Source organism: Pongo pygmaeus, chromosome 21 (genome assembly GCF_028885625.2).
Source record: "Pongo pygmaeus isolate AG05252 chromosome 21, NHGRI_mPonPyg2-v2.0_pri, whole genome shotgun sequence".
Classification (NCBI taxonomy): Eukaryota; Metazoa; Chordata; class Mammalia; order Primates; family Hominidae; genus Pongo; species Pongo pygmaeus.
In genome coordinates this window covers 11,416,666-11,488,754 of record NC_072394.2, presented here as the reverse complement: position 1 = coordinate 11,488,754, position 72,089 = coordinate 11,416,666, and the positions used below count along the sequence as shown (strand labels likewise).

Here is a 72,089-nt window from a genome sequence, read left to right as displayed (position 1 = left end):
CAATAATTAATAGCCTACCAACCAAAAAAAGTCCAGGACCAGACGGATTCACAGCCAAATTCTACCAGAGGTACAAAGAGGAGCTGGTACCATTCCTTCTGAAACTATTCCAATCAATAGAAAAAGAGGGAATCCTCCGTAACTCATTTTATGAGGCCAGCATCATCCTAATACCAAAGACTGGCAGAGACACAACAACAACAACAAAAAGAATTTTAGACCAATATCCCTGATGAACATCAATGTGAAAATCCTCAGTAATATACTGGCAAAGTGAATCCAGCAGCACATCAAAAAGCTTATCCACCATGATCAAGTCAGCTTCATCCCTGGGATGCAAGGCTGGTTCAACATACGCAAATCAATAAACTCAATCCATCACATAAACAGAACCAATGACAAAAACCACATGATTATCTCAATAGATGCAGAAAAGCCCTATGACAAAATTCAACAGCCCTTCATGCTAAAAACTCTCAAAAAATTAGGTATTGATGGAACGTATCTCAAAATAATAAGAGCTATTTATGACAAACTCACAGCCAATATCATACTGAATGGGCAAAAACTAGAAGCATTCCCTTGGAAAACTAGCACGAGACAATGATGGTCTCTCTCACCACTGCTATTCAACATAGTGTTGCAAGTTCTGGCCAGGGCAGTCAGGCAAGAGAAAGAAATAAAGGGCATTCAATTAGGAAAAGAGGAAGTCAAATTGTCCCTGTTTGCAGATGACATGATTGTATATTTAGAAAACCCTATTGTCTCAGCCCAAAATCTCCTTAAGCTGATAAGCAACTTCAGCAAAGTCTCAGGATACAAAATCAATGTGCAAATTTCACAAGCATTCCTATACACCAATAACAGACAAACAGAGAGCTAAATCATGAGTGAACTCCCATTCACAATTGCTACAAGGAGAATAAAATACCTAGGAAGCCAACTTACAAGGGATGTGAAGGATCTCTTCAAGGAGAACTACAAACCACTGCTCAATGAAATAAAAGAGGACACAAACAAATGGAAGAACATTCCATGCTCATGGATAGAAAGAATCAATATTGTGAAAATGGCCATTCTGTCCAAGGTAATTTATAGATTCAATGCCATCCCCATCAAGCTACAAATGACTTTCTTCACAGAATTGGAAAAAACTACTTTAAAGTTCATATGGAACTGAAAAAGAGCCCACATTGCCAAGACAATCATAAGCCAAAAGAACAAAGCTGGAGGCATCATGCTACCTGATTTCAAACTATACTACAAGGCTACAGTAACCAAAACAGCATAGTACTGGTACCAAAACAGATTATATAGACCAATGGAACAGAACAGAGGCCTCAGAAATAACCCCACACATCTACAACTATCTGATCTTTGACAAACCTGATGAAAACAAGAAATGGAGAAAGATCTCCGGTTAATAAATGGTGCTGGGAAAACCAGCTAGCCATGTGTAGAAAGCTGAAAGTGCATCCCTTCCTTACACCTTATACAAAAATTAATTCAAAATAGATTAAATACTTAAATGTTAGAACTACAACCATAAAAACCCTAGAAGGAAACCTAGTCAATACCATTCAGGACATAGGCATGGGCAAGGACTTCATGACTAAAACACCAAAAGCAATGGCAACAAAAGCCAAAATAGACAAATGGGATCTAATTAAACAAAAGAGCTTCTGCACGGCAAAATAAACTACCATCAGAGTGAACAGGCAACCTACAGAATGGGAGAAAATTTTTGCAATCTACCCATCTAACAAAGGGCTAATATCCAGAATCTACAAAGAAATCGAACAAATTTACAAGAAAAAAACAAACAACCCCATCAAAAAGTGGGTGAAGGATATGAACAGACACTTCTTCAAAGAAGACATTTATGCAGCCAACAGACACATGAAAAAATGCTCATCATCACTGGTCATCAGAGAAATGCAAATCAAAACCACAATGAGATACCTTCTCATGTCAATTAGAATGGCGATAATTAAAAAGTCAGGAAATAACAGATGCTTTAGAGGATGTAGAGAAATAGGAATGCTTTTACACTGTTGGTGGGACTGTAAACTAGTTCAACCACTGTGGAAGACAGTGTGGCAATTGCTCAAGGATCTAGAAATAGAAATACTGTTTAACCCAGCAATCCCATTACTGAGTATATATACCCAAAGGATTATAAATCATGCTGCTATAAAGACACATGCACATGTATGTTTATTGCAGCACTATTCACAATAGCAAAGACTTGGAACCAACGCAAATATCCATCAATGATAGACTGGATTAAGAAAATGTGGCACATACACACCATGGAATACTATGCAGCCACGAAAAAGGATGAGTTCATGTCCTTTGCAGGGACATGGATGAAGCTGGAAACCATCATTCTCAGCAAACTATCACAAAGACAGAAAACCAAACACTGCATGTTCTCACCCATAGGTGGGAATTGAACAATGAGAACACTTGGACACAGGGCAGGGAACATCACACACAGGGCCTGTCGGGGGGTGGGAGGCTGGGGGAGAGATAGCATTAGGAGAAATAAATGACAAGTTGATGGGTGAAGCAAACCAACATGGCACATATATACCTATGTATCAAACCTGCACATTGTGCATATGTACCCTAGAACTTAAAGTATAATAATAAAAAAAAGAAGAAAAAAAAGAAAAACTAAAACAATGTAGAGATTCCTTAAAGAACTAAAAGTAGATCTATCATTTGATCCAGAATCCTACTACTAGGTATCTACCCAGAGGAAAAGAAGTCATTATACGAAAAAGATATTTGCACATGCATGTTTACAGCAGCACAATTCGCAATTGCAAAAATATGGAACCAGTCCAAATGCCCATCAGTCAACAAGTGGATAAAGAAAATGTGGTAGATATATACCATTGAACACTACTCAGGCAAAAAAAAGAATGAAATAATGGAATTCGCAGCAACCTGGATGGAATTTGAGACTATTATTCTAAGCAAAGTACCTCAGGAATGGAAAACCAAACATTGTATGTTCTCCCTCATAATTGGGAGATATGCTATGAGGACGCAAAGGCATAAGAATGATACAATGGACTTTTGGGACTCTGAGGGAAGGTGGGAGGGTGGTGAGAGATAAAAGACTACACATTAGGTACAGTGTACACTGCTTGGGTGATGCATGCACCAAAATCTCAGAAATCACCACTAAAGAACTTATTCATGTAACAAAACAACACCTGTTCCCCAAAAAACCTATTGAAATAAAAAATAAATTTAAAAATAAATGAATAAAATAAAATAAATGTTCTCTGCCTGTATCAAAACATCTCATGTACCCCATAAATATGTACACCTACTATGTACCCACAAAAAATTAAAAATTAAAAAATTGTTAATAATAAAAAATAAATTGGCCGGGTGCAGTGGCTCACTCCTGTAATCCCAGCACTTTGTGAGGCAGAGGGAGGTAGATTGCTTGAAGTCAGGAGTTTGAGACCAACCTGGTCAACTTCGTGAAACCCCGTCTCTACTAAAATACAAAAATTAGCTGGACTTGGTGGTAGACACCTGTAATCCCAGCTACTTGGGATGTTGAGGCTGGAAAATCGCTTGAACCCAGGAAGCAGAGGTTGCAGTGAGCTGAGATGGTGCCACTGCACTCCAGCCTGGGCAACAGAGTGAAACTGCATTTGAAATATAAATAAATAAATATAATTAATTAAATCAACTTACTGTTGTTATAAATAACTCCTACTTACATAAAAAATGGGGTTTTTGTTTCACTGATATGAAGATTATAAAAATGTGTTTAAGTGATAAATTATTTCAAACAAAAGAAAATTTAAGTAAACAAAATACAGATTTTGTAAGATATAGTAAAACTCATGGGAGTAAAATTTGCAAACATATTTGTATTTTAAAAGACATTTTCTTGTTTTATAAACCTTCAAAAGTATATCTTAGTTCCTCTTATTAGAAGATGAAGATATTAGGCCCATTTTAATTCATTCCACCTTACCTTCTTCTACATTCCCAATCCCCCTACCTATAGATTGACACTATCAAGATTGGTAATATTAATATTCCGGTATTAGCCCTAATTATTTTTATTCTTTTTGTATATTTTATTCTAAGAGTGTAAAACTATAAGCATCTATATAATTACAACTGTTTTTCTTTCATCACAGGCCACGTAGTATACCATCTCTATTTTTTCCTATTTCATGTCTCTTGTAAGTAGAGAACACAGCTATCAATGCTTAATGGAGTCCCTTATTACATTCTACTATTTCTTAAAGATCATGCCGAATTTCAGCTTCCTCCATACTTGGACCTCTGCTTTCTGATCTGGTTGTTTATATCATTTTCCAAAAGGTTTTTTAATGCTGTTCTGATTTTAAATTATGTATACATTTATTTAATAAGTATTTATTGAGTATATACCAAGTATCAGGCAAGAAACAAATAGTCAAATATTCCTGACTTCATGGGTATTATATTTTATAAAGGAAGAAGAAAATTACCAATAAACATAATAAATAGACAAATATCTGCTACCCTCTGCCTGCACACACATGCAGGAACCACCTGCAGGGATTCCTCCTGCCTCACTATCACCCACTGATGTGATATTGCTGTCACCCCTTATCAGAGTGTTGTTGTCAACAAACTGGAAACACCTTAGCCCCTCCAGCACAGAAGGTGCTTAACCTCGAGAAGCCAGAGAAACAAACCAAGGGTCTGGTGTCAGCCACCCAGTGTTAGCACACACAGCCCAGGAGTGCTGTGGCCCCCTAAAGCCATCCAGAAATGAAGCCAATCAACTAAATCCAACTTATATATCAGTTAAACCCTAAAGAGTATCAAAGAATGTAAGAGCAAAAAGCCACATCCAAAGGATAGCAACTTCAAACATTAAAGGAACATCAGCCCACACAATTGATAAAGAACCAGCACAAGAACTCTGGCAACTCTAACCTTCAAATGACTGCGCTAGCTCCCCAGCAATGGTTCTGAGCCAGACTAAAATGGTTGCAATGACACACATGGAATTCAGAATCTGGATAGCAACAAGAATCATTGAGATTCAGGGGAAAGTTGAAACCAATCCAAGGAATCTAAGGAATCCAGTAAAACAATACAAGAGCTGAAAGGCAAAATAGCCATTTTAAGAAAGAACAAAACATCCTCTAGAGCTTAAAAAATTCATTACAAGAATTTTATAATACAATTAGAGGTATTAACAGCAAAATAGACCAAGCTGAGGAAAAAAGTCTCTCACTTAGAAGACCAGTTCTAAAAAAAAAAAAACTCAAGTCAAGCAAACATAAAGAAAAAAGAATGTAAAACATAGAAAAAAGCTCCAAGAAATATGGGATTATGTAAAGAGACCAAACATACAACACATGGCATCCCAGAAAGAGAGGAAAAGAGGGCAAGCATTTTGAAAATCATATTTGAGGATATTATCCATGAAAATTTTCCCAATCTTACTAGGGAGGTTGATATGCAAATTTGGAAAATCCAGAGAACCCCTGCAAAATACTATACAAAATGCCTATCCCCAAGACATATAGTCACCAGATTCTCCAAGGCCAACATGAAAGAAAAATATTAAAGGCAGCTAGAGAGAAGGGAAAGATCACATACAAAAGGAATTCCATCAGGTGAACGGCAGATCTTTTAGCAGAAACCTTACAAGCCAAAAGAGATTAGAAGCCTATATTTACCATCCTTAAAGAAAAAAATTCCAACCAAGAGTTTCCTATCCAGCCAAACTAAGCTTCATAAGCAAAGAAGAAATAAAATCCTTTCTAGACAAGTAAATTAAGGGAATTTCTTACCACCACATCTGGTTTACAAGAGGTAAGGGAACTTAAGGAGCAATCTGGGTATTCCAGTGTTGGGTATATATGTACTTACAATAGTTAGGTCTTCTTGTGGAATCAAACCCTTTATCATTATGTAATGCCCTTCTTTGTCCTTTATGATCATTGTTGGCTTAAAGTCAGTTTTGTCTAAAATAAAAATAGCAACCCCTGCACTCCTTAAGGGGGTGCTAAACATGGAAATGAAACACTATTACCTGCCATTACAAAAACACACTTAGGTACATAGCCCACTGACACTAAAAAGCAACTATACAATCAAGTGTACATAACAACCAGTTGACAACAAAATGACAAGATCTGCCTCACATATAAATATTAACCTTGAATGTAAATGGGCTGAATGCCCCCACTTAAAATGTACAGAGTGGCAAGTTGGATATAAAAGCAAGAATCAACTGTATGCTGTCTTAAAGAGACCCATCTCACATGCAGTGACAACCATAGGCTCAAAGTAAAGCTATAGAGAAAGGTCTATTAAGCAAATGGAAAATAAAAAAGAGCAGGAGTTGCAATTCTTATTTCAAATAAAATAGACTTTAAACCAACAATGATCAAAAAAATAAAGAAGGGCATTACATAATGATAAAGGCTTCAATTCAACAACAACATTTGACTATCCTAAATATATATGCACCCAACACTGGAGCACCAAGATTCATAAAACAAGCTCTTAGAGACCTACAAAGAGACTAAGATAACTACATAACAATAGTAGGAGACTTAAACATCCCACTGACAACGTTACACAGATCATCAGGCACAAAGCAAAGACATTTGGGACCTAAACTCAACACTTGAACAAATGAACCTAACAGACAATTACAGAACACTCCACCCAACAACAGAACATAATTCTTCTCATCTTCACATGGCACATACTCTAACATAGACCACATGCTCAGCCACAGAGCAAATCTCAACAAATTAAACAAGAAATTATCATACCAGCCACACTCTCAGGCCACAATACAATGAAAATAGAAATAAATACCAAAAAGACCTCTCAAAACCATACAATTACATGAAAATTAAACAACCTGTTTCTGAGTGACTTTTGGGTAAAGAATGAAATTAAGGCAGAAGTCAAGAAATTATTTGAAACTAATTAAAACAAAGATACAATATGCCAGAATCTCTAAGACAAAGCTAACATGGTGTTAAGAGGAAAGTTTATAACACTAAATGCCTACATTGAAAAGTTAGAAAGACCTTGAATTAACAACCTAACCTCACACCTGGAGGAACTGGAAAAAACAAGAGCAAACCAACCCTGAGGCTAGCAGAAGAAAAGAAATAACCAAAATCAGAGCTGAACTGAACAAAACTGCGACATGAAAATTCACACAAAAGATCAATGAAATCAAAAGTTGGTTCATTAAAAGAATAAATAGGACTGTTAGACCACCAGCTAAACTAATAAAGAAAAATGAGAAAATTCAAGTAAACACAATCAGAAATGATGAAGATGACATTACCACCGATCCCACAGAAATATATAAAAACTCTCAGAGACTAGTTCAAACACTTCTATGCACGAACTAGAAAACCTAGAAGAAATGAATCAATTCCTAGAAACATACAACCTCCCAAGATTGAGCTAGGAAGAAATGGAAACCCTGAGAAGACCGATAACTAGTTCTGAAACCAAATCAGTAATAAAAAAACCTACCAACCAGAAAGAGCCCTAGAACAGACAAATTCACAGCCAAATTCTACCAGACATACGTAAAAGAGCAGATATCAATTCTACTGAAACAATTACAAAAAATTGAGGAGGGACTCCTCTCTAATTCATTCTATGAGGCCAGCATCATTCTGATATCAAAACCTGGCAGAGACCACAAATAAAGAAAACTTCAAGCTAATACCCATGAAGAACATAGATGCAGTGAAATACTAGCAAATTGAATCCAGCTGTACATCAAGAAGCTAATCCAGTGCAATCAAGTAGGCTTTATTCCTGGCATGCAAGGTCGGTTCAACATATGCAACTCAATAAATGTGATTGATCCTATAAACAGAACTTAAAACAAAAACCACATCTCAATAGACATCCATTCATGTTAAAAACCCTCAACAAACTAGGCATTGAAGAAACGTACCTCAAAATAATAAGAGCTATCTATGACAAACCCACAGCCAACATCATACTGAATGGGCAAAAGCTGGAAGCATTTCCCTTGAGAACCAGAACAGAATGAGGATGCCCACTCTCACCACTCCTATTAACATAGTACTAGAAGTCCTAACCAGAGCAATCAAGCAAGAGAAAGAAAAGGCATCCAAATAGAAAGAGAGAAAGTCAAACTATCTCTCTTCCCAGACAATATGATTCTATACCTAGAAAACACCATAGTCTCTGCCCAGTGGCTTCTATATCTGACAAACAACTTCAGTAAAGTTTCAGGTTACAAAATCAGCGTACAAAAGCCAGATCATTTCTATACACCAATAACATCTGAGAGCCAAGTCAATAACACAATCCCATTTACAATAGCCAGAAAAGAATAAAATACTCAGGAATACAGTTAACCAGGGAGGTGAAAGATCTCTGCAACGAACTCTGCTGAAAAAAATCAGACAACACAAACAAATGGAAAAAGCTTCTATGCTCTTGGATAGTAAGAATCAATATTGTTAAAATGGCCACACTGCCCAAAGCAATTTACAAATTCAATGCTATTCCTATCAAACTACCTGCATCATTTTTCACAGAAAAAAAGACTGTTCTAAAATTAATATGGAACTAAAAAGGACCTTAAATAGCCAAGACAATACTAAACAAAAAGAACAAAGCCAGAGGCATCCCACTATCCAACTTCAAACTATACTACAAGGCTACAGTAATCAAAACAGCATGGTACTGGTACAAAAACAGTCACATAGACCAATGAAACAGGTTAGAGAACCCAGAAATAAAGCCCCACACCTCCAACCATCTGATCTTTAACAAAGCAACAATAACAAGCAATGGGGAAAGAAATCTGTTTCAATAAATGGCACTGGGATAACTGGCTAGCCATAGGGAGAAGACTGAAACTGGATCCCTTTCTTTTTCCATATACAAAAATAAACTCAAGATGGATTAAAGACTTAAATGTAAAACCCAAAACTATAAAACCCTAGAAGAAAACCTAGGAAATACCATTGTGGGCATAGGCCTTGGCAAAGATTTCATGAAAAAGACCCCAAAAGCAATTGCCACAAGAATGAGAATTGACAAGTGGGACCTAATGAAATGAAACAGCTTTTGTACAGCAAAGAAAACTATCAACAGAGTAAAGAGACAACCTCCAGAATGGGAGAAAATATTTGTAAACTATACATCCAATGAAGGTCTAATATCCAGCATCTGTAGGAAACTTAAATCAACAAATGAAAACCAAACAACTTCCTTAAAAAATAAGCAAAAGACATGAACAGATACTTCTCAAAAGAAGTCACAAATGCAGCCAACAGCACATGTAAAAATGCTTAATGTCTTCAGAAATACGAATCAAAACTACAATGAGATACTGTCTCACACTAGTCAGAATGGGTTTATTTATTTATTTATTTATTTATTTATTTATTTATTTTAGATGGAGTCTTGCTTTGTCACCCAGGCTGGAGTGCAGTAGCATGACTTCAGCTCACTGCAACCTCCACCTCCCGGGTTCAAGCAATTCTCCTGCCTCAGCCTCCCAAGTAGATGTAACTATATGTGTGCACCACCATGCCCGGCAACTCTTTGTATTTTTAGTAGAAACTGGGTTTCACCATGTTGGCCAGGCTGGTCTTGAACTCCTGACCTCAGGCAATCCACCCACCTCAGCTTCCCAAAGTGCTGGGATTACAGGCATGAGCCACTGTGCTAGGCCAGAATGGGTATTTTTTAAAAAGTCAAAATATAGCATATGTCAGTGAGGTTCCAGAGCAAAAGGAGCACTTACATACTACTGGTGAGAGTGTAAATTAGTTCAACCACTGTAGAAATCAGCTTGGCAATTTCTGAAAGAACTTAAAATGGAGTTATCATTCAACCCAGCAATCCCATTACCAGGTGTACACCCAAAGGAATATAAATTGTTCTACCGTAAAGACACACACATGCGTATATTCATCATGGCACTTTTCACAATAGCAAAGACACGGAATCAACCTAGAGAACCATCAATGGTGGACTGCATTTGAAAAAATGTGGTACATATATATCATGGAATACTACACAGCCAGAAAAAAGAATGACATCATGAGATGATGCTCAAATTAGTTTTTTGAGTAAGATAAATGACAATAAATATAACAAATAAGAAAAAACTTTAAAATTTATTTTTTTAAGATGTGTTTATATGTTTACTTATGTAATGAAAAGATAATTCAAGAAATTAAAAGCTGAAAGAGAATCAGCACCTACCAATACATCTATGAAGTTTGCACTAATCCATATTCGAGTGGCAGTTGGAAAACAAGGACTCTCCAGTGTAGTCTTGCTGCTATTTCCTTGTTCTCTCACCACCTACCATCTCTCTAGCTTCTTTTTCTGCTCAAATCAGCCCAAGACACAGAAACATATCTAAAGCATGCCTAAATATACAGTTGGGGGAAAAAAAACTGATGCAGCAGAGTAGGGGAAAATGTTAGCACTTTACACATAGATGGGGGACTGCCTACTATAGCAATTCTCCACCAATGCTTCTAGACCATAGAAAATTAGCATAATTATATATTATTCTCATTCCAAAGTTGAGTAGACAATGTCTCATCCATATTCATCAAGTTGCCATTTTCCCGCTTTTTATTTTAAAATGCTAATGAAATCCAAATGTAAATTGACATTGGAAGAAAATCCGTGCCATGAAAGAGAAGAGCTGATATTGTTAGAGAAGCTATTAACAGGAGATTAATCTTCTGTTCTTGCCAACAGAACTTCATGGGACGCTGAAAATAATGCTACGTTTGTACTGTCCAGTGCAACAGCACTAACATCATGTGGCTATTGAGCACTTCAAATATAGTCAGAATGATTGAGAACCTGAAAATTTCAGTTGTATTTAATTTTAATTAATTTGTATTTAAATAGCTGTATCTGGCTGGTAGCTACCATATTACACAGCACAGTCCCCAAGTAGGGGTGAGATGACAGCCACCATGTAGAGTTGCTTTAGCCACCTTTTAGTAAATTCTGTGGGGTATGTCTGGTGGCTCTTCTTAAATTATCTTCATATTTAGATTTGTTGTTATTGTTGTTTTTTAATTCAGAAAGAAGAAGAAAACTCCCAGTGAACAGATGAATTTTCCATTCTTTGACCTCAGGCAATTCTCCACTTGAGCTGCACATGCTTCCCTCTCACCTACTCATGACCTTCCCTCTCACAGTCATCCCCTCCCTACTGCTGCTATTTTATCAGTTTATCTCTAGCATTCTAAATGCTGAATTATCTTTCATCTTTTAAATGTTTTCCCTTGAAAACTGGCTAGTCATACGTAGAAAGCTGAAACTGGATCCCTTCCTTACACCTTATACAAAAATTAATTCAAGATGGATTAAAGACTTAAGTGTTAGACCTAAAACCATAAAAACCCTAGAAGAAAACCTAGGCATTACCATTCAGGACATAGGCATGGGCAAGGACTTCATGTCTAAAACACCAAAAGCAATGGCAACAAAAGCCAAAATTGACAAATGGGATCTAATTAAACTCAAGAGCTTCTGCACAGCAAAATAAACTACCATCAGAGTGAACAGGCAACCTACAAAATGGGAGAAAATTTTTGCAATCTACTCATCTAACAAAGGGCTAATATCCAGAATCTACAATGAACTCAAGCAAATTTACAAGAAAAAAACAAACAACCCCATCAAAAAGTGGGCAAAGGACATGAACAGACAATTCTCAAAAGAAGACATTTATGCAGCCAACAGACACATGAAAAAATGCTCATCATCACTGGCCATCAGAGAAATGCAAATCAAAACCGCAATGAGATACCACCTCACACCAGTTAGAATGGCGATCATTAAAATGTCAGGAAACAACAGGTGCTGGAGAGGATGTTGAGAAATAGGAACACTTTTACACTGTTGGTGGGACTCTAAACTAGTTCAACCACTGTGGAAGACAGTGTGGCGATTCCTCAGGGATCTAGAACTAGAAATACCATTTGACCCAGCCATCCCATTACTGGGTATATACCCAAAGGACTATAAATCATGCTGCTATAAAGAGACATGCAAACGTATGTTTATTGCAGCACTATTTACAATAGCAAAGACTTGGAACCAACCCAAATGTCCAACAATGATAGACTGGATTAAGAAAATGTGGCACATATACACCTTGGAATACTACGCAGCCATAAAAACGGATGAGTTCATGTCCTTTGCAGGGACATGGATGAAGCTGGAAACCATCATTCTCAGCAAATTATCGCAAGGACAAAAAACCAAACACCACGTGTTCTCACTCATAGGTGGGAACTGAACAATGAGAACTCTTGGACACAGGAAGGGGAACATCACACACCGGGGCCTGTTGTGGGGTGGGGGGAGCGGGGAGGGATAGCATTAGGAGATATACCTAATGCTAAATGACAAGTTAATGGGTGCAGCACACCAGCATGGCACATGTATACGTATGTAACAAACCTGCAGATTGTGCACATGTATCCTAGAACTTAAAGTATAATAAAAATTTTTAAAAAAAGAAAATAAACAAATAAATGAAATGTTTTCCCTTGACTTCATGTTTTCTGCTAGCTAAACCCTCATTTCTCTGTTTCCTTTTCTGGTAAAGCTACTCCCAAACAATGGCCTAGTTCTCTCTGCTTCCTCAGTTTCCATTTGCCCTTGAGCCCACTCTAATTGAGCTTTTGCCCCCAGAATTCCACTAAAGCCTCCATGTTACCAAATCGGTGATCAGTTCTTAATTCTCATCATTCCTGCCCTCTCAGCAGCATTTGACACAGTTGATCACACTTTTCTTCTTGAAATATGCTCTTCCTTTGTTTCTGTTCACTATTTATTCATTGATCAAATATTTACTGAGTGTTACTTGAGAAAATCATGTCATACTTTGAAACAGGAGAAATACAGATTCCTGGTGTCCTTTCAGAGCCTGCTTCTGGAATTGTCTGCCTTTTATTGACTTTGAGGTAGTTTATAACTCTGTAAGTTGTAGAAAACTGATAATGAAACAAATGATTTTTGTCCATAGAAATGCAAATGCAAATGATTTATGTTCTGTGGAATGCAATTAGCTATTCCCTATAGACAGATCAATTTTGCATCCATCTGAAAATTCTTTTCAGCATTCCTTACTACTTATATACATTAGGTTCCTGTGATTCTCTTTTGAACCAGTTGTAGTATCTTGTTGGTTGTCTCATTAATAAATCAGTTAAATAAAATCTTAGACCAAGTCTCATTTTATATTTCTTGAAGAGTCATAATTTTACCTTCAATAAGTTTGTCCTTTAACAGTTTGGACTGTTTTCTACCATCATATTTTTAGGGCCTAGAAGAATGGCACACAGCGTACGTGTTCATTCAATATTTGTTGAATAAGCACTTGTTGAAAAAAAGGTTGGAGCCACTGTGGGTTCACCCACTACCATTTTCTATGCATAGCCTTCTCTGATGTCAAATAGAGTCAAATAAATTCTACCCAATCCCTACTAGTAAAATAAAAGAAGAAAGAGGCATATCTTTAAAAGAACTATAAATTTAGTCTTTGTTCTGCTTTTAGGGATAAAAATTATAACATCAAGAACTGTCATCACCTCCTTTCTCTTTCCCTTCTCTTTCATCTTTTCAGGAGGCTCATCAATTGGCTTCCTAACCAGCTATTTGCTATCTGGAGACCCGGGGGGCAGCACCTTTACCACCTGCTGGCTGATGCCTGTGGCAGTGCCATCCTAAAGGGCTGCCTATCTCTTTTATGTCTCACCTGCTTTCTCTTCTACCTGGGCAGCCAATTTACCAAAATAGTAGGACTTCATTATGTTATTTTGAAGGTTTTCCATGTACTCTGAGATCCCAAATAAATGTTTTCCTTAGCTTTTCAGGCGCTCATTCATCAAAACAGAAAAAGAAAAAAGAAAAAGAATCATCCACTTTTGAAGACTTTTCTAACTCACAAAACAAATGGAGATGGTAATTTGACAGTTGCTTGACACAACACTTGACCTTTACAAGAGTTCCTATACAACGAATACTGCCACAATAACCATGATACTCACAGTATTTCGCTGGCCTAGAAATTGAAAGTATTTTAAAACGATTTTTTGTATAAATAAATGCTTCTCCCATTAGGAAAATTTCTCATCTGTGGTATAGCTGAAAACGTGGGGGCTCGTAAGAAGAGAGAAAACATTTTAAAAGGGGCAAAAAGCAAACTGGAAAAATAAAGATATTTCAGGATCCCCATTATCTCTTTCCTAAATAAATTTTCTAAAATGGAATGACAAATGCCCTTCCCAAGTCTATGCAGCATTCCCAGTTATTGGGACACATTTTCCTCCAGAGCCTGGGCCAAGTTTCAGTATCCTTTTCAACAATGTGTCTATACAGACTCTGCCAGTTCATCAGAGTTTTCACATGAGATAAATTCCATATGTTATCCTTGGCACAGGACCAGTGTTGTGCTGGGAAAGCCAGCTGTGTTCACATCTTCCTAACTCTTCACTCAGTAACCTCTTGTTGGTAGCTTGAAATCAGCAAGGGTGGGAGTATTTGCACCATGAAAATTGACAAATGCCACAAATCAGGGTTTGTTTTTTCTCCTGAAGAGCTTGTTGTTAAATATTTACCAACACACTATTGCCTAGAACATTCACCCAAAAAATGAGCACTTACTATGTCTCAGACCTTCTTCTAAGTATTAAAGTTACATGCAGTGAGCAAAACAGATAGAAATCCCTGCCCTGGTGGAGCTTAAATTCTACTGGAGGAAATAGAGAGTAGACAATAAGCGCAATAAACAAATAAATTGTGCAGCACATAGAAGATAACAATTATTAATAAAGCTGGATAGAATATGAGGGTTTCAGAATGTTTTGAAGATGGTCAATCTTACATGAAGGGGTCAGGGAAGGCCTCAATGAGAAGGTGAAAATTGGGCAAAGATATCAGGAAGGAGAGGAACTTCGCCAACAGGATATCTGGGGATGAAGGTTTCAAGCAAAAGCAATGCAGCATAGAGAAAGACACTTTCCCAGAATGTTTGAAAAACAATGAGAAGGTCATTGTAAATGGAAAGGAGAGAGCATGGAAAAGAGAAAAATGAGAGGATATCAGAGGGGTAAGAAGACCAAACTTTTAGTGCCTTCTAAGCAATGATGAGGACATTGGTTTTAATCTAAGAAAGATTGGATATCACTACACAAGAGTAGCATGGTCTACTTTGTATTTTAACAGGAGCACTTGAGCAGTGTGTTAAAAAAGATACAGAAAATGTACACCATTCTTTTACTATACAACACCCTTTTACTATAAAAATACACAACAAACTCAACAAACTAGGAATAGAAGGAGCCTTCTTCAACTTAATAAAGGACATCAATGAAAAACCCACAGCTAATGTCATGCTTGATGGTGACAAAATTGAATGCTTTCCTCCTAAGATCAGGAAAAAGATAAAGTCTACTCCCCCTACTTCTATCCAACATTGTCTTTGAAGCTCTAGCCAGGGCCATTAGTCAAGAAAAAGAAATGAAAGACGTACAGATTGGGAAGAAAGAAGTAAAACTATGTCTTTTCTACATATACGATGACATCATCTTATATAGAAATAATACTTTTTAAAAATTCATGAAAAAATGATTAGAGCTAATAAGTAAGTGCATTAGTCCACTTGCATTACTATAAAGGAACACCTGAGACTGGGTAATTTATGAAGAAAAGAAATTTAATGAGCTCTCAATTCTGCAGATTGTACAGGAAGCATGGTGGCAGCATCTGCTTCTGCTGGGGCCTGAGGAAGCTTACAATCATGGTGGAAGGTGAAGGGGGAGCAGACACATCACATGGCAAGAGTAGAAGCAAGAGAGAGTGAGGGGAGAGGTTTCACACACTTTTAAACAACTAGATATCACATGAGTAAGAACTAACATATCACCAAGGGAATGGTGCCAAACCATCCATGAGGGACCCACTCCCATGATCCAATTATCTCCCATAAGGCCCCACCTCCATCACTGGGGATTACATTTCAATATGAAATTTAGAGAGGACAAATGACTAAACCATATCGTTCTGTCCCCAGGCCCCCAAATCTCATGTCCTTCTCATATTGCAAAATACAATCATCTCTTCCAAACAGACCCCCAAAGTCTTAACTCATTCCAGCATCAAATCCAAAGTCCTAAGTCTCGTCTGAGACTCATCTTCTTCCACCTATGAACCTGTAAAATCAAAACAAGTTATTTAATTCCAAGTTACAATAATGATACAGGCATTAAGTAAACATTCCTGTTCCAAACGGGAGACATTGTCCATAAGAAAGGAATAATAGACCTCACACAAGTCTGAAACCCAGCAGAGAAGGCATTAAATCCTAAAGTTCCAACATAATCCTTGACTCCATAACCCACATCCTGATGTGAAGAGTGGGCTCCCGAGGCCTTGGGCAGCCCCACCCCTGTGGCTTTGCAGGATGCAGCCCACGTAGCTACTCTCACAGGTTGGAATTGAGTCCTTGAAGCCTTTCCAGGCTCCAGATGCAAGCTACCAATGGATCTACTGTTTTGGGGTCTGGAGGGCAGTGGTCTTCTTCCCACTGCTTCGCTAGGAGGTGCCCCAATGGGGACTCTGTGTGGGAGATCCAGCCCCACATTTTCCATTAGCATTGCTCTAGTTGAATTTCTCTGTGGGGCCTCTACCCCTGTGGCAGTCTTCTGTTTGGGCAACAGGCTTTCTTTTTCTTTCTTTTCTTTTCTTTTTCCTTCCTTCCTTCCTTCCTTCCTTTCTTTCTTTCTTTCTCTTTCTTCCTTTCTTCCTTTCCTTTCTTCCTGACTTCCTTCCTTCCTTTCTTTTCTTTTTCTTTTCTTTCCTTTCCTTCCTTCCTTCCTTTCTTTCTTTCTCTTTCCTTTCTTCCTTCCTTCCTTTCTTTCCTTCCTTCCTTCCTCCCTTCCTTCCTTCCTTCCTTCCTCTTTCTTTCTTTTTTCTTTCTTTCTTTCTTTCTTTCCTTCTTTCTTTCCTTCTTTCTCTCTCTCTCTTTATTTCTTTCTTTTTGACAGAGTCTTGCTCCGTCACCTAGGCTGGAGTTGCAGTGCTACAATCTTGGTTCACTGCAACCTCTGCCTCCCGGGTCCAAGCTATTCTTCTGCCTCAGCCTCCCAAGTATCTGGGACTACAGACATGCACCACCATGCCCCACTAATTTTTTTTTTTTGTATTTTTAGTAGAGACAGGGTTTCACCGTGTTGGTCAGGCTGGTATCAAACTCTTGATCACAAATGATCCACCTGCCTCAGCCTCCCAGAGTACTGGGATTACAGGCATGAGCCATCATGCCCAGCCCAGGCTTTCTGATACATCCTCTGAAATCTAGATGGAAGCCACCAAGCCTTCATCACTCCTGTATTCTGTGGGCCCACAGGCTTACCACCACATGTAAGCCACCAAGGCTTATAGCTTGTGCCCTCTGAAGCAGTATCCCAAGCTGTACCTGGGGACCTTTGATCTGAGGCTGAGGCTGGAGCAGCCTGAATACAGGGAGCAGTGTCCTGAGGCTGCACAGGGTGGCAGAAACCTAGGAAATTAGGGTTCCTAAGAAAGTATTCTTTCCTTCTAGGCCTCTTTTCCTCTGATGAGAAAAGCTGCCTCATTGATCTCTGAAAAGTCTTCCAGGCTTTTTTCCAATTGTCTTGACTATCAGCATCTGGCTCCCTTTGAGTCATGCTAATCACTCTAGCAGATGAATACTCCACAACTCACTTGGATTGTTCACCAGAAAATGGGCTTTTCTTTTCTATCACATAACTAGGCTTCACACTTTCCAAACTTTTATGCTCTGCTTCCCTTTTAAATGTCATTTCTTTGCTCCCACATATGAATATAGCATTTTAGAAGCAGCCAGTCCACACCTTGAATGCCTTTGAATGCTTTGCTGCTTAGAAATTTCTTCAACCGTATGTCCTAAGTTATCACTGTTAAGTTCAAACTTCTAAAGATCCCTAGGACATAAACACAATGTAGTCAATTTCTTTGCAAAGGCATAACACAGGTGATCTTTACTACAGTTCCCAATAAGTTTCTCATTTTTATCTGAGATCTCATCAGCCTGGCATTCACTATTCACATCCCTATCAGCATGTTGGTCACAACTACTTAACAAGTCTCTAAAAAGTTCCAAACTTTCTCTCATCTTCCTGTCTTCTTCTGAGCCCTCCAAACTCTATGAACCTCTGTCCATTACCCAGTTCCACAGCTGCTTCCACATTTTCAGGTATCTGCATAGCAATGTCCCACTCTTCAATACTAGTTTTCTGTATTAGGCCATTGACTTTATTATAGAGGAATACCTGAGACTGGGTAATTTATAAAGAGAAGTGTAGTTAGCTCACAGTTTTGCAGGGTGTACAGTAAGCATGGTGCCAGCATCTGTTTCTACTGAGGGTCTGAGGAAGCTTACAATCATGGCAGAAGGTAAAGGAGGAAGAGGTGCATCACATGATAAGAGCTGGAGAAAGAGAGAGTGAGGGGGGAGGTGCCACATGCTTTTTAACAATCAGATTTCACATGAACTAACTGAGCAAGAACTAACTTATTACCAAAGGGATGGTGCTAAAGAATTCATTAGGGATCTGCCTCGATGATCCAATTATCTCCCACCAGGCTCCATTTCTAACACTGAGAATTACATTTTAACACGAGATGTAGAGGGGACAAATATCCAAACCATCAGTGAGTTTGGCAAAGTTGCAGGATGCAAGATCAATATTCAAATATTGATTTCTATACATTTGCAGTGAACAAACAAAATAAAATTAAATTCCATTCGCAATATCATCAAAAGAAATAAAGTCCTTACGAATAAATGTAACAAAGTAATTGCAAAAACTTTAGATCAAAACAACAACGTAATGTCTGAAGAAATTAAAGAGGACCTAAATAACTTGGAGAAAAGCCTCATAATCATAGATTGAAAGACTTAATATTCTTAAAATGACAATACTTCCCAAGCTTATCTATATATTCAATTCAATTCCTATCAAAATTATAGGTTTCTTTTGTATAGAAATGGACAAGCTAATCCTAAATATTATATGAAATCGTAGGGTAATACAAATAGCTAAAATAATCTTTGAAAATAAGAATAAAGTTGGAGGGGCTGGGCACGGTTGCTCACACCTGTAATCCCAGAACTTTGGGAGGCCGAGGTGGGTGGATCATTAGGTCAGGAGATCCAGACTATCCTGGCTAACATGATGAAACCCTTTCTCTACTAAAATTACAAAAAATTAACCAGGTGTGGTGGCGGGCGCCTATAGTCCCAGCTACTCGGGAGGCTGAGGCAGTAGAGTCACTTGAACCTGGGAGGTGGAAGTTGCAGTGAGCTGAGATCACGCCACTGCCCTCCAGCCTGGGCGACAGAGCAAGAACCCGTCTTAAAAAAAAAAAAAAGAATAAAGTTGGAGGACTCACACTTTCTGGCTTCAAAACTTACTACAAAGATATGGTAAACAAAAATGTGTTATTGGCATAAGGATAAACATACGTATCAATGGGATAAAATTGAGAATCCAGAAATAAACCCATACATCATTTGATTTCCAACAAGGATGCAAAAGTCACTTCATGAGGAAAGACAATTCTTTTCAACAATGGTTCTAGGACAACTGAATATCCACATACAAAAGAATGAATTTGAGCCCCTTCCTCAACATCATATAAAAAAATAACTAAAATGAATCAAAGACCTCAATGTAAGTGATAAAACTCTTTGAAGGAAAAAATAGATGCAAATCTTTGTGACCTTGGATTAGGCCATGGTTTCTTAACTACAACACCAAAGCACAAGCAATAACAAAGAAAAGAGATAAATTTGACTCATTAAAACTAAAATGTCTTGTGCATCAAAGAACACTACTAAGAGGTCTAAAGACAATCCACATAAAGGGAGAAAATATTTGCAAACCATGTATCTGATAAGGGTCTAGTAACCAGAATGTATAAGGAACTCTTACAAAAAGACAAACAACTTCATTGAAACATGAGAATGGGACTTGAATAAACATTTCTGCAAAGAAGATATACAAATGAGCAATAAGCACATGAAAAGATTCTGAACATTGTTAGTCAGTAGGGAAATGCAAATCAAAATCACAATGAAATACCACTTACATCCAGTAGAATGGCTATAAGACAAAATAATAAGTGTTAGAAAAGATCTGGAACCGTTATACATTGCCGATGAGGGTGTAAAATGGTACAGTCACTAGAAAATATTCTGGCAGCTTCTCAGAAAGTTAAACATAGTATTACCATATGACTCAGCAATTTAACTCCTATGTGTATATCCAAGAGAAGTGAAAATATATGTCTACATAAAAATTCTACATAAATGTTTACATACGCATTACTCATAATATCCAAAAAGTAGAAACAGCCAATGCCCAATAACTTATTGATGGATAACAAAATATGTCATATCCATACAATGGAATATTATAAAGCCATAAGAGGAAATGAAGTGCTAATATATACTACAACATAGATAAACTTTAAAATATTATGCTAAGCTAAAAAAAAGTCAGGCTAAAAAGGCCACATATTATATAATTCCATTTTCAGAAAATGTACAGAATAGGCAGATCCATAGAGACATAAAGTACACTAAGATTGCAAGAGGCTAAGGGGAAGGTAGAATGGAGAGTTACTATTTAATGGGCACAGGGTTTTCTTTTGGGTGATATTCTTTGGAATTAGATGTTAGCAATGATTGCATAATATTACAAATTTTAAGAGTATAACCTTGGAGTTATACTCTTAAAATGGTTAAAATGGTGAATTTTCAGTTATAAGAATTTTATTTCTAATTTCAATTAGAAAAAGAGAGAGTAAAAATGAATATAATGTAGAGGAGAAAACAATTAGAAGACCGTCAGTGTCTGCTAGGAATAAAAGTTTTTCAAAGTCCCAAATTCCAAATTTTAGATTTTTCAGGAAATATAATAAACAAATTTAAACTTTGAGCCACAGTTGTCTCATAATATGATTGTTATGATAGTGAGCTTCCAGCCAGATTCTCCAAAGTCAAATCCTAGTTTGGTGGTGTTGTTAAGTTACTTAACCTCTCTATGCCTCAATACTCTCATCTGTAAAATGGGAAAATAAAATTGTTCATCTCATCAGATCAATTTGAGATTCAATGAGGCAAGGCAGTACTGACACTTAGCAAGTATGCTATGTTTTTAATTATCATTAAAAAAGCATTAAAAATGAATCCATTATATTCGCATGACAAAAACAATAGAACTCCATTCACCTAATTAGCTTTTTCCAACTCGTTATTGAAAAGGAATCACTCTTGAGATGGAAATTTCTGAGTGGTCCAAACTAGGAACATAGAGTGAATATTATCTTTTGATACTTAAGTCTTGGTTCATGTCTTGTGGCCCTGTCTGCAACATTTTCAAAACATATTCCACCTTTAAAAAAAGGCTTTTCTTTCCCCAAATTTGTTTCCAAGATTAAAAGATCTATCCAATGACAGTTTCATTTTCAGTTTAGGGATCCTAAGCTGAGACTCTTGATGGATTTAATATAGACACAAAATAAACCTCGAAATTAAGCTGAATGAGTGTGTCTCTGTGCCTATGGACAAGGTATAAGCATCTCATGAGAAGCAAGAAACCATCTTTATTTTCTATTTGGCTTGTCTTTTCTCACATTACACAGACATTACAAACCACACAAACATTAGAGCAAGCAGAGCCAAGCGAGAGGCTCCTAATTACATGACCGATTAACAAGTCCCTGAGGTGCCACATGGCCCTATCATCATGTGCTCCTCATCCCTAACCTTGGGTCCTCCACCTGTGTCTGTTTCTGGAGGAAATGCATGAGGTTCAAGTCTTCAGAAAGTTACTTCACCAACAGTGAGTTGTCAAGTTGTCTTCTCAACAATAGCAGCACAGTTGCAATTAAGGCATTCTCTTGATTTGATTCCAGAGCCAGAGTTCTTGCCTTGGTCTCCAAATCATTCACACTTTGGTGCACCTAAGCACAAGTGTGGGAATCAACCATTTTTATTTATCAAGAAGTGGTTAGATATTTTATTAAGAATATATATAACAGTATTTTTATGATTTAACATTATGCTATGGTTTGGATGTGGCTTGTCTCCAACAAAATTCATGTTGAAATTTGATCCCAATGTGGCAGTGTTGGAAGGTGGTACCTAGTGGGAGGTGGATCCCTCATGAATAGACTAATGCCCTCCTGCAGGGGTAAGTGACTTCTGGTTCTCATAAGAATGAATTAGTTCCTGAAAGAGCAGGTTGTTAAAAAGGTTCTGGCTTCCTTGGTTTGTCTCTCTTTCTTCCTCTCTCACTGTGTGATCTCTTTGCACATGCCCACTCCCCTTCCACTTTCTTCCATCAGTGGAAGCAGCCTGAGGCCCTCAGCAGATGCAGCTGCCCAATCTTGAACTTCCCAGCCTACAGAATGATAAACTAAATAAAGCTCTTATCTTTATAAATTACCCAAGCTGAAGTATTCTATTACAGTAACACGAAACAGACTATTACAATCTATCAGGCATGTTTCTCATTACTTTACATATGTTTCCTTACTTAGCACCCATAACAAGATTACTATTATCATCATTATATATATATATTTTTTACAAATGAAGAAACTGAGACACAGCAAGATTAAGCTGCCATCCAAAGATCGTACAGCCAGCAAGTGGCTGAGCCAGGATTTGAACCCTAGAAGTCTGACTCTAGGGCTCTAAAGTTCAAAATCTTAACTGCTATACTAAGAAAGTTGAGACAACAGGCCATATTCTAGCACTGTTGACTAAGGGAAACAAAAGAGGCACCACAATTTATAGAGTAACAGCACAGGGAAGCAGATCAGAGTTTCATGGTGACATCCGTCTGCAAGAAAAGCTGGGAAACGTAATTGTGTTAGTTGGGGTTTCCTCAAAAGCAGACCCTGAAATAAAGACTTGGGCACAAGTACTTTACTAGGAGGTGCTTCCAAAATATAGAAGTGACTGAGTAATAAAAGTGAGTCAAGGGAAGAAGAAAAGCCAGTAGAGGGAGTGTCATTGAGCTTCTTGCTGCTCTAGGCATCTGGAGTTCAATCCCACAGGAAGCCTTTGGGAAACCTTGTTGAACACAGCTCAGAATTAGTCCATCCAAGGAAGAGGAGGTGATGGCCTCTATCCACCTACTACCATCCCCCATTGGCTGAAGGCAGTTGTTCCTACAGGCCCAGATTATGCCCACACTTGTCCTTCCACAGCTTCAGAGAAGAAAGAATAGAAAGACTCCATGTGTGCTTGATGCCTGAACCTGTCTTCCAGGGCTGCCATGAGGTTACACGGACCGCAGGGCAGCAGCGTGAAGCATCACAAGCACCCGAAATAGGAATCTTGATTCTGAGTGGTCTGTGCACTGCTAAAATTCAGGAACTTACTACTACTAAAGGAAGAAGGAGAAAATGAATTTGCGGATTCAATTGGTGATCTCTGTCAAATACCCTTTGACTTTTATCTTTAATTTTTTTCTCAAAAAGCCATGCACAGGGACCTTAAAACCAGTATCATTTAAAGGTTGGGGCCAGAACTGCCTTTATATTTCTGCCAATCATCTCCACAAGGAAAGACCTCATGTCAGATCTAGATAGAGGCTTTATTAAGCCAGAGCTTTGCCTTTAATGTTTGTTGGATCAGCTAATGTTCCTAGTACACTGTATGTCTCTCCAGGTTCTTTCTCTGTCTTAAGTGGTATCTGAGCAACTCTCATAAGCATTACACTCAGATATAGGGAAGAGGAGTTAGCTGTTGCTGCATGTAAAACCACTCCTAAACCTAGTGGTTTAAAGCATGTATTTTCCCTATGAATCTGAAAAAGGAGTTTCTCAGTGGGAACAGCTCATCTCAGCTCCACGGGGCATGCTCAAAGACTGGGGCAGGGATCTTCTGAAGTCTCACTCATATGGCTGCTGCAGATGATACAGATGATGGGTGGCCAATGTGAGCTGTCATCTAGGACCTCAGATAAGGCCTGTGGCCAGAACAGCCTATAGTGGCCTTTCCATGTGGTTGGTGGCAGGATCCAAAGTCAAGATTTCCAAGAGGGCTATTGAAAGTTGTATGACTCCAAGGACTTATCCTTAGAAGTCACACAGTATCCTGTTCACCTAGTCACAGGCCCACCCAGTGCCAAGAAAAGGAACATGGGTGATGGGACATGCTGATAGGGCCATATTTGGAAAATTCAATGTGTCACAGAAGGCATGAGATTTAGACAGGCTATTCCTACCAACTACCTGTGTATGTGTGCGTGCATAAGCATTTTAACTGTGTGTCTCCTTTAATCACTTATACCCATGCCTAATGTCTGACCTTGGAAAAAGCCCTTTATCTCTTCATATTGCAGGCTGTGGGACACCTTGGGAGGTTTCAGGCTTTATTTAGTACTTTTTAATAAAATCTACAGAGCTCTGAGTGTTATAAATCATGTGCCAAAAGTTTCGGCTTTGTGCTTAATGGCAAAGCTAAAACAAAATGACTTCTTCTTGAGTTTCAGCAATTTGTTAACTTAGAAATATTACCATTCAGCAGTTTCCAAACCTTTCTCTCTAATAACCGTTTTATCCTGTTAGTATACTTTATGGATCTCTTAGCCTTTTGTTTCTCAATGAAGAAATCCAAATTATCCTTCTCTGATTACCCTAAGTATTTACTTTGTTCTGGAGTCTGCTTGTTATAGTTCTCTTCTCTGATCAGGGCAGCTCGCCCAGTCTCTTTCCTTTAGATCACACACCCAAGTCGTTACACACATCAACATAGCATAGATCCACACATAGCACAGTCCTGGCCATAACAAGCTTAACAGTTTAGAATTCATTTGGCTGCAAGTAATCAAACTCTTAATCCATAGGGACACGTCTGTTTCACATAATACACTGATGGTTCCTGCTGCCAGTGGTGATAGACTGACTTATGACTTACCAACTCTCTCAATAAGAGAAAACAGAAAAGCTGCACAAAATATACGAATACGTTTGTGCTTTCAGAGAGCTACCAAAGTAGTGAGGTCTTGAAGAACCAGATCCCAGAGAGAAGGAAGCACAGTCTCACTGAATTACAACAGAGAGAGAGCAGGCACCAGCCCATCAGAATGAAGCAGAGTCCTGGAAGACAGATGCTCTTCTGGGCATTCACCCTGTAACTGTTCGAGGTCCTGGTGATACCAGCGGAGGGGCTTATGAGGCAGGTGTGGCAGTGAAGGAACACTCTTGGGGGCTTCAGGGAAATAACTATTTACCAACTAGTAAAGAAGTGTTTCAAAATATATGGGTACAACTGGTGCCCATGTATCTAGGAGAATTAATCTACCTTTCATGCATCTCACAGAGGCAACAACGTCTATCAAATCCAGATATTCAAAATGTCACTTCTACACAATATAACAAGTACAAAGAAGTTCCTGAGAGGGTTTGATTAAATCAGATTTGGATGAGAAAATTCGCTGGAATTTAGAGAGCGTGGTTAAGAGCTCGGGTAAAAAAGAGCATCCCCAACTCTTCATTTGACCATGAAACAAGTATGTATTGACTGGTGCTTGCTCGAAGTCTTGATGGCCTCTACATGTGAGGCTTCCAGAAAATTGAGAAGCTTCCCAGACCTGGGTGTTGTACCCAGCTCCCTGCCAGCCTCACAATTCCTCCCTGTGGCAGAAAGGCACTGTGCTAGCTGCATCTGTGAAATGTAATGTTTCTGGCCCCAGAACAAGTTCAAGAGTTGCTGCTGCATTTCTCAACCCAGTTGTGCCCTTGGGAAATGGGATCTGACGGAAAGGGTGAAATGGCGGCAAATGGGGCACAGTCTGGCAATCTGGAACATGGAGCTGCCTGGAGAAGCCAGGTGCTGTGAAGGAGCTGGTTAGGTCTTGCTGGGAAGGAGGGCGGCTGGCGCCTCCAAATGCTTGAGAACTTGCCTCTTGTTTAAATTGGAGGCTGCACTGAGGGCCAATTTAGTGGCACTGCTTCAATTATATATTTGTTTTTAAGAATAATTGTGTTTCAAAACTGACATATGAATTTTTGAAACTTTGAAAGAAGAAGCAAATCTCCACTTAGAACCACCAGTCTCCCTTTAAAAAAAAAAAAATCTATTTTAAACTATTTTTCTTTCCCATTATATTTTAGTTTGACCTTTAAGTAAAGACCTTTCTCAACCTAGCAGCCATTTTATTCAGCTTCCTGACTTGAGAAAATGTTCCCTCTTTGTTGAGTTCTAAGGCATTAAGCAAATGTTTGCCTAACCTTTGCTTCGATCATAATCTTACCTTTTAATAAAATGCACCCAAAAGGCTGTACTACAAGGTTTTCATAGCTCTGAGTCATGTTCCTACCAGAAAGTGAGGAATTAAAGAACTGTCTTGTTTGAATAGTCAGTCCTAGCTTGATGAATTTGAAAGTGACGGGTGGCTGGGAATGGTAAGAAGCTTTGAATATGAAATAGAGACAAATAGTATTTCCTCTTCCTGCAGGGAAGCTTTCAGAGAGTTCTGACGGAAGGCAGCTTGAAGTGTCTGCTACTCTGAAGTGGAAGTAGCCTGGGATAAACCTGAACTATAGTGAGGAGAAACATTTGTTTCAGCTTTGTTCTTTTATTTGGAGTGTGGAGTGTGAAATGGAAACCTGAAAATCAATTTTGCAATTATTTTGCTACTGTGCTTTCCATTGTCACTTCCCCAGGGAAGAAAGAATTGGAAAACCTATTGGTCAGAATCTGAGAAACTCGTGGGCCAAGTTCCACTAGTGGGTAGTGTCTCACTCTGTTTAGTGTTCCTATAAAGGAATACTTGAGGCTAGGTTATAAAGAAAGAGGGTTTGTTTGGCTCATGATTCTGATGGCTGGAAAGTTCAAGGTTGGGTGTCCGCATCTGGTGAGAGCCTCAGGCTGCTTCCACTCATGGCAGAAGGTGAAGGGGAGTCGCTATGTGCAGGGAAATCACATGGTGAGACAGAAAGAAAGACGAAGAGGGGAGGTGCCAGACTCTTTTCATCAACCAGCTCTCTCAGAAACTAATAGAATGAAAACTTACTTGCTCCCCCAGCCAAAGGAGGGGATTAGTCTATTCATGTATGACCTGCCCCCATGATCCAAACACCTCCCTTTAAGCCCCACCTCCAATACTGGGGATCAAATTTCAACTTGAGGTTTTGTGAGAACAAACATCTAAACCATAGCAGGTGGACACTACAGGGCTGAGAGGGCATGCAGCTAGGTCGACACATTTCTTTCACCTCCTGTGCTTTTGAGTGCCAGGTGTTCTTCCCAGGTGCTTCCCATGATCCATGCTTTCAGCAGCTTTGGACAGGATCTGCCTATTAATGACAGAATCAGTCATACATTTGGTCTTAGTACCGGCTTCCCCAAGAAGCAGACACTGAAATAAGGATCTGAGTACAAATAATGTATTTGGGAGGTGATTCCAAGAAACATCAGTAGGAGAGTGGCAAAGTGAGGCAGGGAAAAGAAAAAAGCCGCAAAGGGTGGGTGTGTTATCAGCAAAGCCATCTCTGTGGGTCCCTGAAGCTCAATTCACTCCAGACCTCTGGGAGACAGAGAAGACTGCACACCTAAGAGGTATCCCCTCACAAGGTGGAGTGTGCTGATACATTATTATCCACCAACCCCTGTCAATCATTGCTTAAGGGCCCTCCCAGGGGGGTGTTCATTGCCTGCACTTCCAAACTGCCATGAAAGAATAGAGCAAACTCCGATGACCACAAATGCCATCCGACAAAGAGATGTGGGAGGTGTGGACCAGATGTCAATAGCACCTAATCTTCTTCCTCTCTATTGCTTTAGCTTCTCCATCTGTAGTTGACAGCATCAGCCATTGGTCTAAATGGCTGGTTGAATCCTGTTTCACAGACCAGGTGACTTAGATTCAAGGAAGCCGGAAGTAGAAAATCTCATGTCTACTTCCCAGGCTGAGCCCCATCATCGAGTCCAGCCTATGCCACAGAAGCCCTTTTTTGGGAGATGCGGCATCTTTGGGTGCTTACCTAATGGTTAATTAAGGTGACAGTTTACAGCACACTGGGTTCTTTCACCTTGTGGATGCCCATCCCTGGGCAGGTCTCAGGAGCAGAGAAGGCAGAGTGCAGGGTTTGGGGTGATCAAACTGACTTCGAATCCCCGGTATGTATTTTAGCCATCTTTTCCTTCCTTAGTTTAGATTGTCTATTTTGAAAAATGCAGGACGGGGAATGTTCTATTTATTGTAAACTTAAATTTGATAGCAACATCAAAAAAATGTCATGCAAGCCCTATTCAAACTCAAAACCAGTAACAGGCTGGCCTAGAACAGGGATTAAGTTTAGGATTAATTCAAAATCTATGTTCACAGATGCTTGGAATATGAGATAAAGTAACACGTTTCAAATGAGGCTTTGGGTCTCCAATTACACATATATTTCAAACAAACTCACAATTCTAATAGATGAGAACTGCATGATCTCTTTCTCCCTGTCTTAGAATTGATGCCCTGGAAAGTACTTCGCACATCTAGTTATTAATGTTTAAATAAATTTTTCTCTACAAAATGAATAGTGTCAACTTTAGACTAAATATGCAGTGTTTAAATTTTAATTGTATTCACAGATGTACAGAGACTCTATAAATATAACTGTGTGCCTAGGAAGCTCTTCTGAGAAAGGTTAAACAGGATGACAATAGCAAAGGAGGGGAAATAAAGAAGAAAAGAGATCCATGTTGGGGAGAGACAGCTGGTGCTATTGAAACCGACACTGCATACATTACAGAGGGGTAAAGAAGCACTATTTTTACTTGAAAAATAATAAGATGTTGTAATCGTCTTTGGGAAGAAGCTGTAAAGCTAGGAGGACATGATAGCTGTTTGAAAAGCAATTAAGCAATCTCCTAGAGGAGACAGAAAACAGACCCAAGAAGAAATGCAAATAAGCCTTCAGACCCCATCATGTGTCAACCCTTCACACAGGGAGGCTAGCTGGAGCACATGAAGGGCATTTGGTGAAATGCTAAATCAGGAGCCAGGATGTGAGCAACTCAAGCATGAAGCAAAAGGTACGTGCTTAAAATCATGGAGAAAGGCAATCGCCAGTGCTCATTTGCAACAAGCAGAATGAAGGTTCTGTCTTGACAGCTCTGGCCAGTGTGATGAGATGTGTGCCAGAATAAGCCTGAACAAACCTATTTTTCAGGTACCAGCTCTACCCAATGGCTTGTTAGTGAGCAAATATGCCCCAGAATGGACTTAGAAAACAAATGCAAACCCAGATAATTGCTTAGGCCTTCCAGCACTCATCATTCTTCATTCTTTCAAAATTCACCTATTGATTAATATCATCTCTTGAGTAGGTTTTCTTAACCTTGGCACATTGTCGTTTGGGTCCTGATTATTCTTTGTGAGGAGCTGTATTGTGCTTGTAGGTTGTTTAGCAGCATCCCTGGCCTTTACCCAGTAGATGCCAGTAGTGACCCCCTTCAGTCAGAACAAGCAAAAATGTCCTTGGACATCAGCAAATGACCCTGGGGAAAGGGGAAGAGGGGAGGAATGAGAGGTCAAAATAGCCCTGAGTTGAGAACCACCCTGTTAGATGAAGTAGAAACCCAGATTTACATTTGTTTAATCATATTCTGGCAGGGTGTTGTGGACAGCTTGTGGGTCTTGAAGCCAGGTTATCTGGCTTCAAATTCCTGCTCCTAGAGTGAATGACTTGAGACACCAGGTTCTGTGCCTTCCAGCCACCCCGTGGTGCCCCTGGAGGGAACTACAGGTTGTGTTAATTGTTTTCTAGGAAGTTTCTACTCTCCGAGCTCAAGGTGCTATTGCTGCTTTTCTATAAATGGATTAAATCAACTATCTACAAACTCTGCAGGGCTCCATATCAAAACAAACATACAAGTAGGTTTGAAAGTGAAATGTCAGCTTTCTCCTAAAATGTGTATTTTCAAAATCAATCAAAGTGACTATAAGGTTAGCAATAAAGGCATATTAATATCCATATCTATGCCATGTGTCAAGCAGATTTTAAATTCGTGTGTGCTGGGAGTGAGGGGGAGTATGGAGAGTACCTGAGAAGGCAGCCCTGACAGTGACAATTCCAAATGCTGTTGAGAACCACTCACACCCTGGGTTGTTGATTCTAGTCCAGAAGTGTCTCTCTGGATGCCAGATCTCAAAATAACCACTAGAGGTCATCCTTGTCCTACCAAAGCTTCTCACTGAAGACTAACTTGCACAGCAGAAAGTTTCAGCAGAAGCAAATCAAGGAGAGTAAGAAATGTGAGGCTGTATTAGCGACCCGACCCACAGAGGATGTGGCAGGGACTAGATCGTGAAAGGACGAAATGAAATGAAATGAAAAGCCACCTTGGGCGGAGACAGTAAAGTCAATGCAACACCCAAATGCCCTTGAATGTCATTGTAGTGTTTTCACACACCTCCTGGCTTCGGTGGTATTTATTGCCAATGCCAGAACTTCCAGCTGCCTTGAGACCTCTTTATCTATATGCAAAACTGCCTAAAAATTATGCTTTCTCACCAAAACCCTGAATCCATAACTGACAGGTCACAAGAAAGCTCAGCTTCCTCTCCTTAGGTCCAGGCAACTCTGAGATGTGGCTTTCCAGCTCCCAGAGGCCCCTGTGGGATCAGGCACAAACCAGCCACTGTAGGACCTTATCTGAGATTGCAGCTTGTCTGAGATTCCTCTCTTTCCGTGTCCTGCAGTCCCTCTCTGCCTTACCTATTTTCCCTGGGAGTCATTATTTGATAAATCATTGTACGTAAATCCTCATTTCAGGGTCTGCTTCTGGGAAATCTGACCCAAGACACTGGTTTAAAACTTGATGCTCAAAATTTTTGATTTTTTTCCCCTGTGATCATCTACCTGGCTGCTTCAGGTAACTGTGGGATTTGGGAACACATATTACCTAGAGTAGCCTCCGTGCCCCTTGGCCTTTTCCTGCAGGACAGACCAGCATTGCAAGTCTATTCCTGGGCCTCAGCAGGCTCAGCTGACCTCCCCGTGTCTACTGTCCATCGCAGCACTGGTTAAAGTGGTTCACAGAAACCAATGTGTCTGCTTGCGGTTCCTGGGAATCCAGGCTTGAACTTTGTCTGCTAATCCATTTGTGACAGCACTAAGAGTAGTAATTTAAAGCCCAGGGAAAGATCTAGGAGCAGATAAAAAGATCCTTAAATTATTTCGGAGTCATGAAGGGCAAGGGAGGCGAAGGAGCTGCAAGAGATCTGACAAGCCACGAATGGATCCAGTGAGAGGGTAGGGTGCACACCTGGGTGAGTGTTTCACCTGGGTAAAAACCTGGCTGTGACTCAGGATTTCTGCGTTTGGTTTGTAGAAACCTAAGCCCCAGCATTGGCTTTTTTTTTTCCCCAGTTCAACATAGCATTGCTCAAACAAATCAGCATTCTCATCTCAACTGATTCATTTGGCCATTATAAATTCATAAGCTGAAGTGAATAGAGAAAAGGGAGGGAGAGTTGGAAGAGATGGAAGGAGGGAGAAGTGGTGAGATATTAGCAGCACCATCTAATTTTTTACCCCCACAACATGCTGACTTTAGCATAGCGTGCACTTGAGAAAAATGATTAAAACAATTGCTCACGTGTGACAGAAAAGTAATTTCCATTTAGAGAAATATTTAAATCAAAAGACGGGGAGCATTCTCTTTGTTAATAATGGGCTAGATTACATAGAGGGTAGATTATATAAAGTGTGTGGATCAATATATCATTTTTCTGATTAAGTTACTGATATACTACAGTATTTGCAGGGGATGCAGCCGAGAAGATCTTTATGTGGTGAAATTGTGTTTCAATGGTATAACAAGGAATATTATTAGCTTTTTTCTTATTTTTTCCACCATTTTCAGATAGATGAGGATGATTGTTGAAGAAATGAGATTTTTTTCCTAGTGCATTTGATCTTATTTCTTCTCTCCACTCATAGCAGAAATACCCACCTCCTCCAGAGATTAGTTTAAATACTACATGAGTAAGCTAAATATTTCCCTGTACTAAACCTGATCCCTGAGGATATTCACATCCCTTCAGCCAATAAACCTTAGAAGCAGTGATGGGCCCCATTTATCTGAGGTCAGAAGTGGGTGATGCTAGAGAAAATGACACTCTTATCTTCTAAGCTTAGGAAATACGCCATGGTTTTCTAAAACTTTACTCATAAAAACGGCTGCTAAATTTAGCACAACGTTCATTGTGAACAATGAACTAAGTCATCTGTGACTCAAATATTTTTCACACAGACTATGTCTTCACCAAAGCAGTTCAGGAGTGGGAAGGAGGGATTGTAGGGGGATGGTGACTACAATAACCCAAACGTTTCTGGTAAAACTCTACTGACAATTCCAACAATTACTTCAGTTATTCCATTTAATTTTGCCGTTTCACACAGCAATTCTGAAAAAAGCCTTGCTAGGCCTGCTTCAGAAAGGATCTTATGAATTCCTGGCCAGGCATTTAAAGGACTGGTTTCTAATCTTAACATCTGATGGGGATTCTGATTTCTGACTTACCTCTTACAGTTTTGCAGAAAGCAAAAGTAGCAGTTTCAACCACATGCCCCTTGAAAAAGAGACATAACTTTTAACAAAAGGAGTGCTATTACAGCAGCAATATGCTGCCCAGTCTTCAGGGAGGAGCTTATGGTGCTTTCAGCAGGTAATCGAAGCCCTGCCTTAAATTGCTCTTTCTTGCTATTTCCTGATGTTTGTTTCCATGAAGTAGCCAAGAAAGGGAACTCAAAAGCCCATACACTGAAAATGAGGTGTCCTGCAGATGTAAAGACCCACTAACTAGGTCATTATTCATAATTTCTACAGCACTATAAATATTTTATTCAAAAGGATCACTGGCCACTTTTGTATTAGTCATCCCAAGGACAAGTGCTCACAGAATTGGCTAAAGTCGAGTGAAGTCACCATTGGCTGGGTGTAGGACAGCAGGGAGAGTAGAATGGCCTCCTGCCATTTGCAATGTTATTCATTCCAGGATCCAAGAGACTGAGGGAGAGAAGGACTTAAGGTAGGAACATCGGAGCATATAAGAGAACAAGACCTTCCTGGTTTGATCTCTTTTGCCTAGTGCCCACCCAGACATTAAGAATAACATTTGTCAAGAAACAGACAGAGGGAGAAAGAGAGTTTTCATTGTTATGCAAAGTATTAGTAACATGCCTTGCAGACCATTTCAGAAAAAAACTGTGGAGAAAAACAAGAGTGTTCTAGAAGGAAAAGATGCTCAAGATATACTTTTAATTCACTGGAAAGAAGTCTAGTTCTTCAAACATTTCAAAATGTTTTAAAACCCTCTCATTTTAAAATTTAATTTTACTACCATGTATTACATACAACCGTGTACTGTGTAGTGTGCTGAGTGATTTTGCATACAGTATCTAACTTAATCCTCACAATTATCCCAAAGTTAGTTATCCCACAAAGGCATTACCCATTTTTTAGATAAGTGAATTGGGAAGCAAGTGGTTAGATGAACATGGTCCTACAAACAAAAGAAGCCTGAGCCATCATTCCTCACAATGTGGAAAAATTCCTGAGGTTCTGAGACCTATAATGATCCCCACTTCATGTATTCCACTGACTTTTACATAATATAAGGAAACGAGTAGAACATAGCCTATTCAAATCACTTGTATTTATTATAGGATTACTTAACAAAGTTGTATCCAATATAAAATCACGCAATCTCATAATCTATCCAGAATAACCTTCTCATTGGCATGCATCCCCCACCCATGTATACTTTTTTGGAGGATGATATGTTTTGGCTGTGTCCCTACCCAAAATCTCACCTTGAATTGTAATAATCGCCACGTATCAAGGGCGGGACTAGGTGGAGATAATTGAATCATGTAGGCAGTTTCCTCCATACTGTTCTTGTGATAGTGAGTGAGTTCTCACTAGCTCATGAGATCTGATGATTTTATAAGGCTTTTATAAGGGACTTCCCCCTTTGTTCGGCTCTCATTCTCTCTCCTGCCGCCATGTGAAAAAGGACATGTTTGCTTCCCCTTCTCCCGTGATTGTAAATTTCCTGAGGCCTCCCCAGCCATGTGAAACTGTGAGCCAATTTAACCTTTTTTCTTTATATATTACCCAGCCTCAGGTATGCCTTTATTAACAGTGTGAGAACAGACTAATACAAAGGAGTAAAACCCGCAGTACCTCAGTCACCAGATGGGCACCTGTTGTGGTCTATGGAGGCATTCTCTCTTCACTGTGCTTTGGATCTTGCACAAGACTCTTGTCAGAGTGAGGTTCAAAATTTCTAACCAGAGACTTAGACTTCTAGCATCAAGAAAGCAGAGGGACAGAAAACACTTCTGTCCTCATAGCAAGTGTCATCAAGCTATGGAAACTCAAGGTGCTTACACTGTGGTGAGAAACTCTCTTTTGGAGATTGTTTCCCCCAGAGATGTTGTTACCTGAGCTTTGGAGAAGAGAAACATCCAAACCATATCACCATCCTTGCTAAGATGGTGATCCTTACTAAGATGGTGATATGGTTTGATGTTTGTCCCCTCCAAATCTCATGTTTAAATGTAATCCACAATGTTGGAGGTGGGGCCTGGTGGGAGGTGTTTGGGTCATGGGGGTGGATTATTCATGAATGGCTTGGTGCCCTCCCCAAGGTAATGAGTGAGTTCTGGCTCTGTTTGTTTGTGTGAGAGCTGGTTGTTTTAAAAAGCCTGGCACCTCCTCCCCTCTCCTCTCTCTTTCTCCCTCTCTGGCTGTATGACATGCTTGCCCTCCTTTCACTTTCCACCTGAGTACCAGCTTCTTGAGGCCTCACCAGAAGCCAAGCAGATGCCAGTGCCATGCTTCATATACAGCCTGCAGAACCAGAAGCCAAAAAAACCTCTTTTCTTTATAAATTATCCAGTCTCTGATATTTCTTTATAGCAATGCAAAATGGACTAACACAGAAAATTGGTACCAAGGAGTCTGGCATTGCTATAAAAATACCTGAAAATGTGGAAGTGGCTTTGGAACTGGGTAACAGGCAGAGGTTGGTAGAATATGGAGGGTTCAGATGAAGATGGGAAGATGAGAGAAAGTTTAGAACTTCTTAGATACTGGTTAAATAGTTGTGACCAAAATGCAGATAGAAATACGGACAGCAAAGGCAACATTGACAAGGTCTCAGATGGAAATTAGGAACTTAGTGGGAACTGGAGCAAAGGTCATCTGTGTTACATCCCAGCAAAGAAGTTGGCTGCATTGACTCCATGTCCTAGGGATTTGTGGAAGAGTAAACTTAAAAATGGTGACCTAGGGTGTGCGTGGCAGAAGACGGCGCTAAGCAGCAAAGCATTCAAGATCTGGCATGGCTGCCATATCTACCAACCTGCAATCAGAGATGGAAGGAAAACAATGACTTAAAGTTGGAACTTATAACTAAAAGGAAAGTAGAACATAGAAATTTGGAATATTTGCAGCCTGGCCATATCTTAAAGAAGGAACAAGCATTTTCAGGAAAGGAATCCAAGCAGGCTGGGAAGCAACCTTTGCTAGAGTGAATTGCATGACTAAAAGGGAGTCAAATGCTAATAGTCAAGACAACAGGCAAAAAGTCTTGAAGGCATTTCAGGAACCTTTGAGGCAGCTCTTCCCATCACAGGCCCAGAGGCCTAGGAGGAAAAAAGAATGGTTTCAGAGGCCTGGCCCAGAATACTGCTGCCTTATGCCACCTCAGGATGTTGCTGCCTGCACCTTGGCTCCTCCAGCTCCAGCTGCAGCTCAGAAGGCTCCAGATACAGCTTGGGCTGTTGCTCCAGAAGGCACAAGCTGTAAGCCTTAGTGGCTTCTATGTGGTATTAAGCTTACAGGTACACAGAACAAAAGAGTGAAGGAAGCTTGGGAGATTCTACCTGGATTTTAAAGGATTTACTAGAAAGCCTGGGTGGTCAGGTAGAAGCCTGCTGCAGGAGTACCAGAGCCCCACAGAGAAACTCTACTAGGGCAGCGCTGAGAGGAAATATGGAGTTGGAGCTCCCACACAGAGTCCTTACTGGAGCACTGCCTAGTGGAGCTGTGAGAATGGGGCCACCACCCTCCAGACCCCAGAGTGATAGAGCCAACAGCAGCTTGCACCTTGAGCCTGAAAAAGTCACAGGCACTCAACTTCAACCCATGAAAGCATCCAGGGGGGCTACACCCTGCAAAACCACAGGGGTGGAGCTGCCCAAGGCCTTGAGAGCCCACCCCTTGCACCAGTGTGCCTTAGATACAGGACATGGAGTCAAGGATTATTTTGGAGCTTTAAGGTTTAAAGTCTGCTCTACTGAGTTTTAAACTTGTGTAGGGTCTGCTGCCCTCTTCTTTTGGCCTATTTCTCCCTCTTAGAATGGGAATTTTTTACCAAATGCCTGTATTACCATTGTAACTTGGAAGCAAATAATTTTTTTTTAATGTTACAGGCTCATAGATGGGAGGAATGTGGCCTGAGTCTCAGATGAGACTTTGGGCTTTGGAGTTTGAGTTAATATTGGGATGAGTTAAAATTTGGAGAAACTGTTGAGAAGGGATTATTGCATTTTGCAATGTGAGAAGAACATGAGATTCTGGGCCAGTGGGTATATTAGTCAGGGTTCTCTAAAAAGACAGAACTAATAGGGTATAAGTGCATATGAAGGGGAGTTTACTAGGAGAATTGGCACACATGATCACAAAGTGAAGTCCCACAATAGGCCATCTACAAGCTGAGGAGCAAGAAATTCAGTTTGAGTCCAAAAACCTCAAAAGTAGGGAAGCTGACAGTGCAGTCTTCAGTCTGTGGCCAATGGCCCAAGAGCCCCTGGCAAACCACTTGTGTAAGTCCAAGAGTTCAAAAGCTGAAGACTTGGAGCCCAACATTCAAGGGCAGGAAGCATCCAGCACAAGAGAAAGATGAAAGCCAGAATATTCAGCCAGTCTAGTTCTTCCATGTTCCTCTGCCTGTTTTTATCTTAGCCATGCTGGCAGCTGATTAGATAGTGCCCACCCAGATTGAAGGTGGGTCTGCCTCTCCCAGTCCACTGACTCAAATGTTAATCTCCTTTGGCAACACTCTCACAGACACACCCAGGAACAATACTTTGCACCCTTTAATCCAATCAAGTTGACACTCAATATTAACCATCACAGTGGGCAAGAGAAAGGATTTGGGAAAGTTGGCTTGGCTGGGTCTGATTGGAGGGCTTTAAATTTGACCATTTACAGAAAGGTATGTTAAGGAGGATTTTAACCCCAGATCTTCAGGGCCAAGAGACCCCTCACTTCTGAAAGTGTTATGGCATTCATGTTCCAGTCCTGTCCTGGTCTTCTTGGTTCCAAAGGGAGGATTTGTTGGTTTGGGGTATTGTTAGAGGTCAAAGCTTTTTGTATTGTGCAGACCTAGGCAATAGGACTTGCAGTTTTGGGCTCTGTTATACTTAAAAGACAATTCAACATTTTGTTATCGACAGAGTAGGTCCGGTTTGGGCTGGTCCTGCAGTTATAGTCAGAACCTTATCTAAGCATACACAGCTAGAAAACGGCAGCCCAGTTATTTCAAAACTCCAAATGCCCTGGGATCTTTTATCATCACCTCACTTTTCTGAGCCACCAGTGCCACCCAACGCATTTCCTTTCAACATGATTTCATTTTGTTGCCAACTATCATGTGCCATGCCCTGACTCCTCTCACCTCTGATCGGTTTCTATACTCGCCTCATCCTGCCCTGGTAATGCCTTGCAAGGGCTCTGCTGTAGGCAAAGTCTACCACTTGCCCCAAGCTGGCTCATGAAACTACCTGCCTTTCCTCCCCACATCCACTGCCCTGCATTGGTTCTTTATTCTTCTATAGGTAGATGTCTTACTTCCCATACTCTGAGGTCAGAGATGGAGGATTAAATGTCTTCTTTCTCTCCCACAAGGAGGCAGTACAAGCTGCATAGTAAAACTTAAGCCCTTCCTACATGAAATTAACTATCTTTAGACTAAAAGATAAACAGTAGTAGCAGCGCCCTTGTTCTGTTTAATCTTGGCTAAAACAGAATGAGTTTGCGTAGCTGGGGACTCTCCACAATGGAGCTGGGTCACAGGTACTCAAGAGGCCAGGCCCAACTACCTGGTACATGATTAATAAACTAGGGCAAAGACTTGGGCTTCTTAAAATATATACGTATTTAATATAGATAAATAGAGAGACATATAGATATATATCTTTTAGCTTGGGGTATCAAGGAAGCCTACAAGTTAGGGTTAGACTAAAATTCTTTTTATGTTAACAGCTGACAACATTTTAGAGGTGCAAAGATGCCCTTTCTCTTAGTGGGAAAGGGAGAAAAACAATTCATCAAATGGAAAGGGGTCCCAAAGGCCTCATTGCCCACAAACTCTCACCCTGGCACCACTCTGCCCCCTTTTCTCTGGGTAGACATCAGTGGAGAATCAAGACAGTGCTGTGATAGGGTTGGGAAAGTACTGATAGGAATGTTGCAATCCTGTTGTTTAATTTGGAGAGAGTTGCTCTATCTCCTATGTACTCCAGCCTTTTGTTTATTTCTTTCTCTGTAAGATGAGTAGAGGGAACTAAAATCAGTGTTTCTCAATCTTTAATGTGCACAGGAATCCCCTGAGTTATTGATAAAAATGCATATTTTGACACAGAAGGCATGCAATGGGCAGAGATTCTGCCTGCTAACCAGCTCCCAGGTGAGGACCAGCTGCTGCTGGTGCTGGTCCAGGGTTGGCCATTTGCATTTTTAGAGGACAGATGCGTGTTTAAAGTCCTGTAAGTGCTTGCTTTCTTTTAATGCAGATAGGCCCCAGGAGATATGAATCAGTCAATGACCTTCCAACTCCCGGATGAGCTCAGTTTTGATGGGTTGGAGCTGACTGAGTTAAGGAGGGGGTTCTGCCCTGGAAGCCCCATGCATGGGGAGTGAAGCTGTGTGCCTAAGGCCAGGTGGGAGCAATGGGGGTGCTGGGCATCTCACGTGTTCTGGGTGTTTCTGGAATGGAAAGGCCAGGAAGTGAGAGGCAGATAGAAGCAGAAGTAGGATAAATACCTCTTAGTCTAAAATTGTGTCGAGAGCCCTCGATGCTACTTGAAACCTCTTTGGAATAAAGTAAAATAGAAAAACAAATAAACATTGGAATTTGTTTTATTGTGTTTTGCATTTTGGTACCACTTTACTTGACTGACCTACATAAGAATTTGGTAAAAAGATATTCACTCAAAAATCACAGTTGACAGAGCTAAAAAATGACCCTGGGCCAAGTCTGTGGCTTACCCTAAATGCCCTCTTCTGCTCTCTTCTTCATGCTTAGGGGATGTCCAGATGACAGAGAACTGAAAAACAAGCTTCATTCCCAACTCCCCCACACTTTTATTCTCTAAGGTGAAAAATGTTTAAGAAAAAACTCAGAAATTGTGACATTAAGTAGAGTACAGCCATTTTAATTATACGCAAACAAAGAAAAACTCATGACTACATCAAAAGAATTATATTAATAACACAAAATCAAAGCATATTTGCAGTTAAATATAGAAAAACTTGTGGGCCCATCAGGAACACAAAACCCGCATCCTCCTCAGATTTCTTGATATATCACACTTGACTAGAGGAATTTGCACAGGAAGAGGAAATTCAAAGTTGAAATAGAAGTAGAGAAAATAACCTACAGACTTTTTTTTTTTTTTTTTTTTTTTTTGCTGGGTCTTTTGATGACTTGAAGCTTGAATAATATCCAGCAAGGATACATATTAAGGGAAAACTATTGCATTAAAAATATTTCTGTAAACTACCTTCCCCCATTAAATATACACATACTTCTTTAAAATTGGGGGAGAAGTAAATTGATCATTTAGAAGGCAAGTTATTCAACTGAAATCATTTTTGAGATTATTCTAAATGACAAATTAGAGACATCATCCAAACATCTATGGGTCCAAAAACTCTTCTTCCCCCAACAGCTTTACCTCCAAAAGGCATCAAATATTAAAGGTAACAAAAATACTAGAATACTCTTTGATAATACAGCCCTTTTATTAATAATTCAATTGGCCAGAGAGACAAATGAGTAGAAAACATCATGTCTAAAGGGAAGACCTATGACCCACCTATTTTATATATGAGAAATAAAAGAGCTGGGAAGAATCACTACTTAGAAATAACTACACATACGTGATCTGTTATATGCATCACCCTGTAAGAGGAGATTCTCTAGGTTGAAAAAATAATTTTCTGGTCTCGATTTACCCATTTGAGCTCAACATTTCCCCGCTCTAGCTCGTGGGAAAACCAGGCCAGCAGGAAACAAGATTTGAGTTGAAAACCCTCTTTTATCTGCCACCTCCAACCCCTAAGCCCTCGCTCTTCTGTAAGGTAAAAAATTCTTAAAACATCAGTCCGAAATTACAGACATGCATTTTTTGGTCACTTTTGCTCTTTTCTTTATTTTTGGTGTTTTCTTTCTATTTGCAGTTTTAACTAATTTATTACTCGCAGAAGAAGTCAATATCCTGGAAAAAAACAAAAACAAAAAAAGATTGAACTAAATAGGCTAGGCTAAAAAACAGATGTAGATTCTGTATTTAAAATCATATCTAATCAGAGAAATTTGGATTTAAAGTAAGTAAAGGTTGACCCCCCAAAAATATGAAATATTTACCACTTTAAGTCAAAAACTACTTACAATGAAGGTCCTCAAATGAACCTTTAATTTACAGTTACCTGACAGATTTCAGCTTAATGCTAAGAAGTGATGACAAGTGAGTCCCATTTGTGTAGGATGAGCAGTGTTTGAAGCACAGCAATTAGCTCCAGAAGAATCACTTCAAAACAAGTACCTTGCAAAGTAGCTCAGAAAGCATATTTTATTTCTGTCCTGAGTTTACAGAACCCCAGGGCATTAGGAAGAGTATGACTTTGTTTCATACATAAATAGAATCTATTTACCACAAAAATAAGACATTCAAAGATTGCTCTAGAATATTTCGATTTGATCAAAAACATGTGATAATTTTTTTCAGCCTATGTTTATTGAAAACCATCTGTAAGAGTCAGTTAGTACTGACTTTGGTTTCTTTATTTGTTACATAGACTGATTTGCAAGGTAACTTGCATCTAAAACAAAACAGGTACTGTATTGTATACTTGAAATTTTCTAAGAGGGCAGATCTTAATGTTTTCACACACACACACACACACACACACACACACACACAAAGGTAACTGTGTGAGGTGATGTATGTGTTAACTAGCTTGAATGTGATGATCATTTCACAATGTATATCAAAACATAATGTGTGCATTAAATGTATGCAATTTTTATTTGTCAATTATAACCCAATAAAGCTGAAAAAATATGGAAAAAAATGAGAGAAAAAATAGTAAACTGAAATAAAACAAAAGGGGGTGGTATAGAGAAAGTTTACTCACCTTTTGATATTGACAGTAGTTATAAATGGTCCCCCAAACCTCATTATCTCAGAAAAGTCGCCACTGAAAGTTGGAGGCTTTGTTCTATACAACTTGTAAGTTGCATTATGCATTTTTAACACCAGCCTACATTGCCCCAAGATCTGAGTCCTTGTCTAGTCACTTTTGAGATGCTTACCGTGGTGGGAACTTCCTTGGTAGCTTCCTGGTACACACGCTGCTCCTTGACCAAGTTGCTAGGGAAATAACCCACAACTCCCATCTCATCCTGGCCATCACCATAAACCTAAGTGCCCAGAAGAATAGTAATCAGGAAAAAGCTGATGCTGAGTGTCTTCTGAGAAACTCGCAGGCGTCCTCTTTGCTGATGGTGAGAATCATAGCTGCCAATACCTCCCTTTCACTCTGGGGTCCAGGGGGCTCTGCGGCAAATCGGAAGTTTACTTGGAGCACTAAGTTAACCCACAGGAATTGTGCATCTACTGTTTAGTGGCCCAGTCTTATTTCACTACTTTAGCATGACTTTATTTTATGCAGTCTTGTGAGTTGCCTGAAATCTTTTTTGAACCCATAAATAAATATATAAAGACAGTACTTTTTTTAAAGTACTGTAGACGCTTATTTTAAATGATGCACATTTCTCAGTTTTCAACAATTCAAATGAACAGACTTAAATGGCTTTAAATTTAATCCTTCATTAATTTAGAACTCACCTTTAGGGTTGCCGATGAGGACAGAAAATCATCCCTGCTTCATCCCTCCCCAGGGACCACCCCTGTATATTTTAACTGAAGAACGCTGATTCTTTCGAATTAATTAGGGTGCAAAGTTTCCTAAAAGAATATTAATACTTAGACTCACTGCCAACACACAAGCCTTCTACTTGGCAAATCTTCTCAGACATTTTCGGATAACATTCAAATTCTTTGGGATGTTTAGGCCCCCATGTATTTGACTCTTTTTTTGCCAAAATATCACATTAACCTACATTTGGTTTTGTTATGAAATTGATCTTTCTTTCTTTAAAATGCAATAGCAAATATACCTGAATTTTTGCATTTCCATCTACAATCGCTACATGGTTCTTAACAACTAGTATTAAGCATTAAAATAGGTTGAAGGTAGGTAATCAAGGAAAAGTTAAGAGCAATATGTGTCAATAGGTGTTTAAATTATCTCATCTTACACTGCCAGCCCAAAATTCTCCAGCTCCATTTTCTTTTACCAGCTTTGAGTACACATAGATCTGCTGCCCTTTTTTAACGTTAATGAATCTACAGTCCGGGGCATTATAATCTTCTTGAGCTCTAGCCAGAGAAATAGTATCTGGAAGAAAAAAAATTTAAATGATTACATTTTAGGCTCCTGAATTTTATAACAGTAAAAGGCAATGTATATTAGAAAAACTAGAAAATCAGAGTGACTGATAATTCCCAGTTTACAGCTGGTGTCTATCCAAGAGAAAGAAGATAGCCAAGATATTAAAGCTGCAACAAAACTCAGCCAAGTGAATTCTCCGTAGTAAGACACCAAACACGCAGACCAGAAGAAACAAAGCTGATAACATACACATTGGAGAAGATTCACTTCAAAGTACAATTCGATTTTATGCTATTAGTGGATATATTTTCAATTATGTAATAGAAAGATAATGAAAAGCATAAAAACGTCCTTACAGACACACTCATCATCTGCACAGAGCTTCTTGGAAGCTAGACGGTCCATAAATATTCCATGCACAGCACATACAGCCACAAGACCCGGGAGGAAAAGTAACAATATTCTTGCCATCTTCCTTTTTTCTGTTTTAACTTGAACTCTGACTGGAAGCAGGGACTGACTTCAGTGGTTCCTGCCTTTTATGTGAAAGCCAGACCTCTGGGTAAATACACTGGCCAATTAGAAGGGCCTCCCATCCCTCTGTTTTCATAACAGGCTACTCGGCTTCAGGGGCTATTTAGCGTCTGATTTTCCAAACAGAGTCAAACTCTGTGTCTTTCTACACACAGATAATATCCAAAATGGTCCACTATTGTTAAAGCCGCTTTAGCAGTGGTCTATTGTATCAATCAGTAGGGCTTTGTTGAGAGGACTATGAGAATTTCAAACTATTTTTAGTTTTAATTCACCCCTAATTTTCTTTCAGCTTATGAGCAAAGACATACTAGCTGTAGGAATTTATTGAAAATGTGAGATCTATAGCACAAATAATTGGATTTAAACAAATTCAATTAATAAATCTGGATTTACATAATAGATAAATGAAGCATTCTTATGTTTACAAATCTTTCATGATAGGATTCTTAGAAGGCATGTCTGTCCCAGGCCAGAGATGAATTCCAACATACTAGTTGATGCCACATTTAGACCCTACCAGTGGGGAAAGAGATGGGTGGGTTGGGAAAAATAGGTCAATCTTTCCCCTACCTCTTCTCTCTAAGACTTTTGCAATTCAGTCTCAAATGCTCAAGGGTGGCAGATCAAAGAGAAGAGAGTGAAGTTACAAGTTTATGTTACCCGGAACTTCCTGCTTCTGAGCATGTTTCCCATGGCGAGAGAAGCACTCCTAGAGGCACCAAAGTGGAACCGCCAGTCCCTAGCTCCATCTATTCAGCAAATATTTACTGAGCACTTACTGTGCCAGGTATTGTTCTGGGCACTAAAGATATAGCAGTAAATTAAAAAAAAAAAAAGATTTTGGCCCCAAGTGTTGCTTTCTATTAGAAGAGACGGACAGTAAGTTACTGCTTTTTATAGGGTGTTTGAGGCTGGCATCTCTCCCATAATTTGGCCCTTCCCCTGTTCTTATCCATTGCTTCTAGAATAGAGATCCCTGTCAGGATGCCCTCTCCACCTTGGTTGATGATGTCACTTCAGAGCAGTGCCTTCTCCCCCAACCCCAAAGTTGTAACGTCATAAAATTAGGGACAAGAATTTAACTTACTAAATAGTTTTGTGCAAAACAATTTTCCAAGGGATAAATCGGTAAAGCAAAATATAATAAAAAGATTTTTTGGGGGGTGTATATGTGTGTGTGATAGAGTTATATTGCTTCGAGTGCATCTGTGTGTGTATGTAAAAGAGTTTTGGTGTGGATATGTGTGGCTGTGTGTGTATGTGTGTGTGACTTTCAGGGGAGGATCTTTTATATAGCTGGTCCTGATTGGAAAGTTTGTTTTATTCAATACCTTCATTATAGACAAGGAAACTGAGGCACAGCAAATGCCAGAGTGGTCTTTTTGTTTTTTGTTGCTTTTTTTTTTTTTTTTTTTTTGAGATAGAGTATTGCTCTGTCACCCAGGATGGAGTGCACTGGTGCAATCTCGGCTCACTGCACCCTCCGCCTCCAGGGTTCAAGCAATTCTGCTGCCTCAGCCTCCCGAGTAGCTGGGATGGCAGGTGTGCACCACCATGCCCAGCTAATTTTTGTATTTTTAGTAGAGACAGGGTTTCACCATATTGGCCAGCCTGGTCTCAAACTCCTGACCTCAAGTGATCCGCCCTCCTCAGCCTCCCAGAATGCTGGGATTACAGGCATGAGCCACCGCACCTGTCCTAAAGTGGTCATTTTGAACCATCCTATCTGAAGGTTACCAGAGGGATCATGGTTCAATGCTATTTCAATTCATCGTTCTCAACTTAGAATTGACAAATTAGAATAAATCATTTATTTCCTGTTTCACAACAAGGTACGATTGAATTCGATATTATTTTTGAAAGCAGAATGCCTTTCCAATTTTTCCCCTGTAATCAATCTAAAGGTCTAAATTTCTGGGAAAACTAAAGCATTGATTAAATCTTCTTAATCCTGATTGCGCGGCTGTTTTATGGACTGTTCCAGTCTCAAACCAGCCCTCAGCATAGGAGAGTTAAAAGACAGTTGTCATTTAAGAGGCACTTGAAGAAAATGGGGACTGCAAAAACTCCCCATTGGGGAGCATATACAGGCTCCCAAAAGCAGAATAAAATGATTAAAAACGAAAAGCAAAATGTGACATTCAAGCTATCACAACTTAGAAAATCAAGCTAATGCTAACATGAAGCCATTATTGGATGTGTGAAGGTGAAGAAATAAAGTAATGAGATATCCAAGCCTTCTGAATGCAGCCTGGGAAAGCTTGTGGTGTTCTGGCATTCTGAAGTGTCAGAGACAGGACAGAAACTAGAGGCTTCTTGGTAAAATTGCATGCAAATAGGAATTTGAACTTGCAATAATTCAGCAAGTAGCTGTGTCTGGCAGTTATGCCAAAGACACCGGGGCCACTGGGGGTTCAGTAAGGGTTCTGGCCCCAGTTTTCATACTCGTTCCTCTAGATTTTCAGATGTATTCTCCAAACATTTAATCCCTAAATGACATTTTTCCCCTTCAGTCCCTAAATTAGATTCTCTGTCTGGAGTTCTTAAATGGAGGCCATGGCTCCTTTAAGATCTAAGCATGGGCTCGATCAAGTGCAGGCAGTCTCCTTGTCATGGCCTACAAGCTCCTGTAGGATCAGGCCCCTCTACCTCTGGGATTTCACCTCTTGCTCTCTCCTCCACTCGCTCTGTTCCTCCCATACTAGTTCTGTCTATCTTTTGAAAACACTAAACTCATTTCTGCTTCAGGTGCACCGAACTTACTGCCTAGGATGCTTTTCCCCAAATACTAGCATTCAGGTTCCTGGCCAAGATGCCTCCATAGACAGAACAATTTAAAAGAGCCACTTCAAACCTTCCTCCACCCAATCCCTGTATCACGTGGCTGCAGTACACTGTCCTAAGGCGTGTATCATAGCTGGCATGCCTGCTTTATTTAGTTAGTTTGTCTTCCAACCAACACTATAACGAAAGCTCCACAAGGCAGGCCTCTTTGCTATCTTGTTCCCACTCTGTCATTAGCACCCGGAAAGATACTTCGTGTGCATTAAATAGGTATTCACTGAATGAATGCACAATTGCTCTGAAATTGTATGCATGGGGTGTGTGTGTGTGTGTGTGTGTGTGTATGTGTGTGTATGCATGTATTTTTCCCCTGGGCAAAGTCCCTGGCTTTAAAAACAGATTGATAACACCTCTAAGAGTCATTGAATAAATCATTAGGGTAGAAACTCTGGGGTCTTGCAAATTGCCACCAAAACATGGTCCCCAGACCAGTAACTTTGACATCACTTTATAGAAATGAAGTTTCTCAGACCTCACCAACGAGACACAATCTAAATCTACATTTTAACGAGATACTCAAGTCACTTGTATGCACATTAACATTTGAGAAGTACTGTTTCCAGGCAAGTAAAATACCTTAATTTTAGCTCACAGTCTTCATAAGGTCTTGGCTGGATACGTTTTCAAGGGAAAACAAATGCTTGTTAAATACTCAAACAGAAGATACTATAAGGTTTAAAGTTTAAAATGGAGTTTTGAGTTTCTTGCAACTGCGGTAGGAGACCAACAGAACTTGTTTTCTGGTCACAACCCTGCTGACCAGAACAGGATCTCGTCCAGGCAGTAAAAAGTGAAGAAACCAGCAGGGACAAGGAGATATCAAGAAGAGAGATCCTCAGCTGTCTTCATTGTTCAATTAGCATAAGCCACTCCCATAATGCCATGACAGTTACAAATGCCATGGCAACAACCTGGAAATTACCGCCCCTTTCCATGGCAATGACCCAGAAGTTACCACCCATTTCCTAGAAAGTTCTAAATAATCTGCCCCTGAATTTGTATTGAGGCTCCCCTTAATTTGCATGTAACTGAAAGTGAGTTTAACTGGGTATAAATGCAGTTACCAAGAGCCAATACTTTGCCAACTCTGGGCACACCGTGTATGAATTAGCCCTGCTCTGCAAGGGGCAATACTATTTACCAAAGGACTGTTGTTTAACACCACTAGCTCACCCTTGAATTCTTTCCTGGGTGAAGCAAAGAACCCTCCTGGGCTAAGCCCCAAGTTTGAGGCTTGCCTGCCCTGCATCACAAACATTTCCAGAATTAACATTATCCTCTATTTATCAATACACTACTTTTGAAAAACACCATTTGAGTCAATGATCTATGATAAACTACTTCATGAAAGTAGAAGCCTGCTTTGTTAGTTCTTAACCTTGGGTGACAATGGAATCACCCTGGGTTGTGGGGGTTATAAAAATATTGATGACTAGGTTTCATCCCTGGAGACTAATTGATCTGGGGTGTAGATTGAGCATGGGTATTTGAAAATGGCTCCCAGATGATTCTAATATGCAGCCAAAGTTAAGAACCACTATATTAAATAACATCTACTCCCTTCAATCATTCCTCAAAACTCACACTCCCAAAGATGGGTGAGATAGGGAAGGTCAAAAGATCTTAGTTTGATCAAATCTGCTTTAAAGCATTGCTGTCTCCTTTTTCCTTTCCCCTGCTCCCTATTGAAGCCTTATAGAGTTTGATTGCACAGAAAAGATTTGGGAAAATAAGTAAATATAATATATTGAAGTTAATGGGACTGGTGGAGATGTGATTTATACATAGGGGAAGGGGGAGAGCCAGGATGAACTCAGTGCTGTTAAGACTGCAGAGACATTCTTAGACATTCATAGTTTTTGACATAACTGTGTAGATATATCCAGAGGTAGACAGACTATCTCTATATAAAATTCACATCATGAAAGACAAGGAGAAGCTGAGGAATCAGCAGGAGGCTAAAGAAACATGACAACTACATGCAACACAATCCTGGATTGGATTCTTGCGCCATTGTTGGAATATAAACAAAACTTGGATTGGATGATAATATGGGATTATTTCCTGTTTTGTTTGAGACAGGGTCTTACTCTGTTGCCTGGACTGGAGTATAGTGGCATGATCACACATAATTATAACCTCAACCTCCTGGGCTCAAGCAATCCTCCTGCCTCAGCCTCCCCAGTAGTTGGGACTTCAGGCACACACCACCACATCCAGCTTATTTTTTTACTTTTTGTAGATACAAGGTCTCACTGTTGCCCAAGCTGGTCTTACATGACCCTCCCACCTCAGCCTCCCAAACCGCTGGGATTACAGGCATGAGCCATCACGCCCAGCCACATTCCCTGGTTTTGATGGTCATATTGTGGTTATATGGGAGGGTGGTCTTGTACTTAAGAACACACATTGAAGTATCATGGAATAATGGGGTATCAGGTCAATGTAACCACCACCTCAAATGGCCCAGAAGCCTAGAAACATTAGTGATTAACTTGAAGTGTTTATGAGAGTTCTGTGTACTATTTCTGCAACTTTTATATAAATTAGAAATTGTATCAAACTAACTTATCACTCTTCTGCTTGAAATCTAACAGAACATATGCCCAGACTTTTATGTAAATTTTCATAGCCACTTTCTTAATAGCCTCAAATTGGAGAACCCAAATGCCCATTCATTGGTGGAACTGCTGATATAGGCAACAGTAGCTACATTTCCAAAGCAATCCAGACAGGGCAAAACTGTTGGGACAGAAAGCAGATCAGTAGTTGACTAGGGCCAAGGGTAGGGGGGAATAGATTGACTGAAAAGGGGTACAAGGGAACTTTTGGGGGTGATGGAATGCTCTGTACTGATTATCACATGACTATATACAATTGCTCAAACTCATCAAATGGAACACTAACATGGGTGAACTTTATTGTACATAAATTCTAACCCACTTTAAAAAAATTCTCTAAAATAGTTCCCCATTTCACTCAGAGTATAAGCAAATCCTTAAGAAGACCTACACGACCCCTCTTACTATTCACCCCCCTCATTCTCACCCCAGGCGAGCCACCCTGGCCTTTCTGCTCCAATACAGCCACTCAAAGCATGGCCAGGCCTGGGCACAGGATCAGTCTAATTATTTTCAGTTCTTAGACAAGTACGGTATCCGAGAGTAAGCAGTTAGAAAATTTATCAGCAATTGACATCACTGTAATATACAAGAGCATGGCCCATTTTCTAGTAATTCACTGTTAATATATTTTACAAAAGTACAGGAGCTTGACAACTGGATTTTAAAAAGTTATTCAGAAGAGTCAGATTAATGTGAGACAAAGTTACAGGAAACATTTTTTTTCCTCTTTATGTATGCATAAGAGTGATGTGATACTGTCTACATAAAAGCAGTCTTTCCATAAGTAGACAATAAAAATTCCAAGTGATAAAGGTTTTGTTCAAGGAATACTAAAACAGGAACACCAGAAAAATAAGTACTGTTTTCTTTTTTGTTGTTGTTACTATTAATATGTTCCATACTTGTAAAAACAAATTGTCCACTTCTGGAGATATCCATGGTTTATTCAGCAGAGGACTGAATCAATAGCCTTAAATATAAATCAAAAGCTAAAGAAAATGGGCTTTGGAACATTGGTGGAAATGAACATTGGTGTTTAAGAATTACAAAGAAGTAGCAAGCTTAGCACTGGCAACTTCTTTATTAATCAGTCTATTTGTCTTAAGGGGGAAAAAAAAGACTACAGATCATAAAATTTTTACCCTGGAGGTCTTTCAATAAAGAGGTTGCGTATTAACCTTAGAACAGTCCTGCCTCATGAAGGAAAGAGCATTAAATGCAAAGTGTAAAGACAGCATTCTCTTTCTGTTTTCTCAGTAAACAGTAAGCACAGCCTTTATTTAATACTGAATGAAGAAAACTTGTGGAATCCCTACTACCAGCAAAATAATATATTCATTTCTTAAAAGGATACAAAGATGAAATTTAGATCCTGCCCGGGTCTCATTTTCTTCTAATACCCAAAACAATCATTGTTACCATTAATACAACAGTCATTTACTAGCTTCTGTGATCTAATTCTACTGAACTTTTATTAGAATGGTTCAATGATGTTGTATCATTAGCTCCTCCAAAATAACACTAGAAAAGCATCCTATTACACAATTTTATAAACCTTAAGTGTGTTCTAGACTAGAAGTCATTTGATGATAGGGCAATGGGTCAATAAAGAAAGCATTATATACACAGAATACAAATAAAATTTTATTGTACAAAATTAAGGCCTTCGTATTTCACAGTTCACCAAGGCTAAAGAAACACTGGATAATTTAAGTCCTTCACAAATATTTCACTTTTACTCCCCCTAATCTCTAACTATTAAAATGACCCAGCCAAATGTTATCAAAACAAACGCTATAAATAACACCAAGTTCTTTAAAGACGACTATCCCAAATGTTATTTCTTGGCATAGGTGATCTTCATAGCATGGGACGGTGTGATCTTAAATCCCTGTAAAGCATCCCTGGCAGCTCCAGCCTGCCCATCATTTTCAAATTCAACAAAAGCAATGTCATGCCTCCCTGGTACCAGACGTACTTCCTTGAAGCCAGGGAACCTGTAAAGAAGAAAAACAATTCATGTATACAACAAGTACATAAATGTTTGCTTTGTGTTAAAATTTGTTAAGCAACTTCCTAATACTAGTCCAAGAAAAATAACCATACCCTAACCAAGAATACTGAGTAGACAGAAGAGCCTAAAATGTAATTAATACCATGGAAGAACTGCAAGAATAAACTAATTCTATTTTATATTATATCAAAGCTTTGTTATTACATCAATCAGAGTTAAGAATTCAAACATTAGAGGAAATTTAGCTTTTTATTTGCTAAATCAGCAAATTGGCTTCAATTCATGATTCATCCCAAACCAAATCAATGAACCTGTAAGGAATTACTGCTGTGTGATAAATGGATTCAACCCATGGAAGTACTACTTGTCCTGTGAGGAAGCTCTCAGAAACAGACTTATTTATGAAAAAACTTACTGATTAAACAGCATGGATAACATCATCTCATTAGTCTCTTCTGGTAAGTTATTAAGGAATAAAATATAGTTTGGAGGGTAATCAGGGACCTATTAAAAAGTAAAAAGGCAAAGTTAGCTTGTAAGTTTAAACAGCATCGTAAGCTAGGCATGTGAAATCTTACTATATCAAACAATAAAGCTGAAAAACAATGACACTGGAGAAATAAATCAAAACCTTACAGTAACTAAGCAAGGCAGACATTCAAGTAAAGACATTAAAAGTCTGGAAAATTACAAATCTCTTAAGTGTTTAACAGTATATCAAACAATTATGTTTTAAGCTTCTGGAGGTGAGTCCTGATTGGAGAATTTTGTCACCTGGATAACATAATCAAAGATCTTAACAAAATTAGAGATGGCCAGCAATGTCACCCCTCCGTAGCTGGTTACCATACTCAGTATCACTCAGATACTCAATTCCTCTGTACTGTTACTACTTCCCAGCATACTAAAAAAAAAAAAAAAAAAAAAAATTGGAACTACAAAGATTACCACCGAGAACCACTGCTTAGGGACTTTTAATTTACTTATTTTTGGCAAATAAATGAGATATACACAGCATCTAGTTACATAAAAACAAGCAGTAACAAACACTTAGTTTATTAGATATTACTCATTTGATATCCCACCCAGAGGTTATGGGGAACTAAAGAAAGAGTCTTGTATATAAGAAAAGAGCTCTGTCTTCAGGCTACTGTCATAAAAGAGAAAAGAGCAAGTATAAAAAACAATTAGTGAACAACTCAAGGCTTAGAGGATTAAGTGCTGGCATTTGTGAACTGGACTATAAATGCGGAGGAGATGAAAAATCCAAGTAACTTAAAACAAGAGGAGAAAAACCTCAGTGGTACAGAGAATTCTATGGATTTAAGGATCTTGCCAGACCTCGGCATCCGGAAAAAAAAAGTATGAAACCATCAGCACATTACTGAGGCTTTCTCTTTGAGGGACATCATGGGGAGATTTAAAGCGGAGTTTCTAAAACATTTGTACAAGGAGGCTTAAAAAAAAAAGGCTGAAATTTGTTTGTGTTCAGGAAGTGACAGCAAAGGTAACTATAAAACTATGTGCCCAAAGAGTGTGTGAGTCTCCAGAGAACACTGTAGTGTTTCAACCAACTGGAATGGAAGAGAGCCCCTGACCCTGCCAGTTACCCTCACCCATGCAACTGTGTAAAGCTTTAGGTACTGCAGAGAAAACCAAAATGTTTGCTCCCAGCCCTCAGAGTTTACAGTCTGTCATTTTGATTCTGTCATTGATTCATTATGGAAAACAAGAAATAAAGTCAGGTGTCGTTTTCTCTCTCTAAAAAAGAATTAAAATGTTCTTCAGGAGTGAGTTTTTACATTACAGTGGCAGACAATTTAACACACTGTGTCTTGTAGATGCAATCATTTTGTTTTTGGAGACATGCAAATTGTTTTATACCACTGCTGTAATTTTTACAATCTTATTTTAAGGTAAGCACGACATGGAAAAAAAATTACCTGAGGATTTGGTGTTGAATTTCCTTGGGTATTAGCTGAATTTGGAGTTCCCTAAGCAAAAGAAATAGGAAGAGTTTAAATATCCAATCCCTCCAAAAATGCAGCAGGTATTTATATTTATAATTACTGCAATAAAAAATAACATTAATTCCAACAGATATCCTTACTCCATTTAATTTTACTTTAAGAATTTATATCTTAACACTGACTCAAACACTCATGTTCTTAATTTGTTGGTTATTTTTGTTAAGGCTAGCCCTAAACTTTAAATAGTATATTATAAAATTTAACCTCTTAGCTTTAAAATTATGGAGAAATATGTAAGAGAAAACCAAGGTCCAGTCTTACTTTTAAAAACAAAAACAACTGGACATAGGTCATTTAGTAAAACTGAATTTTAATCACTTTCAATCCAGAAGTAATTACTTTTTGGTGAATTTCACTTTTTTTTTTTTTTTGAGATGGAGTCTTGCTCTTGTCGCCCAGGCTGGAGTGCAATGGCATAATCTCACCTCACTGCAACCTCTGCCTCCCGGGTTCAAGAGATTCTCCTGCTTCAAGCCTCCTGAGTAGCTGGGATTACAGGCATCCACCACCATGGCCGGCTAATTTTTTGTATTTTTAGTAGAGATGGGGTTTCACCATGTTGGCCAGGCTGGTCTTGAACTCCTGACCTCAGGTGAGCCACCCACCTCAGCCTCCCAAAGTGCTGGGATTATAGGCATGAGCCATCATGGCGCCCAGCAGTTAATTTCACTTTTATCTGATATTCCAAATTAAATTTTGTATTACTGAATTGTTCAAAGAAAGACACTTTTTTTTTTTTTTTGGGGGGGTTTTTGGGTTTTTTTTTTTTTTTTTTGAGACGGAGTCTCGCTCTATCGCCCAGGCTGGAGTTCAGTGGCACGATCTCGGCTCACTGCAAGCTCCGCCTCCCAGGTTCAGGCCATTCTCCTGCCTCAGCCTCCAGAGTAGCTGGGACTACAGGCACCCGCCACCAAGCCCGGCTAATTTTTTTTGTATTTTTAGTAGAGACGGGGTTTCACCGTGTTAGCCAGGATGGTCTCGATCTCCTGACTTCGTGATCCACCTGCCTCGGCCTCCCAAAGTGCTGGAATTACAGGCAAGAGAGAGCCACTGCGCCCGGCCAGAAAGACACTTTGAGTGAAGTACTCATGATTAAAGATAATAACTACAGTATTATTTATAGGCAGCAAAACTTGAGAAATAAACCAAAAGGTATTAACACATTATAGAGAATGATGGAATTAAATGCCATGCAAATTTAAAACTGCTTAATATAAATCTGCATGTTAAGGTTTATATTTTGTTTCTTAATACTGAATTTTATAAGTCAACCATTCTAGCTTCTTAAAACCACCTTTTAAACACACATTTATGCACATATACAGACAAGCCTAAGATCATTCTCACCTATAAGACAAGCATCTATCAAGTTTTTAACACTAATACAAACAGGAACTTTTTTGGTCTTTCTTACCTGGCCAGGCTTTTTGCTTGTGGTTGTTGCAGTCTGTTCCACAGTTTTGGCTTTTTTCTTTTCCTTTTTCTTTTCTTTGTCAGCAAAAGTTCCACGCATTTTTGATATTATATCCGAATCTGTTTTTGCATACTGTATTCGCTGTTTTAATTATTTGAAAACAGATTACTTCTCATGCTGAAGGATGTTTACACTACTCATTAATACTTCAAATTTCATTACGCAAATACACTACAAGCTAATTTTAAACATATCCCTAAGGAAATCTGTCAGAATACACTGAGTGCCAAATGGAAGTAAACTGTGGGCTATATTCACAATTTAGACAACGTTAGATTCAAGTGTGTTTATTAGATTAAAAAAACATACATTTTCGTGTGAGAAACACAGGACTTTGAAATATCTGTACCATGGTTTCTCTCCATTTAATCAAAGAATAGAGAAAACTGCATTGAAGTGTTAAAGGGACAAATAAGTGGGCTCCACCAGCGGGCTTTGAAATCCAGAACTGTTCAAATCTCCTCAGTGCCTGAGGATCTGGCTCAAGATCAGCTATTCTAATCCAGAGGTTTTCAACAAACAACATATAAAACAAACAAAAGCAAAACTGCTCAGCTTGACATAGAACTGTGGCTCCAGAGCCCACTGGAGGCCAAATGCCCTTTTCTCTCCAAACCTACCCTCACCCCACTGTCACAGAGGGAGCACCCAGGGATGCAACTTGAGGGAGCTGGTGAAAAATAAAGAAAATCACCATTCTAGACTGATCCTGTTTTACAGATAGAATAGGCCCACAGAACACTAGGGCTGGTTTGGCAGAGCCCCCACAGAACAACTTTTCTGGCAGAAAACTAGATGGAAAATTTCTTTTAAACCATTTTTAATGAGTTTATTTGAATTTTTTTTTCATTTTTTAGAATTCTAAACATCATAAATGTGGGGATTTAAATAAAACTTTTTTGCATCGTAACTTTTTGGATGTACAGCTCTGAGTTGTAACACTTGTATAGATTAATGTATCTACCACCACAATCAGGACACAGGGCAGTTCTATCATCTAAAAATCCCCTCATGCTTCCCCTTTGTTACCCCACCCCTCCTCTTCCAAACACTCATCTGTTCTCTGTCCCTGCTGCCCTTTCCAGAATGTCACATAGACAGGATCATACATGATGTAACCCAGAGGCTGCCTTCCTTTACTTGGCATAGTGCCTTTGAGATCTACGCCGTTGCTTTTAATGGCGAGTAGTTTTTCATCGTATTGATGTACCAACTTGTTTTACATCATTCAATAAAGGATACTTGGTTTGTTTACAGTTTTTGGCAATTATGAATAAAGCTGCTATAAGCACATGTGTTTAAAAAAACAGACACACACAGAACAAAAACAACAACAACAAAAAATGCATTGGAGAGCTGCCTTCCCCTTACCAGTGACTCTCAATAGAAGCATTGACATGTGTCAATCAGCTGTGGAATGTGTCATATGGAATGTTACTTCCAATAGTTAAAAGTACAGAAGACTGGGAATGACTTTCCTTTGAATCTATCACCTTTACATGAAATGACTTTAACAGCGGAATCAACTTACTAAATTTTAAAATGTTTTAAAAGGAAACAAAAGAATGGAATTACAGATAGTGTGACTGGACCACTTGCATATTCCTTCCATGCTGGCACCAAGAGGCACCTGTTACAACAGGGAAGGGTTCAAAAACTTGTCCAAGATAGTATTTGATCAATTATAGTTTGCATTCCCAATGCCAGGAAAGCAGGTAAAAGCTCTGATGTAGTAGGTCTGGGCAAACCTGGGATTCTGCACTTGTAACAAGCACAAAGAAGATGGTAATGTTATTGGCATAGGGACCACACTTTGAGTAGCCCTGGCCTAAAGCATTATCACATAACTACACTCAGCGCCAATGAACTGTCTGAATATTTCTGCCATGAGTTAAACTGTTATCTAGGTATGACTATCTGCAATCTCCAACCTCCATTTCAAGCAAACTCTTCCTCCTCGGAGCTGAAAGAATTATTGCCTCTCTGATCAAAATGCAATAATCCTACAAATTACTGCTTTGTAGTAATCTGTACAAGTTACTTTGTATAAAATAGGTATGGAAAATTTTATTGCCTCATATAACAAGAATTTGATCTTGATCTGAAGAGAACAAGAAACATTTTAAAGTCGTGTGGATTACAAAGCCGAGAATTTGTCAAAACCAAGATCAGTTCTTCCTCTTCCTTTACTTCAGCTAGAGATGACTACACTGGGTAAACAAGAGGGGACGGAGTAGGCCTAAACCCACACCTCAGAATCCCAGGCTCTTTCTGGCTGGTCTGGGCTGCTGTACCACAGTGGCTCTAAGTGTGCTTATCCCTGCATGCAACTCTGCTAGTCTTGCCATCATCATCTAACCAAAAGGAGACAGGCTGAAGGGTTAGACTAACTTCTGACTTGGTCCTAAGGGTTCCCTCACAACTCCCTGGGCTCTGCAACCTCGTGCCTGACCTGAATAGATCTTGGGTGACCTGATTTGTCTGTCCTTATGACCTAGTCGCCTGTGAAAATATCTGATCTCAGCAATAGCTCTTAGCTGGCTCATTTAAACCAGTGGTTCTCAACCAGAGGTGATTTTGTCTGCCAGGGCACAGCTGGCACTAGCTGGAGACATTACTCATTGTTATGCTACTGGCATCCTGTGGGTAGAGGCCAGAGATGCTATTAAACACGGTGTAATGAACAAGACAGCCCCTTGCAACAAAGACTCATTCATTTCAAAATGTCCAAAGTGACAGGGTTGAGAAACGCTAGTCTAGACTAAATACCTCTTAGAGATAAAAGTCTAACCACTACTTAGAGAAGGGAAAGATTTACACTTATGCCAAAGTTTTCATGACGAAGCCCTTAGGAAGACGGTTCTACTTTACTAAGGTACTTTTGGCATTAACTAAATGCCCTTGAATCAGAGACAGTAATTCTGTTCTGAGTTCCAAGTTATAGCAAATTTTGTTCATTTCTGATTGGTATGTTGAACTTAAAACAGAAGAGCAACTAAAACCACAGTAAGACATAAACAAGACAGCCCAAAGAACTCTACTTCCCCTCTTCTAAGATGGAGATTTGGCAGTATCTGTTACCTTTCTGTAGGAAAAGAATAGACCACTCCAAATGCTTCAATATAATAATCAATCTAATACACTTTCCCACTAATTTTAAAAAATAATTAGTTGGCAAGGTGAGGCTGGTGCCCAACACGGCAAACAATTTCCTTTCCTGTATCTAAGTAACAGACACATGCAAACTTGTCATCTCAACTCAGCAAAATAGCTCTAAACCCTCTATGGGAAGAAACTGTACTTTCAAGTTAATGTAATTTTAGATGTAAGCTAAAACCCAGTCCCTATGCTGCTGCCAACTGAGATCTCAATTATGGTGTTTCTTTATACTACTACAAGAGACCGCCTGGTTTCAGGAAACAATTTACTAAAAATTACATTACATAGGAACCATCCTACAGTTTCCTGGGATAGGCTTTTCCACAAAAATGGTGTCCAGTCAGCTGGGAAGTGACGGGAAAAGGAGAGCTGGATAGAGGATGAGAAGAACTTGCTCTAATAACAGAAAAAAAGGTGCTCAGTCCTGAATTAAACATCATGGTATAAAACAGGGGTCCTCAAACTACTGTGTGTAGCCAACACTGCCTGTTCTCATCTGTGACTGCTCTTCCTACTATAAAAGCAGAGTTGAGTAGTAGTTGCAACACAGATGATCTGGCTTGCAAAGTGTAACATATTTACTATCTGGTCCTTTACGGAAAGTTTGCTGACCTGTAATGCAAAAAAAAAAATCACAATACTAGCTGTTAGATTAGTCGTCAACTCCTGAGGCTGCCACTGGTTATATTACTACAACCTAGATGAACAATTAAATTTTCTGTGCCTGTTTCTTCATCTGCAAAATGAATGGGTTAGATCAGTGGTCTGTACCACAGTCTGTGAGCCAAACCCTGCCCATAGCCTGCATTAGCATGGCCTACATGAATTTTTTTAGATAACGTTAAAGGGTTGTTAAAAAACATAAGCACATAAAAGAACTGGTAACAGAAACCACACATGGCTTACAAAGCCTAAGGTATTATATACTTCTTTAGTTTTTGCTGATGCCTGCATTAGACCAAAGAACAACCAATTTGTCTACCGGAGGTGGTAAAACTGACCATGGGCACAGAGCCAGTTAACAGTACAACCAGAATGAAGACCCAGCTCCTCTAAACCCTGGCCCTTGGCTCTTTGTCCAACACTCCTTCACATCACATTCTAATCGCACAAAAAAAGCAGTTTGGAATCCACACCCAAGGTATGGTGTATTCACTCACATACAGAAACCCCTTGCTTCACACTCTGTGGTCACCCTTATCTGATCGTCTACCATCTCTGACTTACACCAAGGGCCTCCTAATTGAGTTTCCCACTTCCTTTCTGTCCCTCCCACAATGCCACCTTCATCCAGCAGCTAGATATGAATCTCTTTATGTCATTCCTGAGTTTAAAACTCTCCATTCATAGCCATTTCATTTCCATTGTTATTCCTAAAACTTATGAGTTTAAACCTATCCTTTTTCCTTAGATCGTTTCATCTAGACTGTGCAGCTTCTGACACATAGTATTTCACTACAGCATTTTCTAAAACTTCAGACTGAATTTCCTCTTTGACTCATGACTTTTGTTTTGTAATGTTTTACAAGTTTACAAACAGGTTTCTTTTCAAGTCTTCCAGGATATTATTAATTTCTAACTTTTTGAGATAAGACTATTGCCTAGACTGCCATTATTTTTTAAAATATTCTACATCTCAATGTATTTTGTTTTTGCCCATCTGAACTGTCATAAATTAAACTCTACTGCTACTGTTTTTCTATAAAAATACATAAACCCAAACACACATAATTAAAAGCAGAAAGCAATAGCCACAGTTTCAAGCATATTTACAAATCTACTGTCCCATCAATATCATTAGTTTCTTGATTAAAGTGAAATAATGGAATTGGCTTACCATTGGTTTACCATAAAATGGAAATCCTTGCAGCTGTCTCAAAGCATTCGTGGATGAGCCCAGTTCCTTAAATATGACAAAGGCCTGCCCCCTCATCTTCATGGTCTTTAAAGCCACAATGTCCACCACATGACCAAACTGAGAAAACAGGGCATATAGGGATCTCTTCAATTCTGTCCAAATTAGAAAAGAAACAAGTTATTGGTAATAAAATAATGACAAAAGTCTTCATAAAATGATACTGCATTGAGTTGCCCCCCCACCATTCACTTATTTATACAGTTATATATTTTAATGTTTATAAAAACATATACTATTCCCATTGGCTATATGTAATTTTAAAAGTTATATGAAACCATTATATCTATGAGTAGAAACAGACTGTACACACTGTCAGTTCCTACCTATTTTTGTTTTTTAAAAGCCTTCAAATCCCTATAGGAAATGGGATAAACCATTACTTCAGGCACTAAGATGACGAGGTGAGAGGTTTTGAGGCAGTACAATTTTTAAGACAGTATTAAATAAACACATTTTAGTAGTGAACAAGTATTTTAAAAAGCACTTACCTTCCTTTTTAATTTTGTCATTCATATTGTTGATATAAATTGTATGATTTGGTCTGATATCCATGTTTGTGTTAAATTCTTCAGGAAACAGTAAAAAATCTGTTATAAAAAGGAAGGAGTAAATTATACTGGACTGTGGCATAAGGACACAACACAAGAATTATTAACTTTTCACTTCTCTTTCAATCCCAATTGTCAGAAAATGTCAGTTTGGCTGTAGCCTTTAGTGTATCTCCAGCACCTACTAGCCCTCCTTTTCATACAGAAGGAGAACAGTTTCTCATGCTCAAAACTTGGAGCACCAATACCTAGCCAGATTTTAGTAACACCATTTAATTCAACACATTTATTTTTACACTTACTTTTCACTTATGACAAGTGACATTTTCTTTCCACCTCCTCAATGAAATAATTTTAAAATGTAGATTTGAAGAAAAGTGACCAAAGTAGCAAATGTACATCCAGTAAAAATCATAAGGTTAGACATTTATGAAGTTTGCCAACTACTTAATGGGTGCACTTACAAAGTCCTTCCATACCTATTAATTTGTATACAGCAACACCAAGCTGTCTGGACTCCAAGGTTATCTCTAACCGACTTGAAAGAAAGGAGCTCAATGACAGCAGTGTGGCATGACGGTTAAACTCAGATTCCAGTACCAGCCAGTACCAGCCAGATGTGAATTCAAATCCTATTTATGCTTCTTACTAGCTGTTTGCCTGAGGGAAGTTTTCTAATCTCTCAGGTCCTCATCAGTAAAATAAGAATGGTAACAGAACCTACCCAATAGAACTCAGAAAACTAAATGAGTTCTAGCACAGTTCTGCATCAGCGGTAAGCACTTAGAGTAGCTATTATTAACAGCTATTACCAGTTAAGGAACTTGCCTAAGGTCACACAGCTAATAAGCATCAGGCCCGGAAATTCAGCCCTTGCTTTCTCCTCTACACTTCTCTTCCTCATATACCACACTATTGCATTTTTTACATGGTTTTTACTTGCAAATTGTGAACTTGGTTGATTTCCTTGTGTGCCCCACATATTCCTTTATCTCACAATATTTACAGAGCATCCACTGTATGTGAACAGCAGTGGATGATTGACAAGGGAAGAGCCTACAAGCAGGGGCTGCACTTGTGCAGGTAACAGGTAAAACGTAACGCTTCTCAAAGCCTTGCGACCCCCTAAATCGAAATCTGGAGAAGGGGCAGGGGTCGCAAAGGAGAAGGCGAAAGGGAAGTGACTGAGGCAGAGATCAAAGTGAAGGTAGGGGGACAAAGGGGAGGCTCTTGCAGGGTTTCATGCGAGGTTTGATCGTGGGCTGGATTGTTACAGGGGCACCCTGAATTACCCGCCACCACCAAAAGGGAGCCGCTGGAAGACACCTGAAAGCGCAGTGAACTGTCCACGTCTCGCACAAGCAGACTGACATTAACTATTCTTTACTTCGTACGCGCAAGCCTTCCGCCTCTCCAGACACAAGCACCTTCGCCCAGGGCCCCCTAACGAAGTCCAAGGGAGCTGCCACGCGATGCCCGGCCCCAGAGTCAGTCTCCTCACCCCCAAGCCTGCCCCTCCGAGATCCAAACCCGGGCCAAACGCGTACCCACCCCAGCTTCGCGCTTCGTCCGCTCCCAGCTGCAACGGGGAGAAAAGGGCCGAGGAGCCAGGAAAACCGAAACAGCGAGGTAGAAGGCGCACGAACCCACCTAAGGCCTACGCCGTCTACTGTGAGAACCAAAAGCAGGAAACGGAGCCAGGCACCGGAAGCTACGTAGCCACGCTCCTCAATCGAGCGCCGACAAGTCTAGAAGCCGAGCACAGAGCCGATCGATGCTTCCGGGTCTCTGGCGGCCAGGGCTGGGAATCTCTCTGCGCGTGCGTATGCCCTGCGGGCAGGAGAAGAGTCCGGAAATGGAAATGGGGGAAGAGAAGGGGGTTGTGAGGACCATGTTGCGAGGGAATAGGGAAGGGGAGTGAATCATTTCCCCTACCACGATCTTGCGAAGCTTTACCCGGCGCAACAGTGCCTTCCACCTTTACAAATCCTATGTAATTTCACAGGCGCTGCCCCTCATGCTATGGGTCAGTTAGTCCTGGTTTCGCCCTTCTTTGGGCTCTGGCTACCCCGGTTTAAAATCACCTTTAGGATAGCCAGTTCCTCCCGCCTCCAAGTCTCCTCTGATTCATGGGGCTCTGCAGGAACTGTCCTCCAACACTCTGCTGATGAACTTGAATCTCAGAGGCTACCCAGTTTGAGGGCCCAGGGCGGACAGAACTGGTGTCTGCCCAATTCTCATCTCTCACCAGATAAGGCAACCATGCTGAGTAGAACCCAGTCATCTGTAAGATCATCTGCCTCAATTCACTCGAAAAAATAAATCCCTACCACTCTTCCCACTCTTTTCTTTCCACAAAAGGTCTAGATTTTTCTAGGGTATTCTAAGGAATTAGTATTTATGCCAAGCTGAATGGGAATTCCCAAAAGTGCATGCATTCATTCATCCAGCCATTCATCAGATGTCTGTAAAGCGTCACCTGGAATATGAAATGGTTGTTAAGAGTCAACTGGAACCTAATCTTGTACCCTCTGCTTAACTAATCTCTCTGACCTTCACTTTTTTCATCTGTAAAATAGGGATCCTAATAGTACCTCCTTCTAATTGTTGTAAACATTAAATGAGCTAAAATAAATGTAAAGTGATTGGCACATTGCCAGACACAATAAATGCTCAAAAATGTTATTTCTGAATTCTGGCTATAACTTGGTTATATTGGTGAGGCAGGTAGCTGTCAAATAAGTTGGTTTTATCAGCCTGGAATTTTTATTTTTTAAAAAACACCTAAAGTTGCAACAACTTGAAAATAATATAAGCTTTTTAAGGGTGTGGGTTTTGTCTGCTCTGTTCACTCAAGTACCCTTAGTAATGAGAAAAGTGACTGATAATTAATATGCATTGGATAAATAAATGAATGACATGGTAAACTAGACAACAGTAAAACAAATATGCTTTGAACATGCACATGAGTGTAGAAAATGTTAAAGGATCACAGAAAAGCTTCCTTTTATTATATAGATCTAAAACTAGAAGAAATGGCTGAGTGTAGTAGCTCACACCTGTAATCTCAGCATTTGGGGAGGCTAAGACGGGAGGACTGGTTGAGGCCAGGAGTTCGAAATCATCTTGGGCAACATAGTGAGATCTCATCTCTAAAATAAATAAAGAAATGAGAAGAAGTGTCCTATCTCAGTCAAAGAATTATAAGTATATCTTTAACAAATTAAAAGAGAATGTAAACTCAATATAAACGATTTCTAAATAACAAAGGACAAGCTGTTTTGCATATTAGTATGAGCATCTCAGCAGTTAGTTCTGTTTGATGATAATGAGGATGGCTACACTACTGAGAATAAACTATACTCTGTATTGTATAAGGGGATCTAGCCAAGAGTTGATAACTGTTAAAAGAGAATAAGATGTGATTATGCAAAGACACTCCAACCTGGGAAGAAAATACCACAAGAAACACAGAGGCCTGAAGACAGACTGCATATCGTGTTCTATTAACAATTAAGTTACAGCTATTGTACATTACACTGTGAGAAGGAAATCATCCATTGCCAACTCAGCCACAATGGTCTGCATGCGCTTTTCCAGGTTCCTCTAAACAGAGCCAGTGCATTTTCCTGTCCTTGGGCAGTCACTCTGGGCATTCCAATAACCCGTTAATGATTCTCAGTGGTTTCCTGAATGATTTGAGAAGCCAGTTATTGAAAACAGTACAGGAACGGAATGATAGGGATCGAGTAGATTTTCTGGTTTTGTGAGAAACCTTGCATGGCCTGGTTATATAACTATATTAAGAATATTATAGCAGCTAAACTATGGTCACATGTACTGTAAAACATCATCACTTTATAACCAGATCCACTTCTTGAAGGTCAGATCAGGAATCAGATGTCCAAAACTCACATTGTTAAAAACTAGAAGAGCAAATGAGTTTTGTTAGTTCTGCTCAGTCTGTTCTTTCATATTTGGGTTAGGCATCATGATTTATTTTCCTGTGAAACAGGTTTTTTTTAATCGAGAGAAACAAGGAGGCAGCGTTATAACCACCCTATCCAAGTGTCATGTATCTGCAGATGATAAAACTCGCTTATTTTGGGAGTAGCAGAAAAATTACTACAAACAGTAGGGAGTAAAACTGTGCCAAGTTGTCTAAATTATAAGGATGATAACTGAGGTGTCTCTTAGTGACTCCGAATACACATACATTTCCCTACCTTATCTGCACCTGTTTTATGTTTCTCATTAAATGTTTTTGGTATCTTGCTGCAGTAGTTTTGAGAAGAAGCCATGTATAAAAGAAAATACATCATAAAACTGGTGGATAAATTTTGCTTATTTATGTTAGATAGAGCCACAAAATGTATGGCAATTCATTTGTATCTTCTTTCTCTCCCCAGGTGGTGATTACATTAAGAAATTTATCTAGAGTGAAATTATTTTCACAACAAGCATTAAACAAATCTAGGCATTATTGTTGAGCACTAAATCAGGTGTATGTTTTCCGGGGAGGTCGGGATAATTTTGGCTGAAATTTCCTAAAAAGCACCACTCTCCCTCCCCCAATTCAGGGAGGAAATAATTTTGTGCCTTTAATTTTCTTTCATTTTACTTAATTCTTATATTTTATTCTTTGTGGATACATTCTTGTTTTTAGGAATGAAAGAAACCCGAATGTGACTATTGCCTCTGATGTTTACTATTGTATTAATGTTAAGAATAGTGTGTCTTTCACATGCACCAAAATACCCTCTCCCCAGAATGGGTGATATCTCAGATAGGCTATGAGAATGTGCACATTCCGTAAAGTTTGGAAACGGTAGTTTTTCTTTGAGGACCTGATCATTAATCCAAAGAAGTGTGGGGAAAACCTGAACTTTTTTGGTGAACTTTTTGTGAGACATGTAGTTTGTGCTCAGTATTGTATCACCTGCCCTCCCCTAAAGCCAGCTAAAGTGGCATCATACAACTGTCGTTCTCTTTGAGACTAGAAAATTAAGATTTCAGTCCCATGAGATGCCCCCATGAAATAAAATATTATGCACACACAACTTTTAAATATAGTGGGTTTTGCTTCTCCTATGATTAATCACTGTAAATTTTTTGTCTTAAGCCTTAGGACAGTTTGAAAATACAAAATTTAAAAAGAACAGCTTTAAAAAAAGAAAAAAAAAATGACTGTCAGGCCCTGACTGTGTAATTTCAAAAGTGATACATCGTTGATTTCATGGGCATTCCCCATATATCTTAATCCAGTGCTGAGAAGCTGCATTTGTAGCAGACTCCCAGATGATGCTGATGCTGCTGGTCCCATACCGAATTTTGGGTAGCAAGAACCTAAGCATTTCTTTTTTAAGAATGGTTGGGGCCAGGCGCAGTGGCCCAGTTTGTAATCTCAGCACTTTGAGAGGCCGAGGCGGGTGGATCACAAGGTCAGGAGTTCGAGACCAGCCTGGCCAACACAGTGAAACCCTGTCTCTACTATAAATACAAAATTAGCTGGGCGTGGTGGCAGGCGCCTGTAATCCCAGATTTCTGGAGGCTGAGGCAGGAGAATCACTTGAACTCAGGAGGTGGAGGTTGCAGTGAGCCAAGATCACGGCACTGCACTCCAGCCTGGGCGACAGAGTCAGATTCTGTCTCGGAAAAAAAAAAAAAAAGAAGAAAAAAAAGAATGGTTGGTAGGCCAGGCATGGTGGCTCATGCCTGTAGTCCTAGAGCTTTGGGAGGCTGAGGTGGGTGGATCACTTGAGGTCAGAAGCTTGAGACCAGCCTGACCAACACTGTGAAACTCCGTCTCTGTCAAAAATATATATACATATAAATACAAAAATTAGCCTGGTGCGGTAGTGCGTGCCTGTAGTCCCAGCTACTTCAGAGGCTGAGGTGGGAAGGTGGGAGAATTGCTTGAACCCGTGAGGTGGAGGTTGCAGTGAGCTGAGATCACAGCACTGCACTCCAGCCTGAGTAACAGAGCAAGACCTCATCTCAAAAAAAAAAAAAAAAAAAAAAAAAGAAAAAAGAAAAAAATGGTTGGTAGATTATTCTAGTATCAAACTGTAGTTATCTCTAGAGCCATAGAGATACTGTCAGATACAGAATACTATCTTCCTATCCAAACACAAATCAACTATTTCTTTCAAAGGAGCTCATATTTATTTGAAACTTTATTTTAACTGTCTTCTACTGGGCATTTAGAAATAAACCTGGAGAGAAAGAAATTCTGGAATATTTATTCTTTTTAACAGGCGATTGCTTATTTGGGGAGCCCTGGGTCACTTTCTAATTTGTGGTAGTCATTTCAGCTGTTCACAAATACTGTGATTCTTGCTCCTTCCAGCCTCATGGAGGGCTTGCACTACTCTACATCCTTTGAAAATTGGCGTGGCCAAGTCACTGCTTTGGCTAATGAATTGTGAGAGCATGAGACACGCATCACTTCCAAGTAGGAGCATCACAGGCCAGTGCACAATTTGCCAGGTGCCCTTTTTCCTGTCCTTGTGATCTTGGAAACATATGCCAAGATGGAACCTCTGTCAAGTGTAGGCACTAATGATTAAAGGACACCCTCCTCCTGCCCAACACACACACACACACACACACACATACACACATACACACAAGTTCAAATTGGTCATGTAATAAAAGCAAGAAATAATTAACTGATATTTAGGGGATATTTGTTAATGCAGCATAGCCTAGCCCCTCCTAACTTTATACATTGATCAAAATCACCTCTGAGAAATAATTCTTGGCTGGGTGTGGTGGCTCACACCTAGCCTGTAATCACAGCACTTTGGGATGCTGAGGCAGGTGGATCGCTTGAAGTCAGGAATTCAAGACTAGCATGGCCAACATGGTGAAACCCCATCTGTACTGAACATACAAAAATTAGCCAGGCATGTTGCATGTGCCTGTAATCGCAGCTACTGGGAGGCTGAGGGAGGAGAATAGCTTCAACCCAGGAAGCGGAGGTTGCAGTGAGCTGAGATCGTGCCAGTGCACTCCAGCCTGGGCAACAGAGCAAGACTCTGTCTCAAAAAAAAAAAAAAAAAAGAATTTTGAACTATTTCACAACTACAAACTGTTTTTAGTATATAAGAGGTTATGTATCTGAGGTGACTCATACCTTTTAAAGGGAAAGTCAAAGTAATCAATGTTTTTCTGCGTAACAGACGTTCCAAAAAAAAAAAAACCAAAGTAATCAATGTATAGCTATATGATCCATCTTCTGAGTGACCTTTATCGAGTGATTTAACCCCACATTTATTAAGCACCTACATAAGACAACTATATGTGAGGAAATATGTTAGGGCCAAGCTTAGAGAAGAATTGGTGGTTTGTAGCATTTTCACAAACCTTTAGAGAAGGATTCTGAAGACATGAAGAGATATCATGCTCACAGTCTAATTTTAGGTTGGTCAGAATCATCTTGCAACACAAGATCAGATATGTATAAAACATATCAGGCAAGATTTAACCTCAGGAGACAGGTTGGATTCTTATCACAAAGAAGTTGAAAGAAAAAATTATGAAGCCTCTAGTTTGAATTGCAGATTATGCATGGACAAGACAACCCTGAAAATTATTTCTGTCTAGGGAATCCAAAACAATTATGTAAATGAGGCTGATACTTCCTATTCTATTTTAAGGTGAATGTGGGTCAGTTCAAGTACTGTAAATTTCTCTATCATTCACTGGCAGAAACATCATCACAAGGGTTAATGAGTTTATTAAAATTGATGCTGAAAAAATAAGAAATTGTGTTTGTCTCTTATTGATATTGGATGGTCTCTCTGTAATCATAGTCTTTGTTCAGCTTTAATATGAAGCTACTTCCTGACATTTAATGTTACCAAATTACTTCAGCTTTCCAAAGATATTAATGTAACTTATAATACATTTTGTCATCTCAGTAGAAGATTATGAATAAGACTGGTCAGTTTAGAAGCCTGAAAGAAATTAGTTCTAAGTTATTTCCTCGTGACTGAAATTGCAAATGTCAGATTCCATTACAAGAGGCTGAGATGGGAAGAGCTCATTCCTTCCCTCGGTTAACATAGGATATCCCAGAAGTCTTTGTACAGTGTCAAGCTTTAAATGCTTTAAGTAGCCTAAAACCATACTAAGACTTTGGGACTGTCTCACCTTTATTTGGCACCTACAACATAGCAAATCCTATATCTTACCTTTATTGGGCACCTTTACTGTCTTACCTTTATTGGGCAACTACAACATAGCAAATCCTATGTTAGCTGTTGGAGATACAGTAGTGAGGAAGATAGGCATGGTCCCTGCTGTCACAGAGATTCCCATCTCACAGATGTCACACCAACATGTCAACATTTGGGAGTTGTGAATAACCACTATGGAGGTGCTCCCATTACCATTGCTGCATGACAAACTCCCTCAGAAATTTATTATTTAAAACAACAACTGTTAGATTATGCCTTATGAACCCAGTAGATCAGGAATTCAGTCAGACTGTGGCAGGTGAATGGCCTCATCTAAAGGATCCAAACAGTTTCACTCCCATGTTTAGTGGTAGCAGTGGCTAAAAGGCTAAGCTCAGATGGGACTGTCAACTGGAGCAGCTACACAGGTTGTTTTCAGCCTGGTGGTCTCAGGGTTGTTGGATTTCTTACATAGGTGCCAGGTTCCCCCAGACCAAGCATTCCAAGAACATTAGGTGGGAGCTTCATGATGCTTTGGACCTTGCCTGGAAAGTCATACAACAAAACTTCTAGCAATTTCTGTTGGCTGCAAGTGAGCTATGAGGCCAGCCAGCTTATATTCAAGGGGAAGGGAATTGGACTCCATTACTTGAAGTGAGAATGGAAAATTTACATTGCAGACCACTTCTGGGAAGGAAGAGACTATTCTGGTGGAGGCGTAGGCTTTCTAGACTTAAAGGAGCTGGTAGTTAGAAAAGTAGTAAGTAGGAGGAAGGCAATAGAGAGTTCCTCAGGCAGAGAATACTTCTTGCAAAGGTCTGAGATGGAAAGGAATTTGCCAAATTTGAGGAACTGAAACAACAAAAAAAGCAGCAGACCGTTACAGCTGGAACACAGGAGATGAGAGAGAAAGTTGACTGCCATGAGGTTTCCAGGATCAGCTAGCATCTTGTAAGCCATGTTAAGGCATTTGAGGGTTATGCTAAGAGCAATAGAAATCAGACTTCTAAGCAGGAGAAGATATGATATAATGCTATGTGTGGATCTTTCTGAATGGAATGGAGGGGTCAAGTCTAGGCTAGTGAAGAAATGGTGGCAGTGTCCAAGGTAGAGATGAAGGTGGCCTGAATTAAAGTGGCAGCAGAGAAGTAGATAGATCCCAGTTCTATTTAGAGACATGATCAAAGCCTTGCTGATGGATTGAACATGGAGGGGGTGAGGGTTGGAAGGTGTATTTATTTCCTGGGGCTACTATATCTAACTACCACAAACTGGGTGGCTTAAAATAACAGAAATTTATTCTCATAGCTCTGGAGGCCAGAAGTCTGAAATCAAGGTGTCAGCAGGATCATGCTCTCTCTGAAAGCTCTAGGGAGCATCTGTTCGGTGCCTTTCTCTTGGCTTCTGATGATTGCTGTCAATCTTTGGCATCTCTTGGCTTATAGATACATCACAGTGGTCTCTGCTTCTGTCATTACATGTGTATCTCTTTCTGTGTCTCTTCCCTTCTTATAAGGACACCAGTCACATTGGATTAAAGCCTCATCATACTCCAGAATTAACTCAATTTACATCAAATTGCATCTGCAAAGACCCTGTTTCCTAATAATGTCACAGTCACAGGTACCTATTTTAGGAGGGGTGTAGGGGCACAATTCAATGCAAAACATAAGGAAAAGGGAGGAATAATCAATAGGCACCTTCCAGGTTTCCAAAGCAAATACCTAGGGGAATAGTAATGGATAGTGTTGAGGCAGCGGCAGGCTAGAGGTGGCTGGTAGGGAATCAGGTGTTTTATTTTGGATAGCTTAAGTTTCAGTTGACTGTAAGATATCCAGGTGGGGATGGGAAGCAGACAGATGGATAGGCCTGGATGTTTTGGAAACTGTACCCTGCTGAGTGACAAGCAACTGCAGGATAACTGGCTACTATGACAGAGAAAAAAGAGGGACCTAAGGGACCTCCATTCAACCTCTCAAGAAAATGGAGAAAAAATCAAGGTCAATGATGTGCTGATAAATGCTTGACAACCAGCTCTCCAGGGATAGGAGAAGAGAAGAATGCCCCAATTTTTAGTCTGCCAATTTCTATGGTGTAAATACCCCAGCTGGCTGAAAAAATTGCTGAAAACTTGAAAACTGGGTCTCAAGCTAGAACAAGCTGTCCCAGCACAGCACTGAACTCAAGGCCCTGTTTCATGCTACTAATTGTGTGAGTTGAACAATTAACTTACCTGCTCTGGGCCTTGAGGCGTTTATTTATAAAATGAATGGCTGCTCTGAATGGTCTCTTCAAGGTTCCTTCCTGCTCTCACATCACATAAATCCCAATAGCAAAGCTTTGGTTCTACCCGATAGCAATGAAAGGGGCCCTTTGAACAGTTTGTGATATTTTACAATCAAACAGTTGAATGGGTAGTGACACTTCTGTTCATGGACTGTCAAGTCTTGGCTTATAAATTTGTATACACACAAATACAGGAGGAATTTAAGCTTGAATCCTTAAAGAAAACCACACAGGCATGTTGAGGACGGATAGAGACAAATAAGAATTTGTCGGTCACATTCAGGGGACAAATGAATAAACTTTGCCAGAATGTTAGAGTCGGAAAGAAATGTGAAATGAACTTGAATAAATAGTGGTTAGCAGCTTCTATTTCTGATGTTATAAAATGGAGAGTCATGGCAGCCATACAAAAGTGTGAGTTCCGTGTCCTTTGCAGGGACATGGATGAAGCCAGAAGCCATCATTCTCAGCAAACTAACACAGAAACGGAAAACCAAATACCACATGTTCTCACTCATAAGTGGGAGGTGAACAGTGAGAACACATGGACACAGGGAGGGGAACATCACACACTGGGGCCTATTGGGGGGTAGGGGATAAGGGGAGGGACAGCATTAGGACAAATGCCTAATGCATGTGGGGCTTAAAACCTAGATGATGGGTTGATAGGTGCAGCAAACACCATGGCATTCATATACCTATGTAACAAACCTGCACGTTCTGCACATGTATCCCAGAACTTAAAGTAAAATAATTTTTTTTAAAAATGGGGAATCATTGACGATTTGCTTTTCTTTTTATATTTTTTAAGAGAAATTTTTAGCTTTGCTTGCAAATTTTATTCTTACAAGGAAGATTATCCATAGACAGCCAATGAACTAAGGCAAATACAGGATTTATAAGAGAAAGGAGAAAAGGGAGAGAAAAATTGGATGGTCTGGGAACAGTGAATTTGGTTTACTTGTTTGGATAAACTGACTTGTGGGCAGCCACCTGACAGGTCAGCTTGACTGTCTGACCTTGAGCAAGAGTGCTAAATACACTCATTTTGTTTCTTTGTAGATGTGGTAAAAGCCCTTGAGAGTAAGTGTGGCACACTTGTGGCAAGCCTGGAAAGCCTGGATGAACTGAAAGGCTTCATTAGTGTCTTCACCTTCCCTAGGCTGAAAAACATCCTTTCCCTCTTCAGAAGATCCCAAATGTAATTTAACAATGGTATAAAAAGTTTTGAAAATCAGGCAGAAAATCCCCCTTTTAGTTAAATATTTCTATTGGGGATAATTTCTTGAAACCTATTTCATAGGTTTATTTTACATAATTATAATTCTAGTGAATACACAATTTCACATCTTGCCCTTTTCACCTTCTATTACATCTAGAAATCTGAAGATTTCTCTGCACAAAAAGTTTTTGGTTTCATACCATTTTCTCTCTTTTAGCTCCTCAGGGGCGCTCATGAAGAGATTAATGACATAAAAAAGCAATACTTAGTATTTAGAGAAGCAAAAACCCACAAGAAGCAAGAAAGATGTCTTTAAGTAGTTGCTTGTGGAGGAGGAATCTGGCTTGCTCTGAACGGG

At 39.5% G+C, this 72,089-nt stretch overlaps 2 protein-coding genes across 3 annotated transcripts; both read right to left on the bottom strand.

Annotated features, from left to right (window-relative positions):
• Positions 1-39,562: 39,562 nt before the first annotated feature.
• On the bottom strand, positions 39,563-43,407 carry OTOR (otoraplin). Its single transcript, XM_054468150.1, has 4 exons — positions 43,249-43,407; positions 42,759-42,898; positions 41,751-41,858; positions 39,563-40,653 (listed from the first exon to the last, which is right to left on the bottom strand). Exons 1-4 carry the CDS (start codon positions 43,361-43,363, stop codon positions 40,630-40,632), a joined length of 387 nt encoding a protein of 128 aa, XP_054324125.1. The 5' UTR covers positions 43,364-43,407; the 3' UTR covers positions 39,563-40,629.
• A 7,107-nt stretch (positions 43,408-50,514) lies between these two features.
• Positions 50,515-61,803, bottom strand: SNRPB2 (small nuclear ribonucleoprotein polypeptide B2). 2 transcript variants are annotated; one of them, XM_054468023.2, is made up of 7 exons: positions 61,691-61,803; positions 59,981-60,079; positions 59,412-59,584; positions 54,356-54,496; positions 52,855-52,905; positions 51,327-51,415; positions 50,515-50,894 (listed from the first exon to the last, which is right to left on the bottom strand). In XM_054468023.2, exons 2-7 carry the CDS (start codon positions 60,042-60,044, stop codon positions 50,735-50,737), a joined length of 678 nt encoding a protein of 225 aa, XP_054323998.1. In that variant the 5' UTR covers positions 60,045-60,079; positions 61,691-61,803; the 3' UTR covers positions 50,515-50,734. The 2 variants fall into 2 exon arrangements, with proteins under 2 accessions (XP_054323998.1, XP_054323997.1); XM_054468022.2 differs by having other exon boundaries at positions 61,592-61,768.
• Between the last annotated feature and the right edge of the window lie 10,286 nt (positions 61,804-72,089).

Coding starts and splice junctions, on each gene's coding strand:
- OTOR (XM_054468150.1), bottom strand. CDS start 43,363: ATGGCAAGAATATTGTTACTTTTCCTCCCGGGTCTTGTGGCTGTATGT. Junction 42,899..43,248: donor TGCAGATGATGAGTGTGTCT/GTAAGGACGTTT, acceptor TTTTTCTTCCAG/ATACTATTTCTCTGGCTAGA. Junction 41,859..42,758: donor GAGAATTTTGGGCTGGCAGT/GTAAGATGAGAT, acceptor CTGGGCACTTAG/GTTTATGGTGATGGCCAGGA.
- SNRPB2 (XM_054468023.2), bottom strand. CDS start 60,044: ATGGATATCAGACCAAATCATACAATTTATATCAACAATATGAATGAC. Junction 51,416..52,854: donor ATTCAACACCAAATCCTCAG/GTAATTTTTTTT, acceptor ACTTTTTAATAG/GTCCCTGATTACCCTCCAAA. Junction 50,895..51,326: donor TTATCCATGCTGTTTAATCA/GTAAGTTTTTTC, acceptor TCTTCTTTACAG/GTTCCCTGGCTTCAAGGAAG.